Source organism: Miscanthus floridulus, chromosome 9 (assembly GCF_019320115.1).
Source record: "Miscanthus floridulus cultivar M001 chromosome 9, ASM1932011v1, whole genome shotgun sequence".
NCBI classification, from domain to species: Eukaryota; Viridiplantae; Streptophyta; class Magnoliopsida; order Poales; family Poaceae; genus Miscanthus; species Miscanthus floridulus.
The window spans coordinates 92,208,164-92,280,252 of record NC_089588.1 but is presented as its reverse complement, the minus strand read 5'-3'; the positions used below and the strand labels follow the sequence as shown (position 1 = coordinate 92,280,252).

Below are 72,089 nucleotides of genomic sequence, written 5' to 3'. Positions count from 1 at the left end.
TGCGCTGTTAGTGCATACTGTTAAGCGATTGTCGAGTACTGCATCAATCATCTGGGTACTAATGATTGTGGCCATGTAGATAATGTCTGTAGCGTGGCCGGTACCTAGAAATAAGAAATCCAAAGGATAAGTTCTGAACACATGTGATGCGTTAGAAATCCTAAAAAGGCTGCAACCATTCGTATCAATCGCCTGCGAGTCATTAAAATGGTAGGGAAACCGAAGCGCCGCACCCGTTGGCGTGATTATCAGGGCCACACGAGTAGTGGGATTCCTATATAAAAGGTAACCAACCCTGAGCGTCATCTTGCCTCTGCGCATTTTGCTTTCTACTTAAGCCCCCGATTGCCTGTGAAGGTCCGCTCCACCTCAAACCTAGATCCTATAAAAAGCCCGTCCGCTTGTGGGTAAGGGCAAGAACCCGAGCGCCCGCTAAGAAGTCTGCCGAGAAAGAGGGCGCTAGAGGTACCGGAGATGGCCGCCGCTGCCCAGATCTAGCCAACACCGAGCACAAAGCCAAAGCACCTCTAGAAACTCCACGATCAGGGCTATTTGCCGGACCAGAAGCTTGGTGAATGGAACATGCCAAGAGAGCACCGTATTCCCAATCTTGAGCCAGGTGAGATTGTTCTCTTTGTGTCGTTCATCCAACATGGGTTAGGATTGCCTACTTGTCCCTTTTTGCATGGGTTTTTGCATTACTACGACATAACCCTGAATCATCTGAACCCTAACTCTATGCTGGCATCTTTCGATTTTTGTTCATCTCTGTGAACTTTCCTTGGCATCCCCCGTCTATCACTCTTTTCCGCTACTTTTCAAACTCAAACCACACCCGAATGCAGCAAATCCAAGCGTGTTGGGAGGTGCCAGTATTCAGTTTTGGGTGGGGAAGAAGAAAGAATATCTCCACTATACTCTGGTTGATTCTGTGAAGAATTGGAGAGCTGAGTGGTTTTACACGGGGAATATGTGGCCGCTGCAAGAGGTTCATAGTAATGCCGCACCGGTGCCCAACGCCTGCTGGGAGAAGGAACCAATGAATGCGATGGAGCTTGAAGGAATTCGTTCGTTCCTCAAGTAGCTCTCGGGCCATGAAGGATCAAGGCCTGAATGGAGTTGGAGTAGTCGTCAACTTTATCAGGCGCCGAGTGCAGCCGCTTCGGAAGAGAGTACACTATGGCTTCGAGTACATCGGGCCAAACGATCCAGCCCAAGTGACAATTAATGAATTGACAGAGGATGAAGTCCTGGAGAGGATTTAGGATATACTCTAGGCGGTATTAGTAACACCATACCAATACCCTAAACTTGACCATCAAAATCCACCTGCTGCCATAAGTACTCTAACCTTTGTGACTCTGTAGTGTCTTGATATTGTGGGGACTTACTCTTGTAAATTGATAACTATTGATACAACATTTGGGGCGCAACTTCAATGACTTGCCCGTCCCACCTTCGCATACCGACTTTGGAGGAGTTAGTGGGAGTGGGGCAGCATCTGCCAGAGCAGGCGGAGGGAGCGCCGCCTCTACCGTCCCTATGGACCAGGAAGCCAAGAGTGAATCTGAAGGGATCCTGGATGTCCTCATAGTCCAGGAAAACCCAAGAGCCAGGCAGGGAGCTGCTAGCATGAAATAGTCGTTGGAGGCCAATGTTGCCGCCAGGAGCAGTTAGTGCCCTAGAGGCCCCGTCGAGCCTGCACACTGAAACTAGGTAAAATACAATCTTTGAAATAACTCTGTGTAGTCTGACAGTTTTCATATTCTGAACCCAATCTTGAATAGTCGCAGCTTGGGATGCTACTAATGAGGAGCTAGAGATGGAGGAAGTAGACACATCGTTCTCTATCAGGTAGTAAGTATGCTTCTGAGTAAAATTCTGTATTGGACTCTGTCATGGATATATTTGAAGATATTGCATTGTTCTTGATAGGATGCTGCCACCAAACCTGTTGAGCACCCGAGTGCCGACTCAGGGTGACGGGATTACGCTTGGACAGGATGCTAGTACTATGAGTCATCAGAAGGATTCAGTATTGTCAGCATCAGTATAAAGCCTGGAGATAGGTCGATCATTTAGTGGTATATCACTAGGAAAGCCCACCCTAAAGAAGAGATCCAGTGCCAAGTAAGTTTCCTCTGTATGTTACTTCGTTCCTAGGGCATCACTTGATTGCTACTCATATCAGGGCAAAAAGGACGCTTAGTACTCGGGCGTAGAGTGAAGAGCCCCAGGTTGAATAGAACCCGTGTACTAATGGTGACTAGGTGGAAAAAGGCCAGGCAAGTGGGCCTGTGTCTCCACCCATGTCCACTGAAACACCACAGGCGCAGTGTCTGACGTCCGCTGATGGTGAAGCAGAGCAACCTGCGTAGCCGGGTACTACAGAGGGTGTGGAGGTGCCACAACCATAGGTAGCAGTGCCTGTTGATGATTAAGCACACACGCTGCCTAGTCCAGAGCCTGCAGAGGCTACTTCTGATGAAGATGTGCGGAGCGCGAGGGCTGATCCAAGTGTCGCTGCGTCGAGTTCTCATGTCCAAGTTGTGCCGATGATAAGCGCCCAGCAAGCGGAGGAGGATGACATCATCCTAGTTACTGGAACGGGTAACCATCTCCAAGCATATAGTCCGAAGTTCGTTGGGTTGATGAGGTCGTGGTTCGGGCTACTGAATCAAGCTTCTGTCTTTGATGGCCAGCTAAGGATAAGTCTTGTACTTTGTTGCTTCTTATGTGTTGATATTTTCTAGGTTCTCATCTATGGAACAGTAGTATACCCAGGATGCGGAGCTGAATGCCTCCATCAAGGTTCAGGAAGCCCTAGCAGAGCTCACTAGGTTGAAGGAGGAGCAGGCCAAGAAGGAGGCAGTGAGGAGACTCTCTGCATCCTTAGAGCTCAAATTGATGAGGCTGAGCGCCAAAAGGTAGCCGCTGAAACTAGAAAGAATGACGCCTTTGATTCTTTATTGAAGATGACAGAGAAGGCCAAGCTCTTTTATACCAAGCTAAAAGGTAAGAGAACTATACAACTTTCCTACAGTTCCTGGCATGTAGTAGTCGGTGATCATGCTGATGGTCGTGTGTGGTCCTCTTTGCAGAAGAGCAAATCAAGACCTGACGGTTGGAAGGCGAGGTGAAGGAGCTGAATGAAGCCTTGAGAACCAAGCACAATTAAACCAAAGAGGTAACTGAGCGAGCGAGTGAAGAACTCGCTCGAGCTAAGATGATAAAGCATGGAGCTGATCGTGATCTGATGCAGGCTCTAAAATTGGTGACCGACATGAATCCCTCACTAGAGAGGGCACAGTCAGAGCGGAACATGCTCTAGGAAGCTGTGAAGCCACTCACCCTCCTCTTACGTAGACTAGAAGACGTTGAAAAAAGGTGGGTGGATATAGTGAAAGAAATCTCCAACCACTTCGAGAGCTATGTACATAGAGCCACCAAGGTCTACGTCTGGAATGTAGTCGGTACGCTCTGAGTGCTATACCCGACTATGGATCTCCATCAGGTAGCCATAGACTATGATAATGAAGGCCATCTTGCTACCATGGAAAGAGCTAAGGAGGAACTCGACGGACTCGCAACCACCATAATAGATGAATTAGACCTTATGATGGAGAAGCCTGACGAATAGGCTGTGTAAGTTTGAAAAAACTTGTTAAGCTTGTGTGCCGAGTAGGCACGTTGTAAGAAATAATGTTCTTTTGCTTGCATAGGATGTTAGTTGAATGAAAAACTTAGCCTGTAAGTTTCAAAAAGTAATGCGTCTTATTGGGGTACTTAAACACCAAAGACGGTTTTATTCTAGCTAACTTGTCCATGCAAAGTTAGCATCTTTTAGGCTTGGTATTCTTTTGAGTAAGATTGTAGTCTTCTTAGGCTGTAAGTTTGTCTTGTGGAGTCTTTTAGAAAGGCGTGTAAGACTGAGTAGCCAAGTAAAAAGTGATCAACGTAGTCTCTATGATTAGAAACATGTTAGACCCTTCCATCAATGCTAAGTGCTCGAAGTACCTTATTCAAGAAACCCTAATAACGATTGTTTGCTGTTAGGATCCCGTCCCGTAGCCACTGAATCAGGTACTTGCTTCTGGGAATCACTCTACCTAGGACGACATACAATAGTTAAACTAAATGTCAGTAATTGGCTCCTGGCCAAGGAGATGTAAGCCATCCGAATAGGCGGCGTATCTCGTAAATATAGCCCAGTACTCGGTTTACAGAATAAGAACCATGTGTCGAGTAAATTTTATCATATTGAGATATGTGTAGCCACGCAATTAGTTAGTCATATATCTCGTATATGATGTAACAAAGGCCTACCAACAAAGAGAGACGACTGGAAAAGTTGTGTATCTTGCCCACAAAAGTAAAAGACAGATTCATCTAGTGAAGAATATTGACTCTGTCTTAATAACAAGGAATCTTAAGTACAAAAGCTAGAACACTAAATTTACTTAAACAAGAAAACTACTTAATAGTATTAAGCGTAAAATCTCCGTAGCTGATCGATGTTCTAGGAGTTAGACACGGGATCATTGTCCTCTGTGATTAACTCGAAGGAACCTAGCCGAGTAACTTTGGAGACGATGACGGGGCCCTCCCAGGGGCTGAGTAGCTTGTGTTGTCCCAAGGTATTTTGGGTACACTTGAGGACTAGATCTCCGACTTGAAAGGTATGGGGGCGCACGTTCTTGTTGTAGTGACGTCATAGGCTTTGTAGGTACTTGGCAGACAGGAAGAGTACGTTAAGCTTGATTTCTTCAGCATTGTCAATTTCTAGCCGTCGGGGTTCGTCTGCTTCGCCTTCATTGTACTGTTCAACCCTAGGAGAGTTCCATATCAAATAAGCTGGCAAAATGGCTTTTTAGACATAAACTAGAAAAAAGGGAGAGTACCCTATCGCTCTGCTTTGTTGTGTGGGCAGTCCCTAAACTACCTTGGGTAACTCATAGATCCACTTGCCATCGTAGTCTTTAAGCTAGTCGAATAGCCTTGGCTTTAGTCTAGCTAGAAGTAGCCCATTATCCCGCTCTACATGGCCATTCGCTTAAGGATGAGCTACGAAAGCATAGTCGATGCTGGTGTCACAATCTTGAGCCCAACTTCTGAACTCAATAGCTGTAAAAGGTGAGCCAAGATCTATGATGATCCGATTGGGCATACTGAACCAGTACATAATGTCTTACATGAACTTGACTGCCTTTGTAGAGTTAAACTTGATGAGTGGCTTGTACTCTATCCACTTAGTGAATTTGTCAATAGCCACGTAAGTGTACTCGAAACCACCCGGTGCTTGTTTGAGAGGTCCAACCATGTTAAGCCCCCAGCACAAAAAAAATGCCATGATGGAGGGATGCAGATAAGGTTGTGAGTTAGGACGTGAGCTTGCTTGGCAAAGAACTGACAACCCTTATAGTGTCGCACTAACTCTTCTACGTCTTTCAATGCTATAGGCCAATAGTACCTACCTAGATCTAAAGCATTGTCTTACTAAGGTCCTAGAGGCTGTGTGGTTGCCACAACACCCGGAGTGAATTTCCTCTAAGATTTTCTGCCCTTCTTTAGGTGTAATGCATTTGAGGAGAACGCCAGATGATGCGCCCCATCGATAGACCCTGTCCCTGACTAAGACATAATTCTTGCTTATGCGCATGATTTGCTTTGCTTCTACCTTGTCGTCGGGCAGCTTATGGTCTTAGATGTAATCAATAAATACTTGCGTCCATGTCGGGTTGACCACTAGTACCCTTGACACCAGGATTCGGAGTATCGGTGGATGTGGAGGATTCTTGTTTGATTGAAGGGACTTGGAGTTCCTAAACAAACACATCAGGGGGGGTACTTGGGCTCTATCTGATCCAAATTTGGCCAAAACATTAGCCGTAACATTGAGATCTCACATAACATGGAGGATTTTCTAGGCCTTGGAAGTGTTTCTCGAGTTTACGGACTTCTGCATAGTAAGCATCCATGTTCTCCTTGGTGTAGTCCTAATCCTTGTTGACCTAGTTGATGACCACTGAGGAGTCGTCATGGATGAGCAAACGCTTGATGTCGAGAGAGACTGCTACTCAGAGGCCATGAACTAGGGCCTCGTACTCGGCTTCATTGTTGGTAGTAGGCCAAAGTATTTGTAGGACATATTTAAGCTGCTTTCCATCTCGAGATATGAAGCGAACACCAACGCCTACACCTCCTAGCTTAAGGGAACCATCGAAAATACATCTTCCAATGGTCGAGGATAACTGTCAGGAGTAGGCTGCTGGGCTTCAGTCCACTTCGACTATGAAATTAGCCAAGACATGAGATTTGATAGCCTTAGAGGAGATGAACTCGATGTTCTGAGCTCCGACGCTCAACTAACCACTTAGATATGTGTCCTATTGCATCCTGCAATTGCATAGGACAGTCGCCAAGTGGGAAGTCGGATACCATTGTTACCTTGTTGTTTGTCAAAGTAATGGCGTAGCTTGCTGCAAAGTGATTAAAAGAGCATAGAGAAGCTTTTGCACATGTGGGTACTTGGCCTTGGATTCTGATAGCACCTCGCTAATATAATAGATAGGTTGTTGTGCCTTATATACGTGCCCTTCTTTAGCCTGCTCCGCGACTATTGCCATGCTGACTACCATAGTAGTAGATACAATGTAGAGTAGGAGTGGTTCGTGCTTCTCAGGTGGAGTAAGTATTAGAGAGGTGGATAGGTAATTTTTGAGCTTTAGGATGGCTTTGTCAACATCAGCTATCCACTCGAACTTGCCTGACTTTTTTCACAACTTGAAGAAGGGCAAACCTTTCTCCCTAAGTCATGAGATGAAATGAAGGCAGCCATGCACCCTGTCAGTTTCTAAACATCTTTGACGCAGTGAGGTCGAGTCATCTGAGTGATTACTTGAATCTGTTTCGTGTTAATAACAAAGTTGTAGATAATTTACTTATATACCTTGTGTTAAATTTCTTGATGATAATGGTCTTTTCTGTAAAACTTGTTAATAACAAAGTTGTAGATAATTTACTTATATACCTTGTGTTAAATTTTCATAGGCATAGTCCTTATGGTTTAAGAATTATGGCTATTAGAATTCTGCTCTCAGAAATGCTTGCTCTCTTGACAGATCTGAAAGATTGAATTGTTTGACTTAGATAACTGCTGAATCACATTAAGTGTATTAAAATAAAGTTGTAAGAAATTTCATAAGCTTTCCAGAATATCCACAACAATATTATTTTGATGTGTATAACTCTAGTTATGGTCAAAATATGCGGCTATCGTCTTGTAGTCTAGAAAAGTGCTTAGATGAGAATTTGTTTAGTTACTAGAGAAGAGATATGCACCTACTCAGTAAAAGAAAATGTGACTTGTTATCCCTTAATGCAATGCTATTGAAAACACTTATGAGGATGCATTCTTCACATCATATCATATTATACATGTCATCATATATGCATTCATGATATCTTATTTCATGCTCATGCATATAGGATCGTCCGAAGAGATAACTCTTTTGGTGTTCAATGAGGAAGAAGAGGAGGATCAGCAGGAGACGCCTTAGGCTGTAGCTCTAGGAGAAGAGGAGCAAACTCTTGAGGACCTCCCTGAGTGCCCGGATCACTAGCCAACCTCTTTCCACAAAGGCAAGCCCCGGAGCATTCTAAGTCTCCTATGTTTTACAAAATATCACTTGAGTCCTTTATGTTTGATGCATTAGGTTATAAGAATTGATTGGAAACACTTGATGCATAGAACTACCATGTCCAGTTACATATACCTTTAACCCTGTGTAGATCTAGGATTGAATATATGCTTAGCCATGCTTAGACTAGTAGAAGTCGGGTGGTTTCTTGTCACCTATGAGATATAGGTGGATACCGAAGCATGGCTGCCTATATTTGCTATCGTGGAAAAGAACCATGGGGTAATGTAAATGGAGGCTGGGTGGAGTCTATGTGTAGGTGGACTCATATGATTCCGTCTGTGTCGGTTAAGGACCATACCGTTGTTGGCACTTCTGACAAGATTGAACGCATGCCTTTCACTTAGCTGGTCGGATAACTCATTCTGATCATGAAGCCGAGTAGCTCAACTCAAGCCGGGTCCCGTTTTGTTAGAGTGTGCACCCTGGATGGTAGTAAGGATGTGCGGGGAGCCAGATGAGAGCCCAAGGACAGGCCAGGCCTGAACATCCTGGCAACTGGTTGTCCCTAATTGTGCGGCCCTGGGCGAACCCGCGAAATGTGGACCTGAGTTATACCAAAGGTGACCGTTGATCTGGTCGGCCTAGGTTTGTGTTAGGAATAAATTTCCAGCTAGTTGAAATCGATTTGAATCGCCGTCTCTCTCGAATAGTGAGAAACTTGGCTAGGTCCAACATTGTAATAATTATGTTATGGAATATGATGGTTTGGATGAACATGGAATTACTACACCGGCTATGGTTACTATTGTATGCTACTAAATGATATACCACATGTTTGGCACTGGTTAGTTGCTAATCTAGAGGTGAATAGCTATAATTAACTTGATGACCGAATTATAATTGTACAACTAAATTAGTCACTTTTTTATGCAAAATGTTGTCAAGCTACCTCCACTTATAAAGCCTTGCATAATCCTTGGAGTCACTTGATTTTTGGTTTATGATGGGTAAGTCTAGCTGAGTACCTTCTCATACTCAGGATTTTATTCACATTATTGCAGATGGTACAGTTTATCATGGCTATTGCAAGAACTGCTTCTGTCTCACTGTGGATGAGGAGTGAGCCCTGGGCAGGCATCCCTTATTAATCCTTCTTACATGCTTTTGTGGAAGTGTGATCACGAGTCGACACTATATTTGAACTATGATGGCAGATGTTAGCTTCAACTTTAATTTGCTTCTGCTACTATTTACTGAACTTGGTTTGTAATAACCTTAATGCGTACTCTAATGAATGAACTGCATTTGTGAACCTTATGTAACGTGTGATATGTATGTTGAATCATGTACGATCTTGGTTGTATATTGATGGTTAATCGAGACCCATCGTGGTACTCGACGAACTACTGGATTTATATGGGCTCAAGTATGACCGTGTGACCGCTTATGGGCTACCATTGTACTTGTGCTCTTATAAATTGGTCGGTTCTGCTACAGCTGGCATCGGAGCAAGATTCAACATTAATTGCCACATGTGTATTTAAAACAAAGGTCTTGTTTTCCAAAACTAGTTTTTAGCAACTTATAGCTATATATATAGGTGTTAAAACCTAGAGTTGAATCTAAAGTGTGCCATTGATGACTTTCCGTTATGCCCAGTTAAGGACTTCAGGTGGCTAATTAAGTACTAACTTGGGGGTTTTCCATTTCATCGTCCATAACGACGTGCTATTGTATGGATGCCATTCACTTGAGTGGTAATGTATGGATCAAATGCCTCTACGCCCAAGGTAAGATGCCCATCATCATCATAGTGGCATGAGCGCAAGATGTGAGCGTGTGGTCTATGGGAGAGTTAGCTTTGATACTGAAGTAGATATATGTCTCATATATATACGAAGGTATGTTAATTGTGGGTTAGCTTTGATACAACTATATATTCATATTTATGTGTATATATGGGACCGTATTTACTTTCGGGTAGCTTTGATATGGAAGTATATATATATATGGGTATATATATATGAAAGTATTTAGCTTGCAACCTAGAGCCTAGATTTACATTCTGTATATATAATTGTGGGGTTGGGATGAAATGAAATTCTTGTGCAAGTACACTAACATAGAAATGTGTAGCCCGACTAATTACGTTATATATGAGAAAAACGTATGTATGCCACCGTGTATGCCGTTAGAAGTTTTGATTTTTTTTCTAAGTTTGTGAGGACGTATGGAATATGCATGCATCATGATAAATCATTATTTCATACTTGCATTGTTTCTCCCCTTATAAATCTCTTACTCGGTTATGTAACTCTTATCAATTATGACCTTATCTCACGAGAGTTGCACCATGTTGTTGGTATAGATGGCAGCAACAGCTGAAAGTGAGAATTTTATGTTGATGTTTGGCACCCCTGCTCTACTTTGGAGAGTCTTGCATTATGCGGGGTATTACAAACCACCCCTCTATTACTAGAATAAGTATACCTAGAGAGACAACCATGTTATGAAGTATAGCTGACCATACCAGCTCGTAACCAAGCACCCTTCTGGCAGTAATGAATGGCTTAACACAATTGAGCAAAAGTTCCATCTATTAAGGGTTACTGAGCATCAAAAGGCAGAATATGCATCCCATCAACTGCAGGGATAGGCCAGAATATGACGGACCCATTTCCTGTCATCTCTACCTACCAATTCTTAGGTCACATGGGAGCTATTTAAGTTAGCCTTTAGGGGACATCACATTCCCCTGGGGCTAATGCGCGTGAAAGCAGCCGAGTTTATGTGACTCACACAAGGGACCAAGACCCTAACGGAGTACATGCATGCCTTGAACAATTTGTCCTGTTATGCCCTAGGGTTCGTCGATATAGAGTAAAAGAAGATTGAAAGCTTTAAGAGAGGCCTTGACACTAAGCTAATGAAAACTATGGCCAACTCGAGGTGTACCACATATAATGAGTTCATTAGTGATGCCTTGACCTAGGAGAACCAAAACAATTTGCACGCAGCGGCGAAGGGCCACAAAAGAGGAGTTGAGGCAGGCGCCTTAGGATCTTCCTAGTCCCGAGCTCTAGTGGTGGCTAGGCCATAGTTTCGTCCACCGGCGCCTAAGTTTGGCCTCCTCCACCGAAAGCCTAGGCCAGCCGACCTCAGAAGGTGTTTCGTAAGGCGTTCACCATTGCCCTACCCAAGGGAAACGGAGGGCAAGGAAGCTCAGCAGGACCGAGGGGCAATCAACCATGCTTTAACTGTAATCAGTTAGGTCATTGGGCCAAGTAATGCCCCCATCCTAAGAAGAACAACAATTAAAACCAGGGCAATCAGAGACAGGCAAATCCTAAAGCACGTCCTAGATATGTGCATTACACCGCTGTTGAAGAAGTTCCTATAGGAGAAGTTGTCACCGCCAGTATGTTCCTTGTTAACAAACATCCCGTCATTGTTTTATTTGATTCGAGAGCTTCTCATTCATTTATGAGCCAAGCATTTGCATCTAAGTATGATTAAAAAGTAATTGAGGTAAACAAGGGTGGTTATAGTATAAGTTTGGCTAGGGCTACTATCTCTACAAATCAGATAGTCAGGGATGTGTTCATCTCTATACAAGAGAGGGAGTACACGATGGATCTAATAGTATTGCCTGGATTAGCCATAGATGTGATCTTAGGCATGAGTTGGATGAGTGAACATGGTGTTCTCATTGACACATCCACTCGAACAATTATGTTGAGAGAACCAAAGGGAGGTAATGCTTTTCTAGTACCATTTCCCCAAAGTTTTGATCTTCAAAACTTGTCTTGTGCTATCCAAGCCACTACCCTTTGTGATATTCTAGTGGTTTGTGAGTTTCCTGATGTATTTCCAGATAAGTTGCCGGGTCTACCGCCTGGTAGGGATGTGGAATTTAGGATCAGGTTAGTGCCAGGTACGGCACCTATCTCAAGAAGACCCTATAGGATGCCACCAAATGAGTTAGCTAAACTTAAAATTTAGTTACAAGGACTGTTGGACAAAGGTCTCATTCAACCTAGTTCATCTCCATGGGGATGTCCAACTTTATTTGTAAAGAAGGACAAATCCTTAAGAATGTGTGTGGATTATAGGCCGCTTAATGCTGTGACAATTAAGAACAAGTATCTTTTGCCGCGTATCGATATCTTATTCGATCAGTTGGCAAAGGCAAAGGTATTCTCTAAGATTGACTTGAGGTTAGGCTATCATCAGATTAAGATCAGGCCAGAGGATATACCCAAAACAACTTTCTCCACTAGGAATGGCTTGTATGAGTATTTGGTCATGTCTTTTGGACTAACGAATGCTCCTGCCTACTTCATGTACTTGATGAATTCGGTATTCATGCCCGAGCTCAACAAGTTCGTGGTTGTGTTTATCGATGATATCTTGATTTACTCGGAGAATGAGGCAGACCATGCAGAGCATCTGAGAGTTGTTTTGTTCAGATTGAGGGAGCATAAGTTATATGCCAAGTTCAGTTGGACACCAGAGTGTGAAGCTGCTTTTCATACCTTAAGGACCTTGTTAACTATAGCTCCTATTTTAGCACAGCCCAACATTGAAAAGACTTTCGATGTGTTCTGTGATGCATCGGGTATAGGTTTAGGGTGTGTGCTCATGCAAGAAAGAAGAGTTACTGCCTATGCTTCTCGGCAGTTGAGAAAGCATGAAGTCAATTACCCTACACATGATTTAGAGCTTGCAGCAGTTGTTCATGCGTTGAAGATCTAAAGACACTACTTGTTTAGAAACGTATGTCACATATATACTGACCACAAAAGTCTCAAATATATCTTCACCCAACCTGAGCTGAATATGAGGCAGCGAAGATGGATAGAGCTAATCAAGGACTACAATTTGGAAGTGCACTTACTACTTGTTGGGAAACGTATGTCACATATATACTGACCACAAAAGTCTCAAACATATCTTCACTCAACCTGAGCTGAACATGAGGCAACAAAGATGGTTAGAGCTGATCAAGGACTACAATTTGGAAGTGCACTACCATCTAGGAAAAGCCAATGTTGTAGCAGATGCACTGAGTCAAAAATCTCATTGCAACACTTTGGAAGCCTAGTTGGAAGATGGATTTAATTTGTTACATCCTATTGTGCTGCACAATATCACTGTCAGTTGCTCACTTGAGAGCAAAATCATAGAACTGCAGAAGACAGATGTAGGTGTATTTCACATCAAGAGAAAGATGAAAGAACAAGAAACCAAGCATTTTAGGTTGGATGAAAGAGGTGTGCTTTGGTTTGAGGACCGACTTGTGGTACTGAAAGACCGTGAGCTTAGAAATCAAATTTTGGATGAAGCTCATTCATCCAAGTTGTCTATCCATCTGGGTAGTAGAAAAATATATCAAGATTTGAAAACCCATTTTTGGTGGACCAAGATGAAGAAAGAGATTGTCGCCTATGTCGCTAGGTGTGATAATTGCAGTAGTGTCAAGGCCGTTCATTTGAAATCTGCTGATTACTTTAGCCGTTGCCTATTCCAGGCTGGAAATGGGAGGAAATAAGTATGGACTTTATTACCGGCCTTCCGATGACACAGCAAGGTCATGATTCCATATGGGTCATTGTAGATCACCTCACCAAGTTAGCACACTTTATACCGGTTAACATAGCGTATCACGTGGGAAAGCACACTGAGTTGTATGTTTCTCAGATCGTGAGACTACATGGAGTACCAAGGACCATAATCTCAGGTCAGTAACCTTAGTTTATAGCTCATTTTTGGAACACTTGCACCAGCCTTTGGGAACTAAACTAATTAGAAGTTTAGCATATCATCCACAAACTTCTAGACAGACTGAGCAGGTGAATCAAATCCTAGAAGACATGTTGAGAGCTTGTATAATATCTTCCAAGGGTTCATGGGAGAAATGGCTACCTTTAGCTGAGTTCTCCTACAACAACAGTTATCAAGTGAGCATCAAGATGACTCCTTTTAAATCCTTGTACGGTCGGAAATGTAGAACTCCCTTAAATTGGATTGAGCCCGAGGAAAGAAGATATTTTGGCATTGATTTTGTCACCGAAGCTGAAGAGCAGGTACGCATTATCCAACAGCATATGAAAGCAGCTCAATCAAGACAAAAAGTTATGCTAATAAAAGAAGAAGACCACTAACTTTTGAAGTGGGAGATTATGTGTACTTAAAAGTGTCACCTATGAAAGGAGTGCAGAGATTTGGAGTAAAAAGAAAGCTTGCACCTATATATGTAGGGCCATACAAGATTATTGAACGGAAAGAAAATGTTGCCTATAAGTTAAAACTTCCTCCTGACATGAGTGCGATATTCGATGTCTTTCATGTTTCTTAGTTGAAAAGATGCCTTCGCATACGTGAGGAAGCCATTGCACCCACCAACATTAAGCTCCAATTAGATTTAACTTATGAAGAGAAACCAATCCAAGTGCTAGAAGAAATGAAAAGAGTAACACGAAGCAAGGTCATTAAGTTCTACAAAGTGATATGAAATAACCACAGTGAACAAGATGCCACGTGGGAGCGGGATGATTACTTACGTGAGGTTTATCCCACCTTTTACGAAGAATGGTAGGTCTTGCAAATCTTGGGACGAGATTTCTATAAGGGGGAGGAGCTGTAAGACCCCGGTGTTAAGCTTCGCATTTGACATCTGCATTTTATGAGCACAAGCATCATCCAAGGATTCATGAACATGAGCATATGAAAATTCATCTCATTCTTATACATTGTCACATGAAATGTTGATTTATATGTGTTTATGCTTGCAATCATGTATGACCAATGTATGAGATGGTTGTGAGGTCATGAAAACACCTTAGATGCATCTAGGATGGTAAATGGAACAATGTTTATATTCATGACATAGGCCAAATTTGCTTCTAACTGTTGGTTTCATTTGAAATGCCATTTTCATACTAGTTTGACCAAAGTTGAACAGTAGCCTAGTGTGTTTACATGACTATGTGACCTAAATAAAAGTTGTAGTACTTGACTAGGGTAACAACTTTTATTTTTGGGTCAAGGTCTAATTCAGTGTATAGCAAGCTCAAAAATAGCTCACAAGTAGCAAGGAAAGACTATTTTGAGACTTTCTAAGTGCTAATGATGTTTTTAGTTTCGATGTACCCCACTTGGGAGCATTGTAACTGGATAACCGTTGCGAATTAGGGGATGCTTCCTAAAGCAAAGTTGTAGATGAAATGTAGCTCTAGAACTTTCATCAATGGAGTTTTTGCAATGGACAAACGGATTAGGAGATATATGGGGTCGAAATCATGCTGTCAGCCGGCTTCGCGGCGTCTGAACCCGCTTCCACGCGCATGGCAGTGGCCGACCGGCCATAGGCCACGGCCACCACATGGTGGCAACATGCCGACTGGTCAGGCCATAGCGAGCACTTAAGCGTCGCACCCCTGCTGCTCACTCCACTCGCCCGCTCTCACTCCTCCCTCGCTCAGCCTCGCTAAAGCTCCACGCCGAGCTCACTGTGCGCCGTCGCAGCCGCTCACCGCCGATGTAGCCTCACCGACCGATTCGTCTCGACCATGACTGCTCCACCATCACCTCCACCTCCTCGAGCCACCAGCATCACCTATCGACCCTAGGTAGAGCGGCATTTCGCCTCATCGCAGCCGCCGTCGTCACCGGAGCGCCACCGCGCTCGTGGCTCACCGTGGACCGACCATTCCACCACACCGCATGCCTTCATTTTCTCTGGTCTAGCACCATGCTAGAGTCTAGATGCTTAGGCCGGAGCTAGGAATGACACCATCGCTTGACGACGCCAAAATGAGTCGCCGCTCGCCCGCATCCGCCATGGCCACCGTGGCACTCGAGCTCGCCGTCGCTGAGCTGGTTCACCGTCTCGCTCCTTTCTCTCATGCCTTAGGTTGAGTAACCCTAGACATAGCTAGTGGCATGACGGAGACCCACCTTTCACCGACGTTTAGTCGGAATAGTGTGAGCACCACCGTGCTCCATGCGCTGCCGCACAACCATGCATGCGGCCAACCTCACCGACGTCACCTCGAGCCCTCACCTGCACCATGTAGCTTCGCTAGGTCACCATGATGGAGTAGCCATCCTCGTCTGAGTGTGCCATAGCCAAAGATGGTCGACGTATCGCCGACGACCTCCGCCGTCCGCCATGGTCGCCATCGATCTTGCTCCGGTGAGCCACCGAGCCAAATAAGCCTACTAGTCGATGCGCGTGGGTGAGATGAGTGTAGTGGTGAAGACGCTACCGTCGGAGACCTCATCATTGGCGAGTTCTCGCCGGTCAGCGTCGTCCCCTATTTTGGTCTCGCTGACGAGTGGGTCCCTGTTGACTGTGGGCCCCGGCTGTTAGTCCGTGTGGTGTATGATTTTCTGATTTATTTTTTTCTAGATTTGAATGCATGTTTAAAAAATTCATATCTCAAACTAGCAGAGTCTAATTTTGGTGAACCAAATTTTGTTGGATTCCTCATGAAGTATAGTATTTGATAAAAATATAAGATGCACTGTTTCTTGGAGAATAAAATGTACCTAGATAAATGATTTTTAAATGGTTTTTATCTTGTAAAATGCATAACTTGAGCTAGAAAGGTGATAAAATTGTGATTCCAATTTTTCTGGTCTTGTGTTCACATGCTCTAGCTAGAAAAAAGATTAAACCTACAGTAAGCATAATTGGAATATGGTCTTCATATTTAATCCTAATTAATTGCTAATTCCTAGTGGAATTAATTGTGGTAAAAATACATAACATATGGTCATGCAAATTTTTACAATTATTATTATGCCTGCAGAAATGTAAGAAAAATATTAAATCTGTTGCTTGACACTTATCACTATGCTAAACTATTTTTTTGCTAAAATAAGCCTATGTAACTTGTCATTTTTGTAGAGGTAGTTATACTTATCCAAATGGCATGAAATTTGTACAGTAGACTACTAAGATTATTTGTAGGCTACTTCAATTTTCTCAGAATTTATTAAGCACTCAAAATATTTATCCTTTAAATTACCTTATTATCTAAGAAAATTAATAAATGGATATAAATAAATTAGTTATGTTTAACCATGATGTTTTCTATGGTTCTTGTGACGCATATGATATGTTGATGTTATTTTTTAGACTAAAAAGTAATTGGTTATATGCAACTAGTTAATTATTGCTTTATAATTCAACTAGATGGCAGCATGTATAGTTTTGGTTGTGATGATAATGGTCTTTTCTGTAAAACTTGTTAATAACAAAGTTATAGATAATTTACTTATCTACCTTGTGTTAAATTTTCATAGTTATAGGCCCTATGGTTTAAGAATTATGGCTGTTAGAATTCTGCTGTCAGAAATGCTTGCTCTCTGGATAGATCTGAAAGATTGAATTGTTTGACTTAGATAACTGTTGAATCACATTAAGTGTATTAAAATAAAGTTGTAGGCAATTTCAGAAGCTTTCTAAAATATCCACGACCATATTATTTTGATGTGTATAACTCCAGTTATGGTCGTAACTCTAGGAGAAGAGGAGCAAACTCTCAAGGACCTCCTTAAGTGCCTGGATCACCGGCCAACCTCTTTCCTCAAAGGTAAGTCCCGGAGCATTCTAAGTCTCCTATGTTTTATAAAATATCACTTGAGTCCTTTATGTTTGATGTATTAGGTTATAAGAGTTGATTGGAAACACTTGATGCATAGAACTACCTTGTCCAGTTATATATACCTTTAACCCTGTGTAGATCTAGGATCGAATATATGCTTAGACTAGTAGAAGTCAGGTGATTTCCTATCACCTGCGAGATATAGGTGGATACCGCAGCACGGTTAGCTATATTTGCTATCATGGAAAAAAAACCATGGGGTAATATAAATGGAGGCGGGGCGGAGTCTATGTGTAGGTGGATTCATGTGATTCCATCTGTGCCGGTTAAGGACCGTACCGTTGTTGGCACTTCTGACAAGATTAAACGCATGTCTCTCACTTAGCTGGCCGAATAGCTCGTTCCGACCATAAAGCCGAGTAGTTCAACTCATGCTAGGCTCCATTCTGTTAGAGTGCACGCTCTGGATGGTAGTAAGAATATGCGGGGAGCTAGATGTGAGCCAAAGGGCAGACCGAGCCTAAACGTCCTAGCAACTGGTTGTCCCTAATTGTGCAGCGCTAGGTGAACCCACAAAATGTGGACCTGAGTTGTACCAAACATGACCTAAGGTGGACGTTGATCTGGTCTGCCTAGGTTTGTGTTAGAAATAAATTCCTAGCTGGTTGAAATCGATTCAAGTCGCCGTCTCTCCCGGACAATGAGAAACTTGGCTAGCTTCAACATCGTAGTAATTGTGTTATGGAATATGATGGTTCGGATGAACATAGAATTACTACACCGGCTATGGTTACTATTGTATGCTACTAAATAATATACCATATGTTTGGCATAGGTTAGTTGTTAATCTAGAGGTGAATAGCTATAATTAACTTGATGACCGAATTATAATTGTACAACTGAATTAGTCGCTTTTTATGCAAAATGTTGTCAAGCTACATTCACTTATAAAGCCTTGCATAATACTTAGAGTCACTTGATTTTTAGTTTATGATGGGTAAGTCTAGCTGAGTATCTTCTCGTACTCAGGGTTTTATTCCCATTGTTGCAGATGGTATAGTTTATCATGGCTATTGCAAGAACTACTTCTGCCCCGTCGTGGATGAGGAGTGAGTCCTAGGCAGGCATCCCTTATTAATCCTTCTTACATGCTTTTGTGGGAGTGTGATCACGAGTCGGCATTGTATTTGAACTATGATGGTAGGTGTTAGCTTCAAACTTTAATTTGCTTCCGCTACTATTTACTGAACTTGGTTTGTAATAACCTTAATTCGTACTCTAATGAATGAGCTGCATTTGTGAACCTTATGTAACGTATGACATGTATGTTGAATCATATACGATCTTGGTTGTATGTTGATGGTTAATCGAGACCCGTTGCGGTACTCGACGGACTACCGGGTTTATATGGGCTCAAGTATGACATTGCGACCTCTTACGGGCAGCCATTTTACTTGTGCTCTTATAAATTGGTCGGTTCTGCTACATGTTACAAGTGCATGTTTGTGGAGGATATACCCTAGGTACCCACGGCGAAGAACATGCATGGGCCACACCATCAGGTGTGGTCTAGCCCACAAGATCAAGACACGCGCGCACACACTACACCTCAACACCAAGATTGGCGATGGACGATCTGATGCTAAAAGTGGAAATATTAAAAGATGATCTGTCGCTAAAAAGTTATAACGACAGACTTATACAGACGGTGTAAGTGCTATCACTAAAAGTCTTTAGCGACAAACATACTTTTTATCAACAGATTGTGTGGTGCCCTAAAATGTATAGCGACAGACAATCCATTGCTACTTTTTAGCAACAGACACTCTGTTACCAAACATTTACCAACAGATCATCTAATACTCCATGTATTTATAGCGATAGATTATTCATTAGGACAATATAAATATACCAAAACAATAAATACAATTACATTTAGCACATATCAAACCCATATTCAAGCTTAATAGTGTCCACATGTCACACGACGGTGCACAAGCACATATATATCACACGGAGGTCAATATTTATTACATCTAACTTGTCTTGTACACTATATATTTGTGTACATCATTTAGCAAAGTCAAACATCAAAAGAATTACATCAATGCACATCTCAGTAGACAATAATACTAGTAGTTTGTGTTTCACATCCTAAGTTTTGTGCACACAATCATACATCTAGCAACATGTGCCAACCTAAGTCATACATGAAGCAACTGCCTTAACTGCAACACAAAGTCCGTAGAGAACCTAAGTTGCTAGAAAAGTCATACATCTCAAAACTGCAACACAAAGTCAGTAGAGAGCCTAAGTTGCTAGAAAAGTAATACATCTCAATATGATGCTACTATATCCCTAAGTCATACATTGGAGCAAGCAACATGAAGCTACTGCTTCCTAAACAACCTTTCGCACTAGCACATAGCATAGGCACTAACTTGGCAAAATGGAGTGTTTGTTGCACAACCAACATAGGCTACATTCTAGATGGCAATAACTAGATAATTTCTATAATAATCTATGCTGCTGCACAACCAAGACAGCCACACAAGCCTCATTCCTTGTGCTAAAATTACTCACATAGTTGCTTGGTCCTTATTGGATGTTTCCTATCATCTTTTGCTCCACAAGACACATGATCCAAGGTTGATTCCTACTAGTTACTACCACAATCTGCTCCACCAGACAGGCCGATTGAAGCTTGCTGCTTGATGGTTGCTACCAAAATGCTTTTGCTCCGCAGCACACATGCTGATCAAACATGCTGGTTGCAGCCCAAATGACTGTTATGGTACAGGTTTGCTGAAACATGATAGGATCCATCTCTAGTTACCCTCTATATCAAAAAGAAATGACTAGTAATCAATGCTCAGATTTCCAAGGAAAAATATCGAACCATCACCACTCAATACTTGTAGGGACATAACAAATACAAAATGGCAGAAGAACCATGAAAGTTGGAAACAAGAGTTTTATGTTCATGTTTGCTTCATATATATAGTAAATCAATACTTGTAGGAACATAACAAGTTCAAAATGGTCTAGTTGCAGACTGGTAAATGAGCTGCAAGCAAAGTACCAATATGATTCATACATATTTTTGGGCATAAGGCTACAATCAGATAATTCACCAAAGCAGAATTGTACCTCAAGTACAACTTGCTAAAATAGTAACAACTAATACTAACAAGCAACATTGTTTTAAGGCCTAACACTCAAGACAATAGTTGAGCATCATGTATTATTGTGAGAATCTGAATCTTATGTCTCGATTGTTCTTATAATGATTTGAGCAAATGCCATTCATCATCGGCTCTGTTTCGTTCGCAGATGTGGCCAACTAAATTCCAGAATAAAACAAATGGAGTGACTCCCACTGTCCTAGGTGTTGTATGATTCAGATCAGGACTTGCAAAAATTCAGGTCAAGACTTGCTAAAAATTTAGATTAGTCTAATTAAGGTATTAATCTTAAAATGATTTGGGCAAATGCCATTCATCATTTGCTCTGTTTCTTTGGCAGAAGTGGCCAACTAAATTCCAGAATACAACAAATGGAGTGACTCCCAGGTTTTGTAATCCTGAATTAAGTACATTATTTCCAAAGTGGATTGGTTCTGTCGATTGGGTGCTTAATATAGACCAGAACTGAAGAAGATATTTCCATTCTGGTATTCTATTTTTTTAATTTATAACTAACTTAAAGTTTACTCTTTAAGTTTCGCTTTATTTTATATACTAACATTAGTTCATCACGTAATAGTTTGCCAATAATGAAGATCTGCAATCAGAGTGGTGTGCTGCTAAAAAGGCTAACAAAATGAACGTCTTGTCTATAAGGGAGAAGACAGAATATATTGTCAATCCAGATGCAATGTTTGATGTGCAAGTATATTTTGTAACAGAACATAACTACTTAAGGGAGCCATATGAACATCACTACATCAGAGTGAGGTGCTGCTAAAAAGGGCTAACAAACACTGCTGCATGCTATGTTGTATTATTAAGTAAAATAATGAGATGATCGAGCAAGCAAAGCAAAATAATGAGATGATCGAGAAAGAAAAGCTTCACATAGAAAAACATTTTATTAAGTAATCTACAATCAGTAAATGTTCCTTGGATTTATGACCAAATTGCAGCAACAGTAAATATATGCATGTTGCACTAATAGGCAACAAGAGTAACTTCATAGGTGCTACCATGTTGCACTGATATATGCATATAAAAATTAGCTTCAGACTTCAAAAATAAAAAGGAATCAATAGTGATTAACTATTTCCCTTTAGAGTTCAGAAATAAAATTTATCCTAAACACTAAATTAGTCTCGGCCGTGGCTGATTAACTTCGGAGTTAAGAAATAAAAGTTAGCGTAGTTACGAGCACCCTGTGCTGATTTAGAGACTTGAACACCCATCAGCCGGTGTATTTGGAACTCTTTTTTTTCAAACCTGAAATTACACAAAAGAACGGTGTGTAAGATATAGACTCCATTCATTTTTGCATAGAATTACTAATCACTTAATTATAAATTCTAAACAACTAGCTATCTTTCTGAATGAACCTCAAACTGTGCGAAGCCATTGAGCCGCTAAACATGCAGCAGTGAGAGGTTTTAATTTGGTCACATCGTAGGGAATCAGCAGAGAAATTTTCCTGCCTGCTCATCTACCATGTAGATGGCTCATGGCTGACTGTCACTGAAAATTGGTTCAAGCATGTTACATGATTGAAAGCCAGTTTTGTTGATAATTATCAGCAGAACGTTAAAGTGAACTCTAGATAGAGACTAACTATCCAGCCCAGCATAGAAAAAGAAAAGAAAATTAATTGATTTAGTAGAAGTCATTTACAGTGACAAGCATAGCAACAATGGGAAAAGAACAAGAAGGCAAGAGTGGCAGGCTCACTTCTAGAGACATTTAGATCGGGTGAAGACAAGGTCCCAGGTGCACTGTCACAGGGCCACGGCAACGCGTCATGGCCGTGGGAGCAGCCCGGCCGCCGGAACGTGTTGTTTGCTCTGTTTCTCGTAGGCGCTCTGGAGCAGGACCTGTCCAACAGAGACCGCAAGCTATTAGAGAACAGGGACCAACAAACCTCCGTGGAACCGAGGCAAAGCAGAGGCACCAACGAACAAAATCCAGCGAACTAAGGTGGGGCACGAGATCCACCAGCGATGTGCATGGACCACACGGGAGATCTACCACTGCTGCCTTCGTCTCCTGTGCCACCACGTCCTGAGCCCGTCGCCTCCTCCTCGGCCAGCATTGCCACCTCCTCAGATCAGCGCCAAGGCGTCGTCTGTCCGACGCCGCCCCCGGCCCACCATAGTGAGGAGGACTGGTCCAGAGGAGGAAGGCGCCATGAGAGCAGGCACAGAGAAAGGCGTTGGGGAGGAGATGGATCTGCGCTGTGGAGTTCCTCTCGGTGTGTGGTGGGATTGGCGGCGCGGCGATTTGGGGAGGTAATCGGGAGGGAGACAAGAGAGAGTAGGCGGCGGCGCTGATTTGGGACATGGGGGAGTAACAAAATCTAGGGCTCCCCTCTGTACTCGCGAGTTGCCGGGTTGGGCTAAATTTCACGCATGAGCTGGGCCGACGAGGTGGGTCCACTTTTTATGGACAGACCACATGACAATATAGATGTTTTTAGCTACAGACAAGGCAGTGGTAAATCTGAATACCTATAGCGACGGACTGTGAATAAGTAAATATAGAATTAGCGACAGGCGGTCTATGAGTTATCTTTAGCGACAGATCATCCATCGATAAATATAATTTTTAGTGTTAGATGTCTGAGGGTGATACGGTGTTGTGGTGTAGTGACAGCACTGGTCGGCGTGTACCGCAAGGCTTCGAGAAGATATGATTTGCTAGGACTCTTTTTATAGATATTGTAATCCAAATAGAATACCTACCATATTGCCGACTAGCGAACTTTCCTTGTAACCCTACCCCTCTAGAGTATATAAGGAGGGGTAGGGGTCCCCTAGTCGACGGGGAGATCCAGATACAAATCCTGGGCTTAGCCTAGGGTTATCTCATGAATACAATCAAGCAGAACACAGGACGTAGAGTTTTACGTCATCTTGATGGCCTGAACCTGTCTAAATCTCATATCTTGTGTTTCTGTTACCATCTAGATCCTGATCATGCGCACCTATACCAATCAATCTACCATCGTGGGTATATCCCTCGATGGACTGCCGACGATATTCTGTCGACAATGTTCCAAATGTTTCATTATATTGCATTCAAATGTTTTTTTCATGTTGTAAGTGTTTTATGTTGTTTGGCCGAGGACGAGCCGGGGGCGGATGGCGGGGCGCGCGGCGCACCTGGGGTCCAACGGACGGGGGCGCTAGGGCCGGCGGACGGGGGTGCTGTGGTCGGGGCGCGTCGGGGGCGTGCTCGTCCTCAGCTGCTCATCCTGGTTCCCAAGTGCCGTCTGCGCGGAGAGAGAGGAGGGGATCAGGGGAAGGACCGGCGGGCGCAGAGACGGGGGCGGAGTGCGCGCGTGGGGCGGGGCGAAGGCGGACAGTGGTAGGCTGCGTGGGCGTCCGAACGGGCGTCATCCGGGCGTACTGGTGCTAGCCACGTGGATCAATAACCGCTTTATTTGTTATTACATTACATAAGAAAAAGGGGAACCTTTTCTTAAAAAGATGAGTGGAATCGGTACACGCTCTTGAATGATCAGTAGTCGCGTGAAGCGCGCCACGACCATGTTCATTCGTCCCCTTGTGTGCATGCACGTAACGTAGAGCATCATCATCGAATGACATCACGCCCGTTGTTTTGTTCCCGTATGTACGTTCACTTTTGTTTTCATTTGGTGTTCGCACGTACGGACGGAGATTAAGCTAGCTTCAACTGCGTGTATGGATGAGTGTAGTGTAGCTCATATGTATAATCATTTGGCGTGCCGCGTGCATGATTAATTGTTTGTGTATATATATGATTGTGAGATCATGAGGATATCATTCTTCAAGAATGGATTGTGTTTTTGTTACTGTGCTTGTTAAAAGATGACCGGACACGTCGTGGTAGCTGTGCTGACTGTCACCATCGAATCTAATAAAACACAGTACAGTATTTATGTATATAAGCATACGGATACGTAAAAAGGCTCAAAAAGACTACCGTACGTAGCTGTGTACGTACTGTGTGCTTGATTGCGTCCGTGCCAACGTACGCGAGTACGTACACGTACGGCCCCATCTACCGTGCGGGTGCGTGCACAGTTGCACACAAACTTTTAATTTACGGGCTACGGAGTGCCAGCTATATGGCCGGTAGCTACCTAGGTCTAGGTCTAGGTACGTCCAACTCTGTACAGCTAGTTTATGCACGGGCGGTGTGCTGTGTGCGGACACAGCAGGCACAGGCCGCACCACCAGCCCATGGTCCATGAGCACATGGCCTGTCTTGCCCCTCCCTGTCCGATCCGTTGGGCTTGCATGGGCACGCGCGGCTTGGTTGGTCACCGTCCGTCGCGTCGTGGCGTCGTCGTCGATCACCAACGGGCACCGGAGCCTCTGGACGCGTGGCGGGGCGACGGCCCACACGCAGAGAGAAAGCAGACCGAACGGAACGGTCAATATGCAAGAGGAGGAATCAGGAAGCTACTCCCTCTCTTCCGCAAATAGTGGCACTTTTCGAGAAATCAAACATTTTTAAATTCAATTAAATATATAAAAACAACATTAATATTTAGGATACATAGTATAGACTAATTATTAAATCACAATCAGAAATGAAATATCATTTAGGGCCAAAAACCATAAAAACCTCCTAAAGAAATTAATATCCTGGTGGCCAACCTTCCAGAAAAATGAAAATATCATCAATTACAAAGTTGTACTCCCTCTATTCCAGATTTAAGATGGTTTGGCCTTTCTAAATACATAGTTTTTGCTATGTATTTAGATATACAAACTATGTATTTAGATATACATTATGTTTAAATAAATTTGAAAAAAGTAATGTATCTAAAAAGACAAAACGTCTAATTTGTAACGAAGGGAGTCTCTTTAAGCTCTATAATTTTTGATATAAAGTTTGTCTTCACCTAGTATTATCATATTGCATGCTAGCTTTAAAACTAACCAGACATCTCAAGCTAAGTGCCAATATGCATTCTCTAATGCATAACAACTCAAAAACATAACTTTTGTTGGATTAATGTACCAAGAAAAAATGTATTTCATTCTACAACATATCAAGGAGCATTTGTGTCTATAAAATGCAGTGTCTAACTAACACGCATGCAATAAGTCCATTATATTGGTGGTTAGGAGGAATGACTAGAAAATAAACATTTTTTCTTGGGGGGCAGTAATTTACTATTGTATCATATCAAGTTTGGCCAAATTTATAAAAAAATAGTTTCAATATTTGTGATACAAATAAATATCATTAGATTAATCATGAAATATATTTTTTATAGTAAATCTATTTATAGACATAAAATCCTAATTATTTACGGAGGTAGGACAAAAGTGTGTGCTTCAAAAATACCATCAATTTCTAGAGGCAGGTGATTCATTTAAAGAGCATAAAAAACAACCGCCTCCTAAAATCAACTAATAGAAGCAATACTTTTTAGGAGGGCCCACCTCTAAAAATAAGGCCTTGTTTGGTGTGGCTCTAACATGAGCCGACGAAGCCACACTAAACGCCCCCAACGGTAAAAGTGCTTCCGCACCCAAAACAAAGGAGCCAGAGCCCTTTTCAATGTATGAGGATGCGAAGCTGCCCTTTGGGGATCCACCAGGTGCTTTGATTCTGGCTGTGGAGTTGATGGGAGAGGAGCACTGCCAAACTCCCTCTAAGTGTTATTTTCATAGTACGTCCACCTAAGAGGTTTGCCTCTAAAAATCGCATGTCTGGCCCTTCTCCTATCTCATTTTTATCCGAAGCACATTCTCACCCATATTCTAACTCTAGATTGATCAAGCTCTCTCTCAGTTCTATAACCTCCCGCCACTTCTCCTCTCACCCCGCCTCTCTCTCTCTCTCTCTCTCTCTCTCTCTCTCTCTCTCGATTTTCTCCACATCCGTCGCTCCCTTCTCACTAAAGGTAGATCCTATTCCATCCTCCTCCCTCCATGCCTCTTCTCCCTCGCACAAGCTAGAACATGTGCTCGCCTTGGACATCAGCACCATGGGCAGCGAGGTTACGACTCTTGCATGTACGAGAAGCAAGCTCGACACGACGGTGGGCTTGGTGTCCAACGCTATTGTCAAGGAAGAGGAAGATGTCATACAGTGGCGAAGGTCAAGCAAACCCCCCCCCCCCCCCTCCCCCTCCCCCAAATCCTGCTCCCCCACAACCACATGGTGGCATCCTAGGTCTATGTCACCGACACAAGCCACTGGCCACCCGCATTTTATAGGACTGCCTATATAAATGGACAGAAGACCTCTAAAATTGACTAGGTGTTTTTAGATACATACACTTTTTGGACTGGCCTTGTAAATAAAAAGGGTCGTCTTCTGAAAAAAAAATCATCTTTTAGTAGTGATCTTCCTCTAATGAAGTTTGATTTTTATTTATTTATTCCATTTCCCTGTGTGCAATTTGAGATTTTTTTTATTGAAGTTTTGTGAGGTAATGCGGACATTAGAACTTGTATTCGTAAAATGACAAGAATTTCTAGTGTTTTTCCCTATATATACTACCTAGTGTTCATGTTTGTGCCAACGATGCAATGCATGCATGGCCCCTCCATTGTTCGTAGCCGTAATGATCACATCATCTAACAAAGAGGAATGCAGTTGGCCTAAGGCCAGTTTCAGTGGAGGTTTCATCTCCCAGTTTTCAACACACCTATATTTTGAAAACAGTGCAGAAGAGTTTCATCCCCATAAAACTCTCTCTACTCTCATGAAACTTTTATCTTCTCTCTCTTCATCGAGACAGTGCCATGTCAACATATTTAATGCCCATAAAACTCTATGAAATCCGCACTGAGACTGGCCTAAACAAAGAAAACCGATCGGTGCCATTCCATTACCACTAACAAAATACTAATTCCAAAATGAGCAAACCAATTACAGGCCCGCGCGCAGCACTATCGCGCCTATAGTACGTAGTACTAATAACTTTGCACTGTCATGTGTACGTTCTGCTCCAATTAACAGTCCACATTGATTAAAATTAAAGGCTCATATATAATCGATGCATATCTGGACTGGACCAGCAGCGCATTAGGCCGGCACGCCTGATTAAAAAGGTGGCTAGTATATATAGCACTTTGGCTGGAGTGAAGATCGAGAAGCATGCTCTGAAAGTCTGAAAACGGCCAAATTGAGGCCTCGTTTAGTTCGACCAAATTTAGGAATTTGACTACTATAACATTTTTGTTTTTATTTAGTAATTAGTGTTCAATCATGGACTAATTAGGCTTAAAACATTCGTCTCGTGATTTTCAACCAAATTGTGTAATTAGTTTTTTTTCATCTACATTTAATACTCCATGCATGTATCGCAAGATTCGATGTGATGGCTACTGTAGCACTTTTTAGAAAAAGTTTTTGGAACTAAACATGCCCTAACGGGTTTTTTTTATCGCGTCTTCGTCGTACGCAGGTGAATGAAGCACTGGCTTCGTTCCAAGTGCTGGCCTGCTGGCCCGCTGGATCATCATCACTACGTGCTACAGAACCATCGGTCATGATGATCCTAGATTGACCCCTAGCTACCTCCATCAGTGGTGCATGCTTCGGTATCTCCGAAAGTGGGTACTATACACAGAAAGAGAGATCGCAGCAATGATGCACAGCTACATGCATGTCTACATCCAGACGTAGGAGTACGGTACTAGACAACTAGTAGAGGAAAGAATTTACAACTGCAGAGGCACGTGCTAGAAAGCTAGCAGCCAGGAAAAAGCTAGCTAAGCAAAGAATAAGGGTGTGTTTAGTTACCTCAGAATCCAAATTTGACAAAATCAAAAATTAATTACACAGTTTAATTATACTTTGCGAGACGAATGTTTTGAGCCTAATTAGACAATGATTGGACAATTATTACCAAACATAGACGAAAATGCTATAGTGTACTATAGTGTGCATGAATTTCGGCGGCGCCAAGTTTGTGCAACTAAACGAGGGCTAACGCACACATATGGATATGTGTTTGCATTTTGCACGAATAAAGAGGAAAGGAGACAAAGGCGCATTGCACCGAAAGTGCACGCTAGTCCGGATAGGAATTCATTGAAGCTAAGGGAAATAAAGGTAAGAATACCTAGCCCTTGTTTGAGAGGGCTCCTCCCGGGGGCTTTTTTCTTTTTTTTCACTAAAAGCGATTTCAAACGGCTTCTACTCAACCGTTTGGTAGGGCTTACGAAACGGGATCTTAATTAGTTGGGTTGTTGTATTCGTATTTTGAATTAATTAAAAAGAAACTGAGGACTGAGGTTTAGATAGGACAGTGTTATGACTCAGCTCAAAAAAGGTTGTTACTAGGATAACAAGTTGGCTCAGCACTCGGCTCGGCTCGTTAAGTAAATAAGCTAAAACTCTGGCTCGGCTCGGCTTGGCTCATTTAGCTCACAAGCCAGCTCATTAATAGCTATAACTAATGCATAAATCAATAGCTACAAAATTATTCTATGCAATCATCAAGACAACGAAATAAGTGTCAGGAATAGCATATGTCAATTGTAGATTTCAGTTCACGAAAACCTAATTGTTACTAATTTAGGTTGTTGGATTGTGAAGACTTCGCTCGTTTTGCTCGCGAGCTGCCTTGTGAGCCAGTTTGAGTTAGTTCATTAACTGAACAGGCTAAAATGCTAGCTCGGCTCATTAAAAAAAGAGCCAAATCAAGGTAGAATAAACAAGCTCACTAATATAGCGAGTCGTCCAACCTTAGGTTTAAACCACTTCGGTCCATTTGTCACACAAGGTCCCGATAATCTTGTACGGATCTTAGAGCCCGTATATATACAACCTTTGCCCCCCAAAGTAAATCAATTTATAGAAGCACTTCTTTCTTTAAGTTTGGTAAAACTTATAATAATTTGACTTAGAACAATTCTACATGTTGATTTATTGATGGAGTGGGTATAGTCCTAGTAGCTAATCTAGGAGTAGCAATTACTCCTCCGTCCCTAAATACAATTTCTAAGGTACAGAGATTTGTAATATGAATCGAACATATTATGAAAATACAATTTATGGTGTATCTAATGATACCAAATTAGTGTCATAAATCTTAACATATTTTTCTATATATAAATTCGATCCTCGAACTTAAAAATGTCTGGGCTAAAGATAACTCTAAACTTGATTTATTCGGAGCGCCGGAGAAGCACGCATATACGTACAGCCTATTCGGTTGGCTGATTCGTATCGTTGCTGGTTCATGAAGAAGTATTGCTAGCTGATTTGTGTGAGAGAAAAATACTATTCCGACTAGAAATTTACGATCATTTACGATGAGCCATAGCCAAACAAACAGGCCGGTACATTGCACCATGTTCCTAGCCTGCCTGCCTGCCTGCCTGTGTGCGGTACAGAAACGAGGAGACCAAACGTACTAGTACAACGCCACCAATAATCGGCCATTCTGAAACAAAGCACCGATATGATGATGATGGTGTCTAGTCTAGGCAGCGTAAAGAGAGACGGTACCCACCAATGCACCAAAGGGCAAAGCAAACGGACTGGTGGCATGGCACATTGGCAACGCAAGTGTGTGTGCCTGACAACTACTCCAGGTGCCCCCAATCCCAACCGGCCAAAGTGGTGCGTCGGACGCTGCTGGTCCTAGCCCAGTGCCACTGCAAACAAACATGCGTCTCACATCTGCAAGAGAGAGAGTGTGGTGGCCGCGTTGCGTGTTGGTTATTCCAAAGCTCGATCGATAGTAACCGAAAGGCAAAAGGCCGCACCATGCGACCAGCGTCTCCCTGAGGACATGACGCATCATGCGTGCATCTTTTTGCGTCTCCGGACCGGAAAAAGACGACGCGCTGCTGCTTCCTTTTTCCGGCCGCCGGCGGGGCCATGCATGGCCCATGGATGGAGGAGCCGTGTCCTACGAGTGTGATGCATCACCACCACCAGTGGCAGTGGTTTGCTTGCGGTGCTCTGCACGCACCCACCGACAGGCGACACAGCCACGGCCAGCCGGAGCCACGATCATTGCTTGTTCAAGCTAGCCAGCCCAATTGCCAAATGATGCTGTATGCTGTACTGCGCTCCTGCTGCGGAGCAGCTCAGCAGCCCTTCAAACAAAGAAAAGAAAAGAAAAGAAAGAGAACGCAGTGGCACGCAGACACCAGCGTCTGTCTCGCTGCAGCAGCCGGTGTGCTATCGCCGCCTACAGTCTCCTACTCCTACTTCTGCAGCGAAAAGGAGAAAGCAAAGCATGGCAGTGGCACGATGGCAAAGGCGTCGCCAGCTCCAGCGCGTCGCAACCAACGACCAAAAAGCTGATGGCATGCATGCATTGGCATTGCTCAACCGAGAGCTTTTGCTCTGCCTCTGCAGCTCTCTGCCGAACGAAAAAGAAAAAAACATTTTCTTTTTACAGCAGCGGACAGACAGAGTGGCAGGCAGCACGCTCCGTACTGCATGCATTCATGCTTGTAGGATTTTTATCTTTGCCATGACGCCACCCACCGCGCATTCATCAATACGGACAGTAAAGCGTGTCCACCTCGGAAAACGTGGCAGATCGCCTCGTCGTCGTCGATGTTGAATGCGAGCTTTTGCATTGCATTGCATGCACACGGGCATCTTTTCAGATCCGCCACGAACCCCATCAGCCTGTTCGTTTCGTTTCGTCCTAAACGCTGGCTCGAGCAAGCGAACAGGCTGCATGATGGTGGCAATTGCCAACTGGGCAAGTCCATGGACGACGAAACAGAGCAACAACAAAAACATAGGATGCTCTGCGTAGTACAGCACTTGACACGGATCAAATCGAAACCGGAGGAAAAGCAAAAAAAAATCACAACATGGTGAAGTAACAAACAGTATTGGTAAGCCAGAAAGGTTAACATCCTTTACACCACATGTCCATTGTTAACCAAAACAGGACTTCCACCCATCGGTAATTTCACCTTTTAACAGCGGCAATCGGGCGAACACGACGCAGCAGACGACGAACGGGTTAATCGGCCCAACTTACCGTTACCTAATAGGAGTAGTAATCTACCTACTACTTCCTACTAATTAATAAAACTCATCGATGGCCCTGTTGGCTGAGAGAAATTCGGAGGAATCTGTGAGAGCGTCAACAGTGACAGTGATTTTCTGCGTGAACATTGAATTCCGGCTGGTTTTTGCACCAACCGAACGGCGCCGGCTGCCGAGATCGCCGGATCGGAGCCAACCCGTCGCGATCAGTTGGGCGCGATGTGGATGGCCGCGTTCTTGGCGCCGGAGCAGACGGGGCAGGCGTCCGCCCTCGGCTCGCACGCCTTGCACAGGCACAGGTGCCGGCACGGCAGCAGCAGCACCGACGCCTCGCCTCCGCCGCACGCCCTGCACGCCCAGTTCGCCGCCGGGGCCGGCGGCATCGCGTCCTCGGCCGCGTCGACGAAGCAGCACGACTCCGCGTCGTCCGTGCCCCCGGACTCGCCGAATCCCTCCTCCTCGGCCGCGGCCTGCTGCGCCGTACCGCAACCACCACCGACACTGGCGCGGAGGAGCAGCGCGTCGAGCGTGGCGCGCAGGCCCGACGCGGCGGCCTCGTTGCTGCGCGCCAGGCCGCACCACGCCTGCGTCTCGGCGGCCGCCTGACTTAGCCGCTCCTCCAGCTCCTGCGCGCGGCGGCGGGCGGCGTCCAGCTCGCGCTCCTTCTCACGCAGCGCGCTCGCGGCGCCCGCCGCGGCGGCGCGCGCCAGCGCCTCGCACTGCCGCTTCCGCGCCCGCTCCAACCCCGCCCGCAGGCGCTCGGACCCGGCGCGCACCAGCGCGTCCACCTCCGCCGCGCCCTGCTGCTGGCACAGCTCCGCCGCCAACAGCGTGTCCACCGTCCATAGCGGGCCGCGCCCGCTGGTCGACGCCGCCGCGGAGTCCGCCATCCGGCTGCTAGCGATGCTCCCCGCCGTCGCCGCCGGAGGCTTCTGATGCACCACCACCCCTGGGATCGGGAGCAGCGCGGCGGACGAGGACGGCACGTGGTGGTACTGCTCGAGGTCGCCGTCCCTGCCGCGCTTCTGCGACGCCACCACGCCTCCGCCGCCGCCGCCGTTGCAGGTCAGGTCGCTCTGCACGGCACTGGCCACGCCGGCCGCGCAGTGGTACTGCTGGGCCTGCTTGTTGCCCGCGGCGGCGGCTGACAGGAGCGCCTGCAGCTGCTCCTCGGCCAACCCGCCGCTGCCGCCGCCGCCGTAGGGAAGCAGGCACCCGGCGAGGCCGCCGAACTGCGCTTGCACGGCCATGTCACCACCAAACCTGGTCTTCTCCTTCTTGGGAAGGGACAAGATCACAAGGGAGGGAGAAAGGCTCTCAGTCAGTGAAGATCGGAGAAACGAGGAGAGGAGGCAGACACGGTGGTGAAGTGAAGGCGAGAGAGAGGAGGGGGGTGGTCGGGTATATAGAGAGCGGGAGGTGGCGACGCCACGTGGACCCCGGCGATGTGCATGCACGGCGGCACCGTTATTCACATGTTCGTCTGATAGTTTGGGTTGGTTCGGCTGATGTTCTATTTTGTTGCGAGAGAAAAATAATATATTATAATTGTTAAGCATGGCTGGTACGATGAAGCGAACAGAACCGTATCAGCTTCGTTTAGTTCTCCACTTAAGTTTACTTTCTATACCATCAATTGTTTGGATATATATGAAGTATTAAATATAGACTAAAAAATAACTGATTATACAGTTGGCAACTAATATACGAGACGAATCTTTTTAGCCTAATTATTCTATAATTTAATAATGTGTTGCTAGAGTAACACACATGTCAATAACGAATTAATTAGACTTAATAAATTACTCTGGCAAATTACACGGATTCTATAATTTGTTTTAACACCCGATTACGCAATAATGGCGCGCGGCTGCCGCAATGGCCCCGACAAAAGCGTGGCCGTGGTGGGCCCACCCACGCCTTCACTGCTCGGGATGCGTACAGCACCCGTACCACTGGCTCTACAGGTGTGAATCCGTCGGCATATGCCAATGATTCTGTTAATTTATTTTTTATTTACTATGAAAAACAAATATTTTGTGATATATAACTATTTAAACTGAGTCGTAGCATATCGCAAATTGTGTGGCATTATTATATATCTGATGAAGGGTTGAAATTGACCGAATCACAATGCTTATTATTCAAAGCATCAATTATCATCAGCCAAAAAAAAAAATAGAAATAATAAATAAATGTATGTGGCGCTGATTGCTGAACATGAATTGATGGTGTCTGATGACAGCCAGCAATTCTGACCAAGTTGGGAGATTATCTAATCCTCCACAACTTGGCTAATTAAACAATATAAATAAAAGACTAGCTGCTTCTCAACTCGATCAGCAGATAGATCTACGCATCCATATAACACAATATGCGCTCAATAATTCAGCTCGCTAGCTCTTGGAATCAAAGTACAAGACAGGTAAGGTGTCCTCGAAAGGCTACTCATCTACTCATCTGAACACATATGGGTTTGTTTATGGAATTATTTTTATACTAATTAATCAGTAGTAAGTGCGTTGTCATGATCGTCCCCTCCATTCCACAATCCACATGATCTATCTATCTAGCTATCAGCAGCTCCGGCAGGGGATCGAATATTAGTATATTGCATTGCATTGTTGGCGAGATCGACATGTGCATGTGATGGTGGTGGCTAGCCAACCGAAACAGAACGATTCGTCAGAGCAAATAAATGGCAGATCTCATGCAGTAGCTAGCTGATAGAACAAAAACTACAGCTTCTAATGATGCTTGCTGTTGCCTTAAAATGCGTATATAGGTATATATGTTGTGGGGGTGTGCTGGTGCAGGTACCTCGTGCAATTGATTAGCCCATAGTGGACCAGTCAAACTACGGTACATATGTTTTTTTTAAGTTACTAAACAAAAACAGAACATAATTAATAACATGAAGCATAATATAATCTTCTGATCCCAAGGTGGTGCTTTAGTTAGTCTGTGGACTGCAGGAACTAACCTTCTTATTAGTATATGATTTCACATGCTCATCATTACATGCATGATGGCCTCTTTCTCTGACTCTCATAATCTGAAAATAATGTTATTTGGCACCAAAGGGGAACCCATAGCCATAATTTTAAAGTTACTATCATGGCAGACACAAATCGAGTCTTTATTATGATCAACACAAGTGGCAAAAGATGTTTGAAATAATCCACCATTAACCTCTACTCATGAAGAAGAGAATATCAGCGACAGACGATTATATATTCTACACTAATTCCTCACACAAAAGCAGGCCACCAAATCTCCAAATTCTCATATATAATAGATCATTCATATTGAAACCACACTTTATTGTGGAGATTAAAAAAAAAAGATCCCATTATTATCTTCCTCAATTGACAATTGACAAGACGTCATTGGGACCGATGCAAATTTCTACTGTACTACCTAAAATGCATAGATCGATCTAACCCGGCAGGCCAGCCACTAAACTAATTTTTCCAAAGTCATCATCTTGATGTGTCGAAGGGTGTAGCTTTTTAATGACGCTTCATCATCTGGTTTGACCTGAAATTAAAAGCTTCCCCACGCATCGCGATCCAAGAAACCAAAAAAAAGTATGACAGGCATCGATCCATAGTTGGCGACTGATCGAATCAGTTGCTTAATTCGTGTACGAACCAGCAAAGACTCTATTTCTAGGAAATTTCCTACCACCTCATACACACTGTCATCATCGCTGTCGTATATATGCACCTGATCGCACGTTATGAGAAAGAAATATTCTTGATTGTTGGGAGCATCAACCAGAATGACCTAGTAATTTATATAGTATTTGGGTGCATGTGCAGACCTGCACAAAGTCCCAAACTTTTCCTTAGTAGGGCCTTGTTTAGATTAAGGTTAGAAATCAGTATTTGGCACTGTAGCACTTTCGTTTGTATTTGACAATTATTATCCAATCATGGCCTAACTAGGCTCAAAAGATTCGTCTCGTAATTTACAATTAAACTGTGTGATTAGTTATTTTTTATCTACATTTAATACTCTATGCATGTGTCCAAAGATTTGATGTGATGAAAAGAGAGTGAAAAAACTTGCAATCTAAACAAGGCCTAGTAGTTCTATGTTCTCCGCAAGATATATTATATTTATCATAGGTGCGTATAGGTGTATTATGGCCTTATTTAGATATAGCGTGTAAAGTTTTGAGATGTCACATCGTATATTATATGAGTGTGTCGTATGAGGTGTTCGAATATTAATAAAAAAATAAATTACAGAATCCGCCAGTAAACCGCGAGATAAATTTATTAAGTCTAATTAATCCGTTATTAACACATATGTTACTGTAGCACTTTATTGTCAAATTATAGACTAATTAGGCTTAAAAGATTCGTCTAGTAAATTAGTCGCAAACTGTGTAATTAGTTATTTTCTTAGTCTATATTCAACCTTCATATATGTGTTCAAACATTCGATGTGATAGGACGTAAAGTTTTAGTGTGGAAACTAGAAAAGGGCTACGTGTGCAAGGTTGGATTAGTTGCTGGCACTCTTTCTCTCCGGTAAGGACAAAGACCAATTATATGAAGCTATTAGCCTGCTAGTACTAACGCCAAATGATAATGCATGCTTATCGACAACACCATGAGAGGTGACCTGACGAAACCTGCTGCCGCTCATGCATGATACAGTACTTTATTTGTAAATTGGGGCTGGTCATGCATGTATGCACATACTCTCTGTGTTGTTTATTTTTTGCTTGTGTTCTCGACGTACGTACGACTGATTAAGCAGATCGAGACCGCATCATGCATGTGGATTGAATAATTGAGAGAAACGGCAATGCCGGTGGCAGCTTGCATGTTTTTGAAGCTTCAACGGCAACTTTTTATTGGAAAACAAGATGGATAGATTTGGATGTATTAGCTAGGGCTGGCTAGCTGTTAGAAAATGAGGTTAGCTTGGAATGATAGCGAGACGACCGACGCCGCCACGCCACGCCACGCGCGCACAAATGTCGACATTTTGCCGAAGCGGACGGGATGATGAAAGCGAGGTATGTATGGAGAATTGGAGATGTTGTCCTTTGTTACGTCTAAGAGCATGTGTCCGGACTGGAAGATGAGGTGGAAACGCAGGATAGCATGCAGTCGTCAACAAGGGCTGGCTAGGATAGGATAGCAGCACAACAAACGCAGCTTGTGAAAGCGATGTTTGGCAAGAGGTGCCTAGGCAAGACCGCAAGAACGACAGAAGGAATAATTAATCAAAAGGAGGTTGTTCTAGAATAAACGAAACAAAAATTACTGGCTCGTTCGGCTTACCCAGAAGCCGGCTTGTTCGGCTTTCTTTTTTCAGCCGGAATAGTGTTTTTCTTTCACAACAATTCAGCCAGAACAGTGTTTTCAGCCAGTTTCAACAAAGTTTCAGCAAGCCGAACGAGGCCGTGACTATTAATAATCCGAGGCTCATTTTGAGCTAGTCTCTATAGGATATGCTAAGAAAAAACACACTAGTACAAAACCAATATTTTGGGGGTGCCAATATTTCTGTTAGGAACGGTTGGATCAAAAACCATTCCTAGAAATGGTTCATGAGACGGAACACCAATGAAAAATAATTTTCAGGGATGATTGGTGTTACAGATGCCCCTGAAAATGTCCTATATTTTTAAAGGCAGTTGTTATTACGAAGTGCCCCTGGAAATAGAGGCATCTCTAGGAGAAAATGAAAACACCTCCAACTGTCACCAGAAGTCGGATGCCATGGACGGTTGGTAACATGAACCACCTCTTCAGATTGCTGCCGCACAAAATAAGTTCATAACTTTTTCTAGTGATGTTAGATGAAGAAATGTAAGTTGTAGTACTAAACAAAGTTTAAAACTTTGTAGTTTACAACTTTTCCATCTGAAATTGCTAAGGAGCCCAAATATACGTTTTAAGTTCTCTAAGTTTAAAATTCATTTTTTTAATTTTTCAAACAACCTTGAATGGAGCCCCACCCTGTACTAAAGTTTTAGTCCTTGATGAAATATAAAGCTCTATAGTTGTTTTTTATTTGAAACAGTTTAGGACCAAAAATATTTAATACAAAATCGGTAAAAGTTAATACGAAAGGCATTTTATTATTACCCACAAGTCGATTGTAACGAGGGTTTGTTTGTTTGTCAGTTTGCGCAAGGCAATATAGGTCGAATGCTAGGACACCCATATGTGCGTACTTGGTGCAAAAAAGTGTACAATGATTCTCATGCTTTTTTTGGTATTTTTATGTATATTTCATCATGTATGGGAAATGGTTTGTAGGAGCAAGATACATTACCGACCACTCCTAGAAATCAATTTCCCTGTGTGCTTGGTGTATCTGACCGTCCTGACAAATCAATTTTTATGCGCACTTACATACCTGCCCCTTGGTTAGAGGTGGTTGGGAATGCATCCCTTATAAGCCAAAATTGGCCCCCGAACTCTATATAAGAGTAGCCAGGACACCCTTCCTAGGCATCGGACTCTCGAAGCTCTCATTCGGACAGTCTATCCTCTAGCTCTAGCTCCACTCTCGTACCTCTTCTACCATTCTTGCACCCCCATTGTAAGAACTTCATAGCATTCAAGCGAGGAACACGTACTCGATCATCTCTGAGACTAGACATAGGGCTCTGGCCTAAACCAGTATAAATCCTCGTGTCTTTTGGATGCTACCATCGTCTTCCTAGAGCAGCGCGATAATCGTATAAATTTACTAGTCGGTCTACAAAACACCAACACTAAGACTATAATAGGATCCAAAATGTGAGTTTTGGATAAAATATAAAGTAAACACTAAACTTGAATAAATATAAAATAAATGTAGTGTCACTTCTAGCCTCCCACCCTCGCTAGAGGCTAGGTGGGAGGAGGCCGAGGGTTTCTGTCGGATTATTTTGCTCCGACAATATCCAGCAACATGATCGCTGAAAGGTCCTAATGGCTAGAGAGGGGGTGAATAGCCTAATAAAATTTTCTACAACAACACTTAACAAAAAGGTTAGACAATTATGAGGCGAAGCAAGTGTTGCGCTAGCCTACTCAAAATGCAAGCCACCTACCACAATTCTAGTTTAGATAGTATCTATTCACACAATAACTATGACACTATTCTATGTTAGTGTGCTCTCAAAGGCTAACTAAAGAGCCACACCAACTAAACAAGCAAGCTCTCACAACTAGCTACACTAAAGAGCTTAACAACTAGTTTGCGGTAATGTAAAGAGAGTGATAAAAAAGGTTATACCGCCGTGTAGATGAAGGACCCAATCAATCACAAGGATGAATAACAATGAAGACCAATCACCTCGGAATCAATGATGAACATAATGATTTTTTACCGAGGTTCACTTGCTTGCCGGCAAGCTAGTCCTCGTTGTGGCGATTCACTCACTTGGAGGTTCACGCGCTAATTGGCTTCACACGCCAAACCCTCAATAGGGTGCCGCACAACCAACACAAGATGAGGATCACACAAGCCACGAGCAATCCACTAGAGTACCTTTTGGCTCTCCGCTGGGGAAAGGTCAAGAACCCCTCACAATCACCACGATCAGAGCCAGAGACAATCACCACCCTCCACTCGATGATCCTCGCGGCTCCAAGCCGTCTAGGTGGCGGCAACCACCAAGAGTAACAAGCGAAACCCGCAGCGAAATACGAACACCAAGTGCCTCTAGATGCAAACACTCAAGCAATGCACATGGATTCTCTTCCAATCTCACAATGATGATGAATCAATGATGGAGATGAGTGGGAGGGCTTTGGCTAAGCTCACAAGGTTGCTATGTCAATGAAAATGGCCAAAGGTATGAGCTTCAACCGGCCATGGGGCTTAAATAGAAGCCCCCACGAAATAGAGTCGTTGTACCCCTTCACTAGGCACAGCGCGGGGTGACCGGATGCTCCGGTCCGATCGACCGGACGCTGGCCCTCAGCATCCGGTCACGTGATTCACACCACGTGTCCCTTGCTTCAAATATTGTTCGTTAGATTTCAACGGTCATCTGTTGACCAGACACAGCGCATAAACTGACCGGACACTCAGCCTCCAGCGTCCGATCGTTTCCAGTAAGGTTCTAGAAACGATTTTCTTCGACCGGACGTGTCCGATCATGCTTGACCAGACTCTGCCAACGTCCGGTCACTTTGTGACTTTTCTCTATGCTGCCCGACAACAGGACCCGACCCTGGACCTCAGCGTCCAGTCAGTCCAAGACCCAGCGTCCGGTCGATGACCGACGCTGGCATCTATGCTGCCACACTTGACCGAACGCGCCGGTCCCTCTGAGACTAGCGTCTGGTCACACAGTGACCAGCAAGACTAACTCCTTTTCACCTCTAACTTCTTTACCCTTGCTCAAATGTGCCAACCACCAAGTGTATCACCTTGTGCACATGTGTTAGCATATTTTCACAAACATTTTCAAGGGTGTTAGTATTCCACTAGATCCTAAATGCATATGCAATGAGTTAGAGCATCTAGTGGCACTTTGATAACCGCATTCTGATACGGGTTTCACCCCTCTTAATAGTATGACTATCAATCCTAAATGTGATCACACTCACTAAGTGTCTTGATCACCAAAACAAAATAGCTCCTACAATTTATACCTTTGCCTTGAGCTTTTTGTTTTTCTCTTTCTTCTTTACAAGTCCAAGCACTTGATCATCACCATCATCATGTCATGATCTTCATTTGCTTCACCACTTGGAATGTGCTACCTATCTCATGATCACTTGATAAACTAGGTTAGCACTTAGGGTTTCATCAATTCACCAAAACCAAACTAGAGCTTTCAATCTCCCCCTTTTTGGTAATTGATGACAACCCTTTTACAAAGATATGAATTGAAATTCAATTGAATCCATATTGCTTGCCCGAGCATATTTACCATGTGTAAAAGGATATGGACTAGTTTCATGAACTCCATATGGTAGCAATTGCTCCCCCTACATATGTGCTAAGAGTTTGGATTGTAGCTTGCACATATGCTTAGATAGAAAATATAGGAGACAATGTCTACCAAATGATGCTAAGGTATAAAAGATGGACCTTTGAAGCGTGATACCAATCAGAGTGTACCATTATACCATCCTTAGCACCATGGTTAGCTCTATACCACTTGGACACATACTTTGAAAAGATACCACTTGTAAAAACTTACTTGGAAATGAAAGTTATCTAGTGATTTCTACAAGTTCATGAGCTTGCTCCCCCTACTTGTGTGACAAAATTTTAATTGATCCCTTTCCTTTGTCATATTTCTCCCCTTATGTCAAGTTCTCCCCCTATCACTTGTATCTTAATTTCTCTCCCCTTTGTGTTGTCTTTTCACTATCTTTGTGCACTATTTCTCCCCCTTTGTCATCAATGACCACAAAGGCTTAAATTATAGATAGGTTGAGATTATCAATGTCAATCAATGGGGTAAGGATCATTTTCTCAAATTTGGTCCAATCTAGATCATTTGCCAAAGATATTTAACTCGGTTTGATCCAAGGACAAGCTTCTTCACGCCTCCAAATAAGGGTTATCTTATACCATGTTGAGTTAAACACGTAGAGCTCATTTTCTAGATTAAACACTAGGTTTACAAGCCCATAAACATGTCATATGCTACCACTAGATCAAGTCAAGCATAGAAGCAATAGTGATACCATATAAACATCAAATTTATTTGATTTTCATGAATGAGCCTAATAAAATAGAGAGATGACTAGATGCACTAAACATGTCCTTAGCAAGGATGTATGTCATGCCAATCAACTTTTACCTTGGATTGCTCGAAGGAGAGGCATGTCATATAAGTGGGGGGGTGCATCAACACATATTTGAGAAATCCAATATGTTCAACTCATTCCTTAGCTTGCAAAACCTTTTCTCATCCAGTGGCTTGGTGAATATATCAGCAAGTTGATCTTCGGTGCCTACACTCTCAATGCAAATGTCCCCTTTTTGTTGGTGATCTCTTATAAAATGATGGCGGACATCAATGTGCTTTGTTCTTGCATGTTGAACCGGATTGTTTGTCAACTTGATTGCACTCTCATTGTCACATAGCAATGGTACTTTCTTGAACTTGATTCCAAAATCACTCAAAGTGGCCTTCATCCAAAGTATTTGTGCACAACAACTACCGGCGGATATGTATTTGGCTTCGGCGGTTGATAATGCAACACTATTTTGCTTCTTTGATGACCATGAAACAAGTGATCTTCCTAACAATTGACATGTGCCCGAGGTGCTCTTTCTTTCAACTTTGCATCCCACATAATCCGAGTCGGAGTAACCAACTAGCTCAAACTTTGCTCCTTTGGGATACCACAAACCAACATTTGGTGTATGCTTCAAGTACCTCAATATTCTCTTTGTAGCCTTCAAATGACTTTCTCTTGGTGAGGTTTAAAATCTTGCACACATGTATATACTAAACATGACATCCAGCCTTGATGCGGTCACATAGAGTAGGCTTCCAATCATAGACCGATACAACTTTTGATCCACCATATTGCCACTTGCATCACTATCCAAGTTACCATTTGTTCCCATTGGTGTGCTAATGACTTTGCAATTACTCATGCTAAACTTTTTGATTATATCCTTGATATACTTGCCTTGACTCACAAATGTACCATTTTTCAATTGCTTGATTTGAGGACCAAGGAAGTAACTCAATTCTCCAATCATGGACATCTCAAACTCATTGGCCATCATTTTTCTAAACTCATCACAAAAATCTTGATTAGTTGATCCAAATATGATGTCATCAACATAGATTTGCAATACAAATAGATCTTTTCCAATCTTCTTAATGAAAAGAGTGGTGTCAACCTTGCCCATTGTGAACCCTTTAGAGAGTAGGAAGTCCCTCAATCTCTCATACCATGCTCTAGGTGCTTGCTTCATATAAAGCTTTCTTCAACTTGTATGCATGGTTGGGCTTCTTGTCATCTTCAAAACCGGGAGGTTGCTCAACATATACTTCTTCATTGATGTAGCCATTGAGAAATGCACTCTTAACATCCATTTGATAGAGCTTGATGTTGTGGGCACAAGAATAGGCTAGCAAGATTCTAATTGCTTCCAATCTAGCAACCGGGGCATATGTTTCTCCAAAGTCAAGACCTTCAACTTGTGTATAGCCTTGTGTTACTAATCTTGCTTTGTTCCTTACTATTATTCCATCTTGATCTTGCTTGTTTCTAAAGACCCATTTGGTTCCAATCACATTGTGTCCCTTTGGTCTCTCTACTAATTCCCATAATTGATTTCTTGTGAAATTATTCAATTCTTCATGCATAGCATTCACCCAATCAACATCCTTCAATGCTTCATATATCTTCTTTGGTTCAATAGATGACACAAATGAGAAGTGCTCATAAAATGAAGCCAATCTTGATCTAGTTTGCACACCTCTAGTAATATCACCAATGATAGTGTCCAATGGATGATCCCTTGCAACATTGGTTGGTTGGAGGATTGGAACTTGATTGCTTGCACTTGCTTGATCATTAGGTTGAGATGATGTACTAGCCACTTGATCTTGTTCATTATCATAAGAGCTTGCATGAGTTGTATCATCTTGCACATTTGTGTTAGAGAGCACTTGCACTTGATCATCTTCATTATCATTCACTTGGCTAGGCCTCAATTCACCAATATCCATGTTCTTCATGGCATTTGAAAGTTGAATGCCTCTAACATCTTCCAAGTTCTCATTCTCTACTTGTGAACCCTTGGTTTCATCAAATTCAACATCATGAACTTTCTCAAGAGTACCACTATCCAAATTTCAAACTCTATATGCTTTGCTTGTAGTGGAATAACCAAGTAGGAATCCTTCATCACATTTCTTGTCAAACTTGCCCAATCTAGTGCCTTTCTTCAAGATATAGCATTTGCAACCAAAGACCCAAAAATATGCAATGTTGGGCTTTCTACCATTCAATAGCTCATATGGTGTCTTCTCTTTCAATCAGTGACAATAGAGGCGGTTGCTACAATAGCAAGCCGTGTTGATAGCTTCGGCCCAAAAAAGATTGACTCACATTGTACTCACTAAGCATAGACCTTGCCATATCAATGAGTGTTCTATTCTTCCTCTCAACAAGGCCATTTGATTGAGGTGTGTACTTAGCTGAGAATTGATGTCTAATTCCAAATTCATCACATAACTCATCAATTCTAGTGTTCTTGAACTCACTACCATTGTCACTTCTAACTCTCTTGATGGTTGTTTCAAACTCATTGTGAATGCCTTTGACAAATGATTTGAATGTTGCAAATACATCACTTTTGTCCACTAGAAAGAATACCCATGTGTATCTAGTATAGTCATCCACTATCACAAAGCCATATTTGTTTCCACCGATACTAGTGTATTGTGTTGGCCCAAACAAATCCATGTGCAATAACTCAAATGCTTTACTAGTGCTCATCATGCTTTTCTTAGGATGGGTGTTTCCAACTTGTTTTCTGGCTTGACAAGAGCTACAAAGCTTATCCTTTTCAAACACAACATCTTTCAAGCCTCTTGCCAAGTCATGCTTAACCAATCTATTTAATTGTTTCATTCCAACATGACCAAGCCTTCTATGCCATAACCAACCCATGGTAGACTTAGTGAACAAGCATGTAGATAATCTAGCTTCACTAGCATTGAAATCAACCAAGTATAGATTCTCATATCTAAAACCTTTGAAGATCAAGTTAGAGCCATCTACACTTATGATCTCTGCATCATCTACCCCAAATATGCATTTGAATCCAAGATCACACAATTGAGCTACGGATAGCAAATTGAAGTTCAAGCTCTCTACTAGCAACACATTGGATATGCTCATGTCATTAGATATTGCAATCTTACCAAGCCCTTTGACCTTGCCTTTGTCATTGTCACCAAATGTGATACTATCATAACCATCATTGCTATTGGTGTTGATTGAGTTGAACATTCTTGCATCACCGGTCATGTGTTGAGTGCACCCACTATCAAGAACCTAATGCCTTCCTCTGGTTTTGTAATTGACCTACAAAAGAAGATCAATTCTTTTAGGTACCCAAACTTGCTTGGGTCCTTGAAGGTTAGTTACTAAGCTCTTTGGTACCCAAATGGCTTTCTTCTTTGAGCCCATCCATGGTTTACCAATGAACTTAGCCTTCACACCATTTGTACCCTTAGTAAGCATATAGCATGAATCAAGCTTTATGGAGGATAAATTAGCATTTTTGGTCTTGTTGTTGCATTCTTGCTCTTTATGACCCACTTGCTTGCAACTAGTGCAAAACCGACCATTGTTCTTCACAAAACTAGTCTTGTGAGGAGCAATGGACGCCTTGCCTTTCTTGGGGGTATAGCCCAATCCCTCTTTGTAGAGAGAAGCTCTTTGGCTACCCAAGCACATAAGCAAGCGGTCCTCACCACCATAGGCCTTAGCCAAGGTGTGAGTGAGCTTATTGACCTTTTTTTCTTGAGGTTCTCATTCTCAACCACTAGTGAGGCATCACAAGTGAGACCATCACTACTAGATGAGGTAGAAGTGGAAGTGCTACAAGAAGGGTTAGTATGAGCAACAATAATAGGCATAGATAGTGATTCATCAATTATATCACAAGTTAAACCTACATTACAAGTTTCAACATGCTTCTTTTTATTTTGCTCATCAAGCAAAGAGGAATGAGCCTTTTCAAACTTTTTGTGAGCTTTGCCAAGCTTCTCATTGGCTTCCTCTAGCCTCTCATGAGATGCATTGAGCTCATCAAAGGCTTGCTTAAGGGCTTTTAGTTCCTTACGCAAGCTTTTGCATTCCCTTCTCTTGATGTCAAAGTGTTCTCTAGCATCCTCTAGCATGTCAAATAATTCATCCTTGGTGGGTTCATCATCATCACTATCACTATCATGGTTATTTTCATTTTCATTTTCATTTTCATTTTCATCATCATGTTCTTCATCGCTTTCATCATCACTAGTTTGTACCTTAGTGGCCTTAGCCATGAAGCATGATGAAGATTCGAAGAGAGAAGGCTTCTCATTGATAGCAATGCTTGCAAATGCCTTCTTCTTGGTGGTCTTGTCATCATCACAATCATCATCATCACTTGAGGAAGCATCACTATCCCAAGTGACCACATATGAACCACCCTTCTTCTTCTTGAAGGCCATCTTGTCCTTCTCTTTCTTTTCCTTTTTGTCCTTCTTCTTGTTCTTCTTGTTGTCATCATCATTATCGCTATTGTATGGGCATTGAGCAACAAGATGATCTTTGCTTCCACATTTGAAGCACCTTCTTGACTCTTCTTTATTCTTGGATGAAGACTTTTTTCTTCTAGCACGGTAGCCCTTCTTCACCATGAACTTGCCAAATCTCTTCACAAAGAGGGCCATCTTCTCATCATCATCATCATCCCAAGATTCATCTTCTTCACTTGATGTTTCTTGCTTAGCTTTGCCCTTGGATGATGTGGCCTTGAATGCCACACTCTTCTTCTTCTCATCCTTCTTCTCATCTTTCTTCTCCTTCTTTTCTTCCTTCTCATCTTCATCTCTATATGTATCATTGGTCATGATGTCTCCCAACACTTGGTTTGGTGTCATGGTGTCCAAACCACTCCTTACTAGAATAGTAACCAATGTGCCAAATCTTGAAGGTAAGCATCTCAAGAACTTGTGGGAGAAGTCCTTGTCCTTCACCTCTTCTCCAAGTGCTTTGAGATCATTGATAAGCACTTGAAGCCTATGAAACATCTCTAGCACACTCTCATCCTCCTTCATCTTGAAGCTTGCAAACTTCTCCTTAAGAATGTAAGCCTTTGCACCCTTCATGGCTTGAGTGCCCTCAAATGACTCTTCCAACTTCTTCCAAGCCTCATGAGCCATCTCAATATTCTTGATTTGCTCAAATGTTCTCTCATCAATTGCATCATGAATAGCACTTAGAGCAATGTCATTGTTTTGGAGAAGCACTTCTTTCTCCAGATCACCAATCTCAATTTTAGTTTCTACCACCTTCCACACCTTTCTATTGATTGACTTGATTTGTGTGATCACCTTTGACTTCCAATAAGGATAATTTGTGCCATCAAATTGGGGTGGCTTCTTGGTGTTGTTGATTTGAGCCATTTTTACACCAAAGGTTGTTAAGCCTCAAATCACGGTGACCTCGGCTCCGATACCACTTGAAAGGTCCTAATGGCTAGAGGGGGGTGAATAGCCTAATAAAATTTTCTACAACAACACTTAACAAAAAGGTTAGAAAATTATGAGGCGAAGCAAGTGTTGCGCTAGCCTACTCAAAATGCAAGCCACCTACCATAATTCTAGTTTAGATAGTATCTATTCACACAATAGCTATGACACTATTCTATGTTAGTGTGCTCTCAAAGGCGAACTAAAGAGCCACACCAACTAAGCAAGCAAGCTCTCACAACTAGCTACACTAAAGAGCTTGACAACTAGTTTGCGGTAATGTAAAGAGAGTGATCAAGAAGGTTATACCGCCGTGTAGATGAAGGAACCAATCAATCACAAGGATGAATAACAATGAAGACCAATCACCTCGGAATCAATGATGAACATAATGATTTTTTACTGAGGTTCACTTGCTTGCCGGCAAGCTAGTCCTCGTTGTGGTGATTCACGCACTTGGAGGTTCACGCGCTAATTGGCTTCACACGCCAAACCCTCAATAGGGTGCCGCACAACCAACACAAGATGAGGATCACACAAGCCATGAGCAATCCACTAGAGTACCTTTTGGCTCTCCGCCAGAGAAAGGTCAAGAACCCCTCACAATCACCACGATCAGAGCCGGAGACAATCACCACCCTTCGCTCGACGATCCTCGCTGCTCCAAGCCATCTAGGTGGCGGCAACCACCAAGAGTAACAAGCAAAACCCACAGCGAAACACGAACACCAAGTGCCTCTAGATGCAAACACTCAAGCAATGCACTTGGATTCTCTCCCAATCTCACAATGATGATGAATCAATGATGGAGATGAGTGGGAAGGCTTTGGCTAAGCTCACAAGGTTGCTATGTCAATGAAAATGGCCAAAGGTATGAGCTTCAACCGGCCATGGGGCTTAAATAGAAGCCCCCATGAAATAGAGCCATTGTACCCCTTCACTGGGCACAGCGTGGGGTGACCGGATGCTCTGGTCCGATCGACCGGACGCTGGCCCTTAGCGTTCGGTCATGTGATTCATGCCACGTGTCCCCTGCTTCAAATACTGTTCATTAGATTTCAACGATCATCTGTTGACTGGACACAACGCACAAACTGACCAGACACTCAGCCTCCAGTGTCCGGTCATTTCCAGTAAGGTTCCAGAAACAATTTTCTTCGACCGGACGCGTCCGGTCATGCTTGACCGGACTCTGCCAGCGTCCGGTCACTCAGTGACTTTTCTCTACGCTGCCCGACAACAGGACCGGACCCTAGACCTCAGCATCCGGTCAGTCCAAGACCCAATGTCCGGTCGATGATCGACGCTGGCATCTATGCTACCACACCTGACTAGACGCGCCGGTCCCTCTGAGACCAGCGTCCGGTCACACAGTGACCAACAAGACTAACTCCTTTTCACCTCTAACTTCTTTACCCTTGCTCAAATGTGCCAACCACCAAGTGTATCACCTTATGCACATGTGTTAGCATATTTTCACAAACATTTTCAAGGGTGTTAGTATTCCACTAGATCCTAAATGCATATGCAATGAGTTAGAGCATCTAGTGGCACTTTGATAACCACATTCTGATACGAGTTTCACCCCTCTTAATAGTACGGCTATCAATCCTAAATGTGATCACACTCACTAAGTGTCTTGATCACCAAAACAAAATAGCTCCTACAATTTATACCTTTGCCTTGAGCTTTTTGTTTTTCTCTTTCTTCTTTCCAAGTCCAAGCACTTGATCATCACCATGGCATCACCATCATCATGTCATGATCTTCATTTGCTTCACCACTTGGAATGTGCTACCTATCTCATGATCACTTGATAAACTAGGTTAGCTCTTAGGGTTTCATCAATTCACCAAAACCAAACTAGAGCTTTCAATCACGTAGATGGAATTGGACGGTAGCACATGGGGCACAAAGATCTATACTGGTTTGAGGCACTGTGGTGCACTAAATCCTACTCCAGAGGTGCGACTACTCTTGTATTTGTATGCTCAATTACAGGGGTTGTTGCTCCTAGCTACGAGGTAGATTGGAATGGTGGAAGATGGATCCTGAGCCTGAGGTCCCTACCCTCCTTTATATAGGCAGGAGAGGTAGGGTTACAGAGAGGGCGATTGGGCTAACAGATTGTGTTCCTAGTTTGTTACATGATATGCACAACTGATTGATCCTAGCTATCATCCAGATACACCTACCCTGGTTTGCCTTGATCTCCACATTAGTCGATCATGTCAGCCCTTGCAGGCTTCCTCCTTGACGGCTGCTGGGCCGATAGTCTGGTGATGATCACATATATGGGTGGTGCAGGTACCCCTGGCTCATATATATGACAGTAGCCCCCGTATGACTTAATGATAAGCATGTAGCTTTAGCCCTCGGGATGTCGCAGTCTCCCCTGCAAGTTCTATGTACTATAAGTACCAATGAGCATTTTCATTGGGTGCTAAAGATTTGAGCAGCGTAGCTTGATATTCCCAAGTATTGGGGAGCCAATATGTTGTCGTTCGAGTACCAAGAGCATTTCTTGGGTAGCGAGAATCTTCTTCAAGCATCGAGTGGGTGGTGGTACACTGTACATCAAGGAACGTAGCTCCCTGGCAGCTGTAAGCGCCTGGCTCAGGTGGTACACCCAACATCGAGAAACATAGTTTCCTGGGTGTAGCCGTTGGGACGTTGTCAACGCCACGTTCGGGTGGTGGCACCCGATAACCGGAAGCATAGCTTCTAGGACGCCCGTAGACACCGTGGTAGGGTGGTAGCACCGCTATACTCGGGAAGTCAGTTCTGAGGTATTCTGGCATGTAACTAGTGGTTGCGCATCATTAAGTCCTAGTCGTAGAACAATAATGAGGATGGGGTAGTCGCACCGCCATCGCCCACGCATCACTATGCTAGTTGGTTTTTGGGTGACCCGACTCGAGTCGTTTATTAACAAACACTAAGGGCATCACGTTTTTCTTCAAGACCCGTTAAGTAACAGATCTCGAATTTTCGTGGGCCTCATTAGTGGAAAAAGCGAGGTCATTGTCTCGAAGCCCTAAGGATAATATAACAGCATCCCAGGTCGAGAACTACTATGGGCGAGTAATGAACGCGTGAGCAGCTGTGCGCAGTTGCGCATATTACTCTTCGAGCTGGTAACGGTTAGAACGAGTGAACGTCCATGTTCTAATGATTAGGGGCGGCAGGACAAAGCCTGACCAGCGGGGGCACGTCATAAAACTCTTTTTCTAGATTCTAGGAGCTCATACTTTGGTTATAGCCATGGGCCAACCAGTTTTTTGGTTTCCCACAAAGGAGTACACATCCGCTGAAATAAGGTCCTTCGAGCTCATCCGAGCATTGGGAGATTTACATGACACCAAGTGTCAGAGATTTTAGGATCAGACTAGTGGCCCTCCCAAATACCCCCTGACTCTTAGTAGGGGTAGGGTCGATAGTGAACAAGTCACTACCGCTTTCACCTGCTGCAAGGGTGTCGACAGAATATTATCGACAGTCCTTCGAGGGGTATCCCACGAAGGTAGATTGATCGGCAGAGGAGCGTGAGATCAAGAACAGGAAGGCAATAGAGACACATGAGTTAGACAGGTTTGGGCCATCAATATGACATAATACCCTACTCCTGTGGTCTGTTGGTTTGTATTAGTTATCATATGATATTGCGTGTGCTCGGAGGGGGTCTATCGGTGTTTTGAACAAACACCGGCTAGTAAATTTATAATTGTTGCGCATTAGGCCCAGATGGTGCACTAAAGGTGTGGGGGGTATGACTCCGGATACCCATGGCAGGCCACATGGGCTACGCCTCTAGGGGCGGCCCAGCCCATGAGAAGGAGCCTTGCAGGGCATGATACTGCTCGGCGACTCCCGCAAGGCACGGGGAGGATATCCTGAAGATGTTACGAGATCTGATAGGATACATATGATCCCATGTTTCTTGTAATCTGTTATTACTTTCCGGTTATCTCTCAGATCTAACCGACTTGTAACCTTGCCCCCCAAACTATATAAGGAGGGCAGGGACCCCCTACGAAATCACGGCAAATCATACGATAGCTAATACAAACCAACAAACCACAGGAGTAAGGTATTATGTCATACTGATGGCCTGAACCTGTATAACTCGTGTGTCTCTGTTGCCTTCTTGTTCTTGATTACACGCTCCTCTACCGATCAATCTACCATCGCGGGATACCCCTCGGTGGACTGCCGATGATATTCTGTCGACAGTTGGCGCGCCAGGTAGGGGTGTGCGTGCTGTTTCCTTGTCGAACAAGATGGTTTTTCCCGCATGCCCTTCGTCCCTCCCGTAGCCCGGCCAGATCTTCACGGTCAGATCCATCACGTGGGTCATCAACACCGACGGAGTTGGAGAGCTTCTCGAGCCAGTGCAGATCCATTCTGCGCCGACCACCCTCACACCTGCAACTGCAGATTCAATCTTAGAACCACTTCCAGGGTCGACTTCATCAGCCACTCGCCGCTCGCTTCCTTGCTACTAGAGGAGGCATGTCAACAATGACGATCTGATCGAGTCTATCAATCGGGTCGGCCTGAAACTCACCGATTGCCTCTCCATTGCTGAGTCGGCTCTAGACACCCTTGTTCAGCACCGACCACCCTCCGATCCCGATCTGTCGGTGTTCAGTGCTCGGCAAACTTCAGGGCTTGCCGCCCTGCCCTTCGGGCTCGTCAACAATGCCACTACGTATCAGGACGCCCTGAGGGGCAAATTCGCCGACCAGCTCCCACCAACCGTCAACATGCTGCACGCCAGCCGGGGTCCCAGAACATCCCTCCAAACCATCCTAGAGGAAAATCCGGACTCCGAGTCTCAAGGGTCCATGGAGCCCCTCGCCGAGGCCTTCACCGAGCAACCCCCTCTCCCGCCTTTCCGGGGTGGCGCAATCTTGAACGTCAGCATCGACAGCCCCCCTTGGAACGGTGAAACAGATAAGGAACGCGCCGCTCGAGAAAACAGGAATGCCAACCGCGCGTAACGCCGTGATAACAAATGCGCCATTGCGATGGCCGAGGCCACTCACGATAACCAGTTCGACTCGCAGGGAAGGCCCCTCCATCGCAACCTCAACGAAGAATTCCTCCGCGTTGATGGCCATGACATCTTCAAAACTCCGAGCGCCAATCTGGCGGTGGCCGCCAACGAACTTGCACACCTCCCACAGACGCCCAAGCTTGCCAAGGTCGCCGCTATGCTAAAAGCGGCACACTATCAAGTTAATGAGATCCGAGAGGTTCAGAGACCATCATGCTCCACAAGCGCGATTCGCCGATCAGCCGATCCTAGATCTAATCGCCACCCCAGTCAAAGCCGTTTCGCTGACCAATCACTACCTCCCCAGGGGGGAGTCGGAGGCCACCACGCTGAGCATCATCGCCAGCACGACCAAGAGGCCGAACAAGATGCCCGAGTGCACCTCAGTAACCTTCGGGATGCACGACGACGTATCGATCAACGTCGCTTCGGGCGCCATGAATATGAAGTGCGACGCCGCCAAGATTACGAGCAAGAGTACGGTAACCCGGACTCAACTCTAGAGCCGATTATCGCCGGCAATACTGCTGATATCGGCGCCGACAACCCGGAAGGGCCCCCTACGTTCACCAGGGCGCTCCGAACGCTCCAGTGGCCCCGTGGTTTCAAAATCACCGGAGTCGAGCCCTACGAAGGAAGGATGAACCCAACTCAGTGGCTGCAGGCTTACGCCACCGCCGTTCGCGCCACCGGAGGAGACACCAACGTCATGGAGAATTATCTCCCCATCATGCTCACACCAGCCGCCATGAGCTGGTTCACAAGCCTTGCCCCGGACTCCATCGGATCTTGGGAAGATCTAAAGAGAGTTTTCACCGACAACTACATGGCCACATGCAGGCGGCCGGGCACCAAGCACGATCTCAACCGCATCAACCAAAAGCCGTCCGAACTACTCCGTAGCTACATCAGACGCTTCTCCAAGATGAGGAATTCTATTCCCAACATCATGGAAGCCGAAGTCATCACCGCCTTCATCCGAGGACTTCATCACCGTGAACTCCGTTCTAAGTTCAATAGAAAGCCACCTACCGGCATCGGCGAGATGATCACAACCGCCAACCAGTACGCCGACGCCGAGGAAGCAGAGGTGCATTTTAATGAAGATACGGGCACTAATCACCCGCCTCGCCGCCACGACGACCACAACGACGACCGACAGAACAACATTCGCCGCCACAACGACCGCAACGACAACCGACAATACAACGATCGCCACTACGACGACCGCAGTTTCCATCGGGACAGCGGACGAGATCTGCCAGATGGATTCAAACCTGGTCAGAATCACCGCCGCCGACCAGATCACTTTGTTGCCAACATCAATGAGCCACGCGCAAAGCGTAACTACGATGAGCAGTACAAGAAGATCCTCGATGGACCATGCCCCTTGCACAAGAACGCCAAACACAAGATGAAAGATTGCCTTAGTTTGGCTAAGGAGTTCCAAGAGAAAAAGTACAACGACGACAATGGTGGGAACGGAGGACGCCGACCACCTGGGGATAATAAAAATGCCTTCCAGGACCATGACAAGGTGGTCACCACCATCTTCGGGGGTTTCGCCTCTAACGAGAGCAGAAGGGAATGGAAGCTCGCCGCCCGACGAGTGCTCGCCGTCGCTTCAGAGGAAACTACCGCCAACCCCAGCTATCGCCCGTGGTCTGAAATCCCCATCACCTTCAGCAGGGCCGACCAGTGGGCGGACATACCCTACACAGGGCGTTTTCCCCTCGTCCTTGACGCGACTGTCTAGAAGGTGCTCTTCAGAAAAGTCCTTGTCGACGGTGGAAGCGCTTTGAATCTACTCTTCACCGGGGCCCTAAGGGAGCTCGGCCTCGGGACAATAGACCTCACGCCCTCAGACTCCTCCTTCTGGGTTGTGGTACCTGGCAGGGCATCCAGACCACTTGGGGAAATTACCCTACCAGTATAGTTTGGCACGGCAACCAACTACCAAGTGGAGCATATCAACTTTTATGTCGCCGACTTCGACACCGCCTACCATGCCATACTAGGGCATCCGGCTCTGACCAAGTTCATGGCCATTCCGCACACGCGTATTTGGTGCTGAACATGCCTTCGCCTGCAGGAGTCCTGTCTCTGCGGGACAACCTCTCCGTCGCCTATGCCTGCGAGACAGAAAGTGTCGCCCTCGCCGAAGCCACTGACCTCTCCATCCAGATGGCTAGCGTGGTCGCCGAAGCCAAGATGGCATCTGCTGATGACATGGAGATCCCAGAGCCTCCCCGTGCCTCCGCCAAGTCCAAGGAAGTCAAGGAGATCGGCCTCGGCCTCGATGACCCTTCTAAGACGGTGAAAATTAGGGCTCACCTTGACCCCAAATAGGAAAGCGCGCTCGTCTCCTTCCTACGTGCCAACGCCGATGTGTTTGCTTGGAAACCTGCAGACATGCCGGGGGTACTGCGGGAGAAGATCGAGCACTCCTTGAATGTCTCGCCGACCGCTAAACCGATCAAGCAAAAACTTCGCCGATTCGCGCCGGATAAAAAGGAGGCTATTAGGGTAGAAATAAAATGGCTCTTAGCTGCCGGATTTATAAAAGAAGTGTATCATCCAGATTGGTTAGCTAATCCTATTCTTGTTAAGAAAAAGAATAAAGAATGGAGAATGTGTGTTGATTATACTGATCTTAACAAACACTGCCCTAAAGACCCCTTCGGCCTGCCTCGGATAGACGAGGTTGTAGACTCCACCGCTGGCTACGAGTTGCTCTCCTTTCTTGACTGTTACTCCGGCTACCATCAGATCTCCCTCAAGGAAGAAGACTAGGTCAAAACGTCGTTCATCATGCCTTTCGGTGCATACTGCTACACCACTATGTCCTTCGGACTAAAGAACGCCGGCGCGACCTACCAAAGGGCTATCCAGACGTGCCTCGACCAACAGATCGGCCGCAACGTCGAAGCCTACATCGATGACATGGTCGTCAAGACTAGAACCGCCGACAATCTTATCACCGACCTTGAAGAAACTTTCTCCAACCTAAGCAAATACCGATGGAAGCTAAACCCTTCAAAGTGCATCTTTGGAGTTCCATCCGGTATCCTGCTGGGCTACATCGTCAGTGCTCGGGGCATCGAACCAAACCCTGACAAGGTCTCTGCCATCACCAACATGAAACGACCGACGTGTGTCAAAGATATACAGAAGCTTATAGGTTGCATGGCTGCGTTAAGCCGTTTTATCTCGCGTCTCGGTGAAAAAGGGCTACCTTTCTTCAAGCTCCTCAAGGCCTCCAAACTTTTTTCTTGGTCAGAGGAGGCAGACACAGCTTTCGAACAGCTCAAGTTGTTTTTAACAAAACCTCCAATCATGACAGCGCCACGACCAGATGAAACTCTGCTGGTTTACATCGCCGCCACCTCTCGCGTTGTCAGTACGGCTATTGTCGTTGAACGCGAGGAAACTGGACACGCCTACAAGGTGCAACGTCCGGTCTATTTCATCAGCGAGGTACTTAATGAGCCCAAAACTCGTTATCCTCAGGTGCAAAAGTTGTTATATGCAATTTTGATTACCTCACGCAAGCTCTGACATTACTTCGAATACTACAAGATCAACGTGGTCACAGAGTTCCCTCTAGGGGATATTCTCCGCAATAAAGAGGCCAACGGTCATATCATCAAGTGGGCCGTTGAGCTCAGCACTTACTCCATTGACTTCAGAAGCAGACCAACCATTAAGTCACAGGCGCTTGCTGATTTCATCGCTGAGTGGACCGAGATCCAAGAACCCATTGCCGCCACTTGCCCCGAGCACTGGGTGATGTACTTCGACGGTGCCCTTAACATCAATGGTGCTGGTGCGAGTATTCTGTTCATCATGCCGACAAAGGATAAACTCCGATATGTTCTTCGCATACATTTTCCAGCCTCCAACAACGCCGCGGAGTACGAAGCATGTCTCCATGGTCTCCGTATAGCCGTCGAGCTCGGCGTCAAACACCTCATGGTATACGGGGATTCTGCGCTGGTTATCAACCAGCTCAATAAGGATTGGTCCTGTTCCAGTGAGAAAATGGACGCATACTGCACCGAAATTAGAAAAATTGAAGGGAAATTCTACGGTATCGAGTACCACCACGTGGTACGGGATCAAAACCAACCAGCCGACCAGCTATCAAAGATAGGATCTTCTCGCGCCGTGGCTCCGCCAGGGGTTTTTGTCCAAGACCTCCTGGCACCATCTATAAAAGAAGATAAGGAAGTTGTAGAAGTACCCCCGCCGAACAGTTGGTACTCGCGGTACCTTTGCCGGTCGCCGATTGGAGGGAACAGTTCATCAAATACCTCTCCAGTGACGAAACACCCGCCGACAAAATTGAATTCGAACGACTAATTTGTCGAAGTAAGCATTACGTGCTGGTAGATGGTAGCCTGATGAGGAAAAGTGCTAAGGAAGGAATACTGCAAAAGTGCATCATCCAAGACGATGGTGTGAAGCTACTTTCCAAAATTCACTCTGGTTCCTGTGGCAATCACGCGGCTTCGAGAACACTAGTCGGTAAAGCTTCCTGGGCAGGTTTTTACTGGCCCACAGCCATTACCGATGCAGAAGATCTCGTTCGACGATGTGAGGGGTGTCAGTTTTTTGCCAAGCAAATACATGTACCGGCACAAGAACTACAGACCATTCCAGCTTCCTGGCCATTCGCATGCTGGGGACTAGATATGATCGGGCCTTTCAAACCAGCGCCAGGAGGTTTCTGGTATGTGTACGTCGCCATTGATAAGTTCTCCAAGTGGATCGAGTACAAACCACTAGTCGTAGCTACTGCTAAGAAAGTAGTCGAGCTCTTTGAAGACATCGTACACAGATCCGGTCTCCCGAACAGCATCATCACCGATCTTGGGACAACTTTTACCGGCCATCATTTTTGGGACTTCTGCGAAGACAGGTGCATCTCTGTTAAATACGTTTCCGTTGCTCATCCTAGAGCTAACGGCCAGGTCGAGCGGGCTAATGGTATGATCCTCGACGCCCTCAAGAAAAGGCTCTATCAAAGAGAAGAAAAGCATCTGGGCAGATGGCTCAAAGAACTACCAGTTGTGGTTTGTGGACTGTGCACTCAAGCTAGTCGCAGTACCGGCGTATCTCCATATTTTATGGTCTATGGCTCAGAGGCCATACTCCCAGCGGATATTGCATTCCGAGCACCTAGAGTAGAAAATTATGATGAAGAGCAGGCCACAACTGTTCGGACAGAAGACATTGATCGGGCTGAGGAAGAACGTCTGATTACTTGCGTTCACACAGCCAAGTACCTTGAAGGTCTGAGGAGGTATTATAACCGTAACGTAAAAGGTCGTTCGTTCGCGATTGGCGACCTCGTCTTACATTGGAAACAAAAAACCGAAGGGCTTCACAAGCTGTCTTTGCCCTGGGAGGGCCCTTACATCGTCAAAGGTGTTACTCGGCCAGGGTCTTATCGCTTATGTGACTTAGATGGACTCGATGTTCCCAACTCCTGGCACATAGAGCACCTTATACGTTTCTACCCCTGAAATAACACAGATATGTATTCTTTACTTTCATATTAATAAAGTTCTGGTCTCCATATTTTTCCTCCATTTTTTCATCCATTATAAGTTTCACTTATCGCTATCGGGCTATACGCCACGTCATGGCGATCTCCAATACGTTCACCAAGCACGCCCAATTCGTCGAACACGTTAACTCCAAAAATCGCCGAACACGATTTCCCCAATTCACCGAACACGTTAACTCCAAAAATCGCTGAACACGATTTCTCCAATTCGCCGAACACGTTAACTCCAAAAATCGCCGAACACGATTTCTCCAATTCGCCGAACACGTTAACTCCAAAAATCGCCGAACACGATTTCTTCAATTCGCCAAACACGTTAACTCCAAAAATCGCCGAACACGATTTCCCCAATTCGCCGAACACGTTAACTCCAAAAATCGCCGAACACGATTTCTCCAATTCGCCAAACACGTTAACTCCAAAAATCGCCGAACACGATTTCCCCAATTCGCCGAACACGTTAACTCCTAATCGCCGAACACGGTTTCTCCAAGAAAATCGCCTACTATGTTTTCTCCGGGTCACATAGGTTTTCCTACTAAAGCGACGACGGTTTTGCGCTCCAAATTTTGAAACATAGCCCGCCGATCGTCGAGCAGCACACGTTTTTCCTTCTGTTTTCTATGGAGAAGACCCAGTCTCCGACTACATCCTACACGCGCTTAGGGGCTCCGCGCTCTGCGTTACGGTTGGTCAGCTGCGGTTCCTTGGCCATGCCTATTCATCCTACACGTATCAGGGCCTCTGCGCTCGACGTTATGGACTATGGGATAGTCAAGGCCTAGATTTCAGGCATGAACTAACTGCTCGGACGCCACTTTAACTATTTTTCTCGCCAAGTTACTCAAGTCGGCTGCTGGGCAGCACTTTTTTTTCGCACTGATAACTCCGGAGGACACCAAGGCTCTAACATCCCACCAAACGTGCTATGAGCTCCGTGCTCTGCGTGTTGGGCGGTAGGCCACGGTCTTATGATAACGCTTGTTTTCCAACATACGCATGGGCTCCGCGTTATGCGTTACGGATCACGGCCTAGCTAAGGCATCAAGTTTAGTAAAAACTAACTGATCGAACACTGCTTATATTATGCATAACTGCATCGGGTTGATAATACAACGATTCTTCATCGCTAGATAAATCAAGTGTTACAGGCGGTAATATCCGGGTAGTTTGTTAAGCTTCGCCAACAGTTTCTGTTTCGCCAAACAGGTCTATATCGCCGACAAACATTTTTGCTACCTCCTCAACATCATCCTCCAGCTGCTGGCACTTCCGGTCGAGCTGCTTGGTTTTACTATTGAGTTCTCCGTTTTTCTTGCCCAACTGCTCGGACATATTTTTAAGTTCCTCGGATACAATCGCCAGCTGCTCGGATGTCTTCTTTAGCTGCTCAGACATAGCCGTTAGTCACTCGGACAGAACCCTCTTCTGATGTTCAAGGTCCCATGAGTTCGACTCCACAAGGTCCCGCTCGCGCTGGGCCCTCTGAATACTTTTCTCCAAAAGACTTAATGCCTCCTGGAGTCTCTTATTTTCCTCAGCGAGGGGCTCCATCCTCTTCATCAGTTGGTGCCGTTGATCGGCTGTTCGAGCTATCCCCTGCGGATTAACAATGCAAGAGATAAACCTTGATCTCCGACAACATATATCAGTGTTATAGGTGTGGTACTCACCTCGATTTGAGTCATAACTCCAGCAATGGCGGATTTCAACCTCTTTATTTCCCTGGTGGTGTTTTCTTCCTCGACGACTACCACCTCTTCCCCGTGTTTTCGGAGAATCTGGACGGACTGGGGTTTAGGTGCGGCACGCTCGATCTCCATGACCTCATCCTCCTCCGTAGTCGCTTGAGGCACCACTGTGGGGCTCTGTGGTCGGACTGCTGCTCCAACCACTCCTGGCATCCCTGTGGGTGACGACGTTTGCTCCTCGGCCGTTGATGGAGTTGCATCCTTAGCCTCTGGCGCATCAACAATAGCTGCAGTTTCCGCTTCCAAGGTATCGACTTTTTTGGTCGTAGCCGCGATTGAGGTCGCCGACGTGCCCATCGTGTGCGCCAACGATTCACCATCGCCAGGACTGCTGGCAGCGGCGGCTGGCCCGTCCTCTGTTCGTCGAGCACTCGGGGACTCCTGGATGGGAGCAATCGTCATTTTTTCTTCTGAGGTCACGGGCCTCGACGTCACACTGCGTAATATCGGCTTCTCAGTAACTAGGAGAAATCAAGGAACAATATTATTACTCCAAGGCAAATATACTTACGGTTTGGTCTTTCGATTGATTTTCTTGAATCGGCGATGCCTGCCTGATCCCCCAGGCGCGGCTGCTTGGTCTGCTTTATGGGAGGACTCCTGCGCCTCTGCAGCGGGCTGCCGCTCTTCTTGGTGCCTGGGGGCCCCCTTCTATGCATTGTTCAGCGGTTATCCCCTCTTGTTGCTCGAGGACTTCGGTAGTTTGCATCACCAGGACTTCTGTCGTTGCCCGAACATAAGTTTCCCTTGCTTGCTGCTTGGGAGCTTCAGCATCCGCCGATGCCTCCGTCGTGCTCGGTGGAAGCGCTGACTGGTCCTCGTCATCGTCTGACCACTCCAACACAACCGTTCGTCATGGCCGAACTGTTCGGTCTTCTCTAAGAGAGATGCCGCTTGGTTTGTGTGCATGAGAGCTTGTGGTTTTTTCTCCTTTTTTGGACCGGCTCGTCTACTGCCGGTCTTTTCCCGTGGACCTTCTCTGATACTGGGGATGGACTATCCGACGAGGAGCTCGGCTCATCCTCTTCAGCCTGTAGTGGCCGCCGAATGTCTACTCCTTTAGGTCAATCGGCTCTCGGCATGTTTGAAAAGTATATTGCCCTATCCTACGAATGGATCTTTTCATAAGTAAGTCAGTCCTATGCTCGGCAATTGATGCCTGGTCGATGCGAAGTGAAAGGGTTACTTGAGGAGGTGGATTGCCGTAGTTGAAAGCCTTCGTTCCTTTTGGCCAGCTGAATGAGACATTGGAAGTAAATAGATCCATGGCACGATCTATTACTTCTTTCTTCGTCAGACGGTCCGTGTTTTCATGGGTACCATCGTTGTCACCTTTAAAGTTGAACGCCGGGTGGGCCCTCTCTTTGCAGGGTTGGACGCGCCGCACTATGAAGCTAGCTGCAACCAGTTCACCCCTAAGCTCCATGCCCTTAATCAAGTCCAGAAGTTCCATTACTTGCTCCATGTTAGTGTTGTTGGGTCTCTTCGACCAGTTACTATGTTTAACCGGGATGTGATGGACGTCGCATCGAATCATTGGGTGACTTTGTTTGATATAGAACCATCTGGCGTTCCAACCTTTCAGGGAGGTATTCAGTGGAACGTTGATGTATTCACTGGCCATCCCATCCCTGAGCTACAGGTACACGCCACCGACCACCTTTGAACCGCTGCCCCCTTCTTCTTCAGACAGAACAGGTGCCTGAAGAGGTTGAAGTGTGGAAGAATACTGAGAAACGCCTCACAGAAATGGATAAAGATGGACACATGCAGTATGGTGTTGGGGTGCAGGTTGCAGAGGCTAATCGCCCAAAACTCCATAAGATCCCTAAGAAAGGGGTGGACAGGAAACCCTAATCCTCGCCAAAAATAATCTTCAAATACTATAGCCTCATCAGTATGAGGTGTTGGGAAGGGCTCACCAATAGCCGGCAGCCATCCGGCAGTAAGGTGGTCTGACAGCATGCCCGACGCCACCATCCGGTTTAGATCCGCCACCCCCGTTTTCGATGGCACCCATTCCTCATCGCGGCTGGCTCCGGTGGCCGCCTTCCTCGGCTTTGCAGCTCCTTTTTTCGGCGCCATTTCCTCTGGATTGCTCCTAGGTTGGAGGTGAATGCCCGCGGTGGTGCGGAATGTGGAGCACAGGTAGTGCAAAGGCAGGAAGTAGGGCGGATTGACAGAGGTAGGAGGCGATGTGTGTGGCGGCGCGGTTATAAAGCACTTTCCCCACTTTCCATTGAATCTGAGGGTTTTTGGGAAACTGTTCCCGCGATCAGTGCTACTTCGACTCCTCCAAAATGGTTTAATGGGCCGCAACTTGGGCTATCACGTAACAGTAGCCCACGTCGCTCATTTATCGCTGCCACCTATTCTCCGATTTCTCCGCATTTTAATGAGGCTCAGTAACCGATACTGCACAGCCATTACTCCAATTTTTTCACCATGGCTTGTTTATCCGATATCTACGCCAGAAACACTGGGACTGGCTATTTGCTCAGACGATTTACTAATTTCTAAGCCTGGCACCACGTGACTACGTCACCTACTATCAGGCTTGGGGATTGAGTGGGCACACTTCACCTTGCAGTGAATGTGTTTGTTTTTCATCTCGAGGCTACGCTCGGGAACTGGCTACCTGCTCGGTTGGTTCACTATTTTTTGAGCCTGGCACCACATGACTACGTCACCTACTGTTAGGCTCGAGGACTAAGTGGGCACACTTCACCTTGCGGTGAATGTGTTTGTTTCTTCTGAAAGACTCCGAGCCTCTAAAAGATAAAACCAGGTATCTTTACCCTCGTTGTCGGACTCTAAGTGGGCACACTTCATTTTACCATGCAGAAATTTTCAATTTTGGACTTGAGCTCCTTACACCCTTATGACAAGCCGTGCTCGGAACACACTGCTCGGTGATGTTGCACGCTGCTCGGCAGCTGCTCACAACTGCTCGGCGACTCGTTATGGTGGTTGGACCATGATTTGGATAGCTCGGTTTTGGTTCGCACCTGCTCGGAAAAGCTCAAGACGGCGTTGCACAATGGGTACAAGGCGCTCGGGGACTAGCTGTGGGGGGTACGACCCCGGATACCCACGACAGGCCACATGGGCTACGCCTCCAGGGGCGGCCCAGCCCACGAGAAGGAGCCTTGCGGGGCACGATACTGCTCGGCGACTCCCGCAAGGCACGGGGAGGATATCCTGAAGATGTTACGAGATCTGATAGGATACGTATGATCCCATGTTTCTTGTAATCTGTTATTACTTTCCGGTTATCTCTTAGATCTAACCGACTTGTAACCTTGCCCTTAGACTATATAAGGCGGGCAGGGACCCCCTACGAAATCATGGCAAATCATACGATAGCTAATACAAACCAACATACCATAGAAGTAAGGTATTACGTCTCTGTTGCCTTCTTGTTATTGATTATACGCTCCTCTGCCGATCAATCTACCATCGCAGGATACCCCTCGGTGGACTACCGATGATATTCTGTCGACAAAAGGACACAAGGTTTATAGTAGTTTGGGCTGAATGTCCCTACATCTAGTCTACTGCTGCTTGTGTTATCAGTACCGAAAAAGGTTCATAGTAGGGGGTATAAACGGTCGAGAAAGGGAAGGGTCCCAAGTCTCTGATGGAATGGTCGGAAGGATGCCAGAGCTCGATCGCTGCTTGGCTATATGCGTGATGTGTCGTGTGTGTTGAACTGATCCCCCTTTTCGTGGGGTGTCCTGCCCTCCCTTTTATAGACCAAGGGGGAGCAGGGGGTTTATAGATGGGAGAAAGAGGAAAAAACCTAAGGTGGAGGTCACCCTTCGAAGGCGCCAAACTTTCCCTTTCCCTTGGACCTGTATCACTGTCATGGCAGACCATGCCAGGGATGGCATGTCCACTGACCCTGACAGGGCCATGCCCTAGCCTTGCTTTAGCGAGGGGTTATGTCCCACCCTCCCCGACAGACGGCGTGGGGTGTTAGGGTGCCGAGCCATGACTCTACGGGGGGTAGATGGGGAAATGACTATACGCCTGTTACTATAGATGATGTGAGCTCTTCCTTGGATTGTAGCGGTTGTCGTATGCCTTGTTAGTATCCGCGCCCGAGGGCTGAAGGCGGCGCCTACTACACTGTGGGACAAAACTCGGCGCCTACAACACTATTCAGGCATTGTTATGTCGGAAAGGGGCTTAAAGCGCCCGTCCCATCGTATCCTAACGGTACCTTCCTGTAGGTGCGCAGGGCATGGCCCTCGACACTGCGGTTGACTTGAATGTCCTATCGTACCCTGTGCTCATCTTTATGAAGGATCAGGGTGCAGTCGTCAGGCGAGGCGAAGCTAGTCCTCAGTCGTCGGGCGAGGTCGAGCTCACCCTCGGGCGTCGGGCAAGGCGAAGCCTAGCCCCCGGACGTCGGGCAAGGTGGAGCCCACCCTTAGCCATCTGGCGAGATAGAGCCTAGCCCTCGAGGGTCAAGCGAGGTCGAGCCCACCCCCAGGCATCAGGCAAGGCAGAGTCTAGCACTTAGCCATCGGGCGAGGCAGAGTCTGCCCCCGGACGTTGGGCGAGGCAGAGCCCGCCTTTAGCCATCGGGCGAGGCGGAGCCTAGCCCTCTGACGTCTAGCGAGGTAGAGCCCGTCCTTAGCCATCGGGCGAGACAGAGCCTTGCCCTTGGGGGGTCGATCGAGGTAGAGCCCGCCCTTGGACGTTGGACGAGGCGGAGCCAGCCCTTAGCCATTGGGCGAGGTGGAGTCTAGCCCTCGATGGTCGGGGGAGGCGGAACCAATCTTCCATCGTTTAGGCAAGAAGTGCAGTAGTGTTCTTGTCTAGCCAGAAGTGTCAACGTTCGATGGTTATTAGTTCCACCTCATTGGGTACCCCAGTATTAGGTCCCCGACAGTAGCCCCCGAGCCCCCAGGTGATTCAGACAGAATCGCCTAGGGGTGTTTTGACCTGCCAGAGTTAATTCGCTAGAGGATGCACGCGAGCGCACCCGACGGGTGTAGCCCCCGAGCCCCAGGGTGATTCGGGCAGAATCGCTCGGGGGGTATTTCAATTCGCTAGAGGGTGCGCACGAGCGCACCCGTCGGGTGTAGCCCCCGAGCCCCCAGGTGATTCAGGCAGAATCGCCGGGGGGTATTTCAATTCGCCAGAGGGTGCGCGCGAGCCCACCCATCAAGTGTAGCCCCCGGATGATTCGGGCAGAATCGCCCAAGGGGTAATTTCGGACCCTTCGCGGGTAAGGCTGTGAGATTCGGTTTTTGCAACTGCATAGTTTTAAGGTAACCGTGGTATGCCGTTTGCAGGGATTTCGTCCAGGGTCAGCCTGGCTGGGGCTTGACTGTGGGTCGAGGCCGCACTGATGCTTGTATTCCTGAGTCCTGGTCACTTGTAGGCCCGTCCCTCGTTGGGACGGCTGTCAAGACTGTCGGGCCGGCCATTGGACTTTCTGGGCCTAGACGGACCGGAGAAGAAACTTTTTAACCTGTATCCCCTCTGTGGGAAAAGAGTCTAATTCGCTTGGGAAGGCGAACGATCTGGCGCAATTTTGGTGGGAAGGGATAGGGATCGCGGGTGCGTATCCCACGATGTGACGCGGTGGCGTGTCGTGGCAGGCTTGGAGATCGAGGTGGACGGTTGCCCTTCTCGCATCCATCGCCCCTATAAAACCACGGGGTTTGCCCCCAGGGTTTCGTACTTTGCCTCCTCGCCTTCGCATCTACATCCTCCGCCACCAGTCGCCTGAGCCTCCCGCACCCGTATTGCTGCCGCCATCAAGCTCACATCTACATCGCCGCCGCCATCGAGCTCGCAACCACTTTCTTTCCCGCCGTTTCATTGGAGCCGTGGTGCAGATCCAACATTGCCCCTCGACGCCTGGAAGGCCTCGTCCGTCGTGGCCTCCTCCACCCATTGTCCGCCATCGAGGAGTGGCAGCTGCCTAGTGATGAGGACAAGCCATCGCTGCCCGAAGGGTATGTCGTGTCATTTGCTCTCTTTCACGAGTGGGGATTCACCGTACCTGCTCATAAGTTTATTCCGGGGCTGTTGGAGTACTACCAAGTTTAGTTGCAACACCTTAATCCCAATGGGATCCAGCATATTGCGGCATTCGTCGCCCTGTGTGAGGGGTTCCTAGGATTAGTCCCCACTTTGATCTGTGGCGGCACTTCTTTGCCGTCAACCTGTTGAAGAAGCGGGTCAGGAAGCAAGAGCTGAGCATGCCGATGGGATGTGCCAGCATTCATCTGCGCAACAACCAGGCGAATGACTACCCATTGATGCGTCTGTCGACCTCCAACAAGGGGTGGCATTCGTAGTGGTTTTACGTCAAGGACGACGTGGCCACCCCCTTGCCAGTGTACTTTGGGTGCCTTATTGAATAGGTCCCGGGGACGTGGAAGTGGGGTGTCCCGGACAAAGATAAGAAGAGGATCAAGGACCATCTCACCGCCCTCTAAATTCTAAAGGATAGGGGTGTGAAGGGATCGGGGATCATTGGTGCCTACCACACATGGAGGGTGGCGCGCGCTGATGAGCCACGCACTCCCCCTATACCTGATGGCGCCTAGGGCATCGTTTGAAGGGACGGCGCTCTCCGACGAAGTGCTCCCCCCACCGAAGTGGCGCAACGGATCAAGGAGGCGATGAAGCCTTCAAAGGACACCACCAGCGTTGTCCTTGACTTCATATATCTGGTGCCGGGACATCCTCCAATGCGGTCAGAACCGGGGTTCGTTGATTTCGTAAGTTGCCCTTTCCTGCGCTTTCTCTTTACTTGAATTTCTGACCCCTTGATGCTGACCTCGAGATAGCGGGACCAGCCAAAGAGACTCGTCCTCAGAGATAGCCCGGCTCCGCTGCCGAAGGACCAGATCCTGGCGGTAGCGAATCACACCGCGGCTGAGTGGGATAAGAGGACGAGGGAGCTCAAGAAGAAGGAGTTGATACGAAAACAACAAGCATGAGATTGAGGAGAGGAGACACGTAGTGACGATGACGACGACGATGACGAGTTTGATGAGGTAGCAGCTGACGTGGATTGGGATGTCCTGGAAGGCGAGGATTCATTGACAGGCACCCAATTGTCCACGTAGGGACCCTTCCCATTCCACATGGGGGGGAAAGTGAGTCCGTGAGGTCGGTGGAGCCGGGCCCGTCCTTGGGTCTAGTGGGAGCCGGTGGATCCGCCGCCACACCCAGGGTGCCGGTGGAGGATCGATGGATGGGAGGAGGCGGATCTGCCACCGCCACCGAGGTGCCGATGGAGGGGGGGCGGCTCCGTCGCTGCGCCCTTGGAGACAAGGGAGATGAGCCCCCCTACCCAGGAGCAGGGGGCAGGCTCAAAACGGTCCCACCTAGACGAGTTGGAGCAGGGGTCCGGGGGTTCATCCCCGAAATGTTCCCACCGCCCAAAGGCACCAGAGTAGGTCACTGATTCCCCTATTTTCCCCCCTTTTTATTTTTCTGTTTTGACCTTATGCCTTTTACCTCTTGCAGATTCTTGCGACGGGGCCGCTCTCTAGGGCTAGCACCCAAGAAGAGCCTTGCCCTTCAGGTGGGACAGACACCGTTGCCCGACGTCGCTCCTGCTTCGGGCAGGAGTGGTGCTGATGTTGTGGCCTCGTTGGCTGATCTAGCGCCTCCTACGGTGGCACCCACGCCCTTGGTGGTTGCCAAGCAAGCGGCGGTGGAGGTGACTCCGCCATCTACGTCGGAGCGAACAGAGCTGCTGCTGGTGCTGGTGGCATCCTCCATGGTGAGCGTGGCACCGCAAGCCGAGGGTCCGGTGTCACCAGTGGAGGTGGCCACGACCACGCCAAGCCAGGAGCAGCCGGATGCAGCCACGGTGGCATCTAAGGGGGTGGCGGAATCCGTGCTTCCAGCGTCCCAAGCGATGGCGCCAGATGCGGGCTGGACGGAGGAGGACAATGCTAGAGGGTCCCCAACCCTGACGAGCCAGGCACAGCCAGAAGCAGCCATGGTGGCGTCTAAGAGAGCAGCGCAATCCATGCCACCAGAGGCCCAGGTGGAGGTGACCACGACCATGGCAAGCCTGGCGCCACTGGATGTAGCCATGCTGGAGTCCGAGGGGGCGGCGCAATCCGTGCCATCGGCGGCCCAGGCTGCGGCGCCTGAGGCGAGCCGGACAGAGGAGGACATGGCCGGAGGGTCTCCGGGCATCATGGCGGTGGTGGAGAGGACCAATGGGGGGTCCCCCTCAGCCCTGGTGTCGGGGGGCAGCCGCTCACCCGCGTGGGGTGAGTCGCCGATCCACTGGATGAATCCCCAAGACCCGACGTTGACTCTCTTCTCGCTCGACGATGCTACTGAGAGCATAGAGCGGGGGAGTCTTGATGAAGGGATCTCGAAGATGATGGGTGTCCTAGATCAGGCCTAGGTCGTCGTGCGCGACATCATCGTTCCCAATGGTCGGGTATCCACTTGATCTTTTGTCTTGCTCTCTTCTTGTCTTCATGTATTTTTGTATTTTTGACACTGGTCTTCTTTTTAGTCCCTCATTGTTCGTAGCCAGGAGAAATCCTGGTTCCTTCATGAGCAAAAGGTGGAATGGGACCACCTCACCGAGGAGGCCCGGCTAGGCGAAGATTTGAGCGCCTAGCTCGCCGCTGCCCAACAGTGGGAAACCAAAGCATGTCGGGACGTAGAGGAGATCCATGGGATGTTTGAGGACCTATCGGCGAGGGTGAAGCAGGATGAGGAGGTGGCTGCCAGGGTATGAAATGAGTGGGACCAGCTGCTATAGAAGGACGCCGATGCCAGCTAGCGGGCCATCGAGCTCCTGGCGGAGCTAGAGATGGAGCGGAATCTCAAGCTAAAAGCCATGGATAGGTCCGTGGCGCTGTAGTAGAGAGTGAACCAGGATGCTGAGGTGATCGCCCAGCTACGTAGGGAGCGGGACGAGCTGCGCCGGACCAAAGAAAGACTTCGTTTGGAGCATAGCACGACCCGCGAAGAGCATGACCGGGCTATCTGTGAGCGCGATGAGGCACGTCGGGAGGCCGAGGCCCTCCGGGCGGATCTTGGAGATGCGATGGCCTGAAGGCTAGAGGCCGAGGAAATTTCTGTCGGGCTAGGCACGGAACTTGCCGAGGTGCGGGGGATTCTTTTGGTCGAAAGCGATCAGCATGATCTTCTGTGCTCTACCATCGTGGTGCTCTGCGATGACCTGTAGGTGGCATAGGAGGAGGGGACCAGCTCCGTTACAACTCATGCCGCTGGTATCATGGCGTAGGTTGGCCAACTTGAGGAGGGCGCCTTTCATGCCGGGATCACCCAAGCCTTCACTGTTGCCCGTTCTCATTATGATCGGGAGATCAACTTGGTGGTAATGAGCCAAGGCTTCGCGCCTGGCTATGAAGACTCTGAGCTGGTTGAGATTGAGAAGGCGGTTTCTCCCTTTGCGCGGAACCTGGCGAACAGGCTGAAAGACATGGTTCTCCCTTCAAGGAAGTAGTTAGTTGAATAAGTTTGATAAACATTTATCTATAATATGTGGACAAGTGTCGGTACTTTTGTGTCTGAAAACAGATTCGTGACTTTGTTTCACAATTTTGTTTTGTTTGTTTGATCTTACCTTCTTCCCTTTTTGCAATGAAAAAATATTTATGCGATCCAACCCTTCTGCTCGTTAAGACTGTAGGGCCCGAGGTGTTTAGGGGAAATTTTGATTGTGCTGGTGAGCAAAATTACCGTAGCCGTCTAGGCGTGGGCTTTTTGTGGTCTTACCTATCTGTTCCCCCGAACCTTGCCGCTAGTCTCAACATGAGGAAAATGTCTGATGTAATGACTGTTTCAAAAAAAGAAAGGAGGTACTTGTACCTTTATTAGCCCCCGAGTGAGATCTGACCCCTTACGATCGCTGGGGCTAGATGTTACTAGAGACCAGAGCGAGGGTAGCGAACTTACTCTTGCATTCGTACGTACTCCTTACTTAGGATTTTGGTGATCACTGCGTGACCGTTCGTTTGGCCTTATCGCTGGCCCGGCCTTCCCCGAGCCCCCGTGCATGGTGGGGATTCGGTCAAGGGCTAACTCGTTTTGTGACCATCGCCCCATCCACGGTTTTTTGCAACTGGAGGGGTCGAGGCGATGTTGCTTGCCTCGGCTACTCAAGTGATGTGCCTGATGAGCTCGCTAACAGGGATGTTCGAATGGAATCCAATCCCACTGCTTTGCGATAGGGTCGGCAAAGTTCTCGGGCAGCATTCCGTTGCTCCTTGGCCTACCTTCCAATAGATGCCCCCTTAATAGGGACTCTATGGGCTCGGCAAGAGGGTGGATTGAACTTAGAAGGTTGAGATGACCCTTCCCGCCTCAACGCGGGTTGGGAAAGGCCGCTGAGGCTCGTCTGTGTTTTTCTCCCCTTGCTCTTGTTGGACGCAAGGCGGCCTTAGACCCTTCGTGGGTCAGCCTTCGAACCTCGGTCTCTCGATATCGGATCGAGCGGCTCGAGCTCCCGAGCCCCTTAGGGTCTGATAGGGGTCGGCCGTGTTTCACGCGTCACCCCATCCTCGGTTTCCGCAACCAGAGGGGCTGAGTTGATGACACTTGCCTTGATGGCTCGAGTGTCATGCTCAATGAGCTCGCTAATGGGTATGTTCGTGTGGAATCTGGGTCCATCATTCGCTGACGGGGTCGACAGAGACCTCATGTGGCATTCCACTACTTCTTAACCCGCCTCCCGGCAGATGCCCGAGCCGTTCGGTAGGCTCAGGTGGCCCGTTGGCCTCTCCTCGACGGAGATTCTGTGGGTTTGGCTCGGGGTTAGAATTGAACGAGAAAGGTTGAAATGTCCTTGTCCGCTTCTGAGCAGGGTCAGGCAAGGCCGCTACGGCTCATCTTGGTTTTTCTCCCCTGGCTCTGTTTGACGTGAGGCGGCCTCGAGCACTTTGCGGGCTAGCCTTCGAACCTCAGTCAGTCGTCGCTCATGTTGAATGAGGTGGCTACCGCTTCATGATGCGACACGAAGCATTGAGATACAGCGATTTGCATATGCAACGTTTGGATGATGGGATTAATGTGCGATTTAATTAAAACAAAAGCAGGGGTCGGTAACGTTACCTCGGTGGCATGAGTGACGAGAAGCTCTTACCGGACATGTCCGTGCGGGGTTCGAGTCCGACGTTTGCTATGGGGCCGGTGTGACCTGCATGAGCATCGTGATTTTTTGTGTCCTTCTCTCGGTGGCGATTCGAGCCGTTCGATTGACTTTTGAGCGACCTGACAGCTTCTCCTCGAAGGAGATTCTGCAGGCGGACCCTTTGAACCCTTCTCGAGAAGGCGGATGCAAAAACTTGGGGTACGTGCAACTGTGAATTCGATTATGCTGGCGAACAAAAACATCGTAGCTACCGGGCGTAGGGTCTAGCGGTTCATCCTGTTTTACTCAAAGTTTTACACCCGCACCCCGCATATCTATTTTTTAAATGTAAGGAGGGGTCAGGCGATGAGGATGTCTAAACAAATAGATGCCCTCGGTAGCCCCCGAGCAATGTCCGTGCCTCTACTGTTGCTAGGGTCAGAAGCTCGGTAATGAAATTAACACTCAAAGTAAGTAATCAGAGGTGCTTATCTTTCCGCGGTCGTTTGTTCGTTGTTTTACCTAGGCCGTCTGATCGACCCAGGAGGCCCGTTGGGCCCCCATAGGCGGGGGTTCCATCATTTTATGGTCCTACCCGGGGAAGCAGAGAGTCGCCAGCATGCGGGTGCGCCCTGGTCCTCGCGCCTGGCGCATGGTGGTGGTGGTGAAAGGTCCTCGTGTGGTTTTTGTAATTGAGTGACAACCTAGGTATACTAATTGTGTTTATGTGAGATACACAGGTGATTAGTCCACAGGTACATATGTGTGAGCAACATATGCCATGAAGGTGAAAATGGCTTAGAGATGTTGCAAAGCTCACACATGTAATGACGAAGGAGCTTATTGCACATGAGACATGACATTGAGTCATGTGATCAAGGTGGAGAAGATCAAGACATGACTTGGCTTGATGGACTGGTTGCAAGCATGAAGGGCAAGTAGGAGGCTTTGGAGCGATGGACCGCGTGGCGATGAAGCTTAAGCAAGACTTGGCGCCGATGGACGAAGGCAACGGTAAAAAGCAAGTGAAGTCAAGATCGATGAACCGATATGATCACGTGATGATATGAAGTGGATCATATCATTGTTTATCATGTTGATGCATGTGTTGCATCGACATTGGAGGAGATGGAATGAAATGCGCAAGGCAAAGGTATAACGTAGGGCATTTCATTTCACTGGTCATAGGTGTGTAGAGAAGTTTATGACCGGATTTAGGATAGATGGTTGTACTATCAAGAGGGGCAAACTTGTTTGCATATCGGTCATCTAGTGCCACTTGAGTGATCTAACTTTGCATCATCGCTAGGATTGAGTGGCGTGGCAAGTTGAGTGGCTAATCCTTTGGAAAATGATTGTGAAAATGCTAACACACATACACATGGTGGTGTACACTTGGTAATGTTGGAACATTTACAAAGGAGATGGAGTTGGAGTTGATGTGGATCAACTCGGCGATGGAACTAAGGCGAGAAGGGTTTGAAACTCCACCGGTGGAGTGTCCGCCCATAGAGTGCGGATAGTCCGACAGTGCCACCGGCGCCCTATATATAAAAGACAAGGTCTCACATAGTGGACCGGACGCTGGTCACATGGTGATCGGACGTTAGGGTCCTACGTCCGATCAGTGGCAACCAAGACTGTGTAGGCATCGGTCTTTGATCGGACGCTGGCGCTGGAAGTGACCGGACACTGGCTGGGTGCATTTGGTCAGGCTGACGTACGGTGATGTAGGCGATGCAGAGAAGTTGGAGAAGGACTGAACGCTGATGTTGCATCCGATCGTGACCGACCGGATGCGTCCGGTCGCGACTGGTACCTTACTGGAAACGACCGAACGCTGGGGTTGCTGCGTCCGGTCAGTTTGAGTAGCTGCGCTCGGTCATCACTTGACCATTGAGATGAAGTGATTGAGGTTGAATGGAGGCAACACATGGTGAGCATCTGTTGACCGGACACTGAGGTCCTGCGTCTGGTCGATACGACCG

The 72,089-nt window shown here is 46.3% G+C and overlaps 1 protein-coding gene and 1 long non-coding RNA gene across 4 annotated transcripts; both read right to left on the bottom strand.

Moving 5' to 3' along the window:
* Positions 1-19,276: 19,276 nt before the first annotated feature.
* LOC136482383 (uncharacterized) lies at positions 19,277-22,793 on the bottom strand. Of its 3 annotated transcripts, none has more exons than XR_010765056.1 (3): positions 22,395-22,793; positions 22,171-22,313; positions 19,277-21,711 (listed from the first exon to the last, which is right to left on the bottom strand). It is a non-coding gene; the product is annotated as an uncharacterized lncRNA (long non-coding RNA). The 3 variants fall into 3 exon arrangements; XR_010765054.1 differs by having other exon boundaries at positions 22,435-22,793; XR_010765055.1 differs by having other exon boundaries at positions 22,468-22,793.
* An 8,433-nt stretch (positions 22,794-31,226) lies between these two features.
* On the bottom strand, positions 31,227-32,776 carry LOC136482382 (E3 ubiquitin-protein ligase BOI-like). Its single transcript, XM_066479594.1, has one exon. It carries the CDS (start codon positions 32,667-32,669, stop codon positions 31,626-31,628), a length of 1,044 nt encoding a protein of 347 aa, XP_066335691.1. The 5' UTR covers positions 32,670-32,776; the 3' UTR covers positions 31,227-31,625.
* Between the last annotated feature and the right edge of the window lie 39,313 nt (positions 32,777-72,089).

Coding starts and splice junctions, on each gene's coding strand:
- LOC136482382 (XM_066479594.1), bottom strand. CDS start 32,669: ATGGCCGTGCAAGCGCAGTTCGGCGGCCTCGCCGGGTGCCTGCTTCCC.